The sequence below is a fragment of the Salmo trutta genome, chromosome 15, assembly GCF_901001165.1.
Source record: "Salmo trutta chromosome 15, fSalTru1.1, whole genome shotgun sequence".
NCBI lineage: Eukaryota > Metazoa > Chordata > Actinopteri > Salmoniformes > Salmonidae > Salmo > Salmo trutta.
The window spans coordinates 51,262,922-51,335,010 of record NC_042971.1 but is presented as its reverse complement, the minus strand read 5'-3'; the positions used below and the strand labels follow the sequence as shown (position 1 = coordinate 51,335,010).

General features: G+C 42.7%; 3 protein-coding genes across 3 annotated transcripts; 1 reads left to right on the top strand and 2 right to left on the bottom strand.

The window, feature by feature from the left end:
• Positions 1-12,624: 12,624 nt before the first annotated feature.
• Positions 12,625-38,236, bottom strand: LOC115149281 (hypermethylated in cancer 2 protein-like). The gene is made up of 3 exons (XM_029692000.1): positions 37,893-38,236; positions 15,814-16,055; positions 12,625-15,564 (listed from the first exon to the last, which is right to left on the bottom strand). The coding sequence occupies exons 2-3, from the start codon at positions 16,030-16,032 to the stop codon at positions 14,209-14,211; spliced, it is 1,575 nt and encodes a 524-aa protein (XP_029547860.1). The 5' UTR covers positions 16,033-16,055; positions 37,893-38,236; the 3' UTR covers positions 12,625-14,208.
• A 4,128-nt stretch (positions 38,237-42,364) lies between these two features.
• LOC115149280 (ubiquitin-conjugating enzyme E2 L3) lies at positions 42,365-45,625 on the top strand. Its single transcript, XM_029691999.1, has 4 exons — positions 42,365-42,481; positions 43,954-44,049; positions 44,236-44,422; positions 44,735-45,625. Exons 1-4 carry the CDS (start codon positions 42,455-42,457, stop codon positions 44,887-44,889), a joined length of 465 nt encoding a protein of 154 aa, XP_029547859.1. The 5' UTR covers positions 42,365-42,454; the 3' UTR covers positions 44,890-45,625.
• Positions 45,626-48,711: 3,086 nt separating this feature from the next.
• LOC115149279 (creatine kinase S-type, mitochondrial-like) lies at positions 48,712-56,695 on the bottom strand. Its single transcript, XM_029691998.1, has 10 exons — positions 56,622-56,695; positions 53,590-53,770; positions 52,185-52,383; positions 51,998-52,093; positions 51,685-51,906; positions 50,742-50,827; positions 49,990-50,113; positions 49,548-49,682; positions 49,297-49,422; positions 48,712-49,168 (listed from the first exon to the last, which is right to left on the bottom strand). Exons 2-10 carry the CDS (start codon positions 53,736-53,738, stop codon positions 49,052-49,054), a joined length of 1,254 nt encoding a protein of 417 aa, XP_029547858.1. The 5' UTR covers positions 53,739-53,770; positions 56,622-56,695; the 3' UTR covers positions 48,712-49,051.
• Between the last annotated feature and the right edge of the window lie 15,394 nt (positions 56,696-72,089).

Genomic DNA, 72,089 nt, shown 5'->3' with positions numbered 1-72,089 from the left:
TGAAGACAGTCCAAAGAAGAGGGATATGCTGTGAAGCCTGTGAAGACAGTCCAAAGAAGAGGGATATGCTGTGAAGCCTGTGAAGACAGTCCAAAGAAGAGGGATCTGTGAAGCCTGTGAAGACAGTCCAAAGAAGAGGGATATGCTGTGAAGCCTGTGAAGACAGTCCAAAGAAGAGGGATATGCTGTGATGCCTGTGAAGACAGTCCAAAGAAGAGGGATCTGTGAAGCCTGTGAAGACAGTCCAAAGAAGAGGGATATGCTGTGAAGCCTGTGAAGACAGTCCAAAGAAGAGGGATATGCTGTGAAGCCTGTGAAGACAGTCCAAAGAAGAGGGATCTGTGAAGCCTGTGAAGACAGTCCAAAGAAGAGGGATATGCTGTGATGCATGTGAAGACAAAGTAAGTAATAGTTATATATTTCAAATCAATTAAGCTTTTCAGGCACACACATTCCAAATACAAACATTTCAAAGTTTCACCAAAAAGTACACAACCAAATATTGTATATTTCAAACTGAGTACTTAAAAAATACCTGAACATACATTGTAGAATGAGTAGATCACTACATAAACAAATTGATAGTGTCATAACAGTAAATCAAAGGAAATTCAATTCACTATCCATTTAACAAACATTTCCTTTTTCAAAAACATCACAGGCTATGTAGACAGGCTCCTGGATCTCCTCTTTAACAGGTCAACCTTGATCCAGCGCCATATGTGTGGAAGCTGCGCAAGCTGTCCATTCCAGAACCCCTTTCTGCCCAGTGTGAGGCCTGACAAGTAGGAGGTCATAGCTGGATTTGTCACCCGTTCAATCTTGGAGATGACTGAAGCCAAGTGGGTGACTGAAGCCTGATTTATTGAAGTGGGGTACGTGGGTTCCCCTCCTCTCCTGCTCCCCTCCCCATCAATCTCTGTAGTTGGTTGCCTTTCCTAAAGCCCAAGTAATTCACTTTTATGTGCAAGCCTATAGCTTGGGTCTCCAGATTTCATCCCTGCAAGGTCATAAGGCCAGCATTTGAATAGCATGCTATTCTCATGCTTAAATTCAAGGTCAAATATGAGTAGAGAGAAAAGTGCATAAACAGGTCATTACGTTCCATTAACGCACTTAACTCGGGTCGGAATTCCCCCTTATTGAATTAAACTCATTGTCCTTTTTTCCTCAGTGGGTCTAAGTTTTTCTGCCCAAGTTCCCAAAAGCTTTTGGGAATTGGCATGTATTTGGCACGCTACAATATGTCTCTAAAGCGTAGAAGCACCTCGAAGTAGCAATATGATATGTTAATAAATGTATGGATATATGAGTCAACCTGCGTATCACTAACACTATCTAATGCTGCTCACCAGTGTCCAAAACACTATCTAATGCTGCTCACCAGTGTCCAAAACACTATCTAATGCTGCTCACCAGTGTCCAAAACACTATCTAATGCTGCTCACCAGTGTCCAAAACACTATCTAATGCTGCTCACCAGTGTCCAAAACACTATCTAATGCTGCTCACCAGTGTCCAAAACACTATCTAATGCTGCTCACCAGTGTCCAAAACACTATCTAATGCTGCTCACCAGTGTCCAAAACACTATCTAATGCTGCTCACCACTGTCCAAAACACTATCTAATGCTGCTCACCAGTGTCCAAAACACTATCTAATGCTGCTCACCAGTGTCCAAAACACAGCGAAGGCTGGTCACCAGTGTCCAAAACACAGCGAAGGCTGGTCACCAGTGTCCAAAACACAGCGAAGGCTGGTCACCAGCAAAAACACAACAAAGGCTGGTCACCAGTGTCCAAAACACAGCGAAGGCTGCTCACCAGTGTCTAAAACACAGCGAAGGCTGCTCACCAGTGTCTAAAACACAGCGAAGGCTGCTCACCAGTGTCTAAAACACAGCGAAGGCTGGTCACCAGCAAAACACAGCAAAGGCTGCTCACCAGTGTCCAAAACACAGGGAAGGCTGGTCACCAGTGTCCAAAACACAGCGAAGGCTGCTCACCAGTGTCCAAAACACAGCGAAGGCTGCTCACCAGTGTCCAAAACACAGCGAAGGCTGGTCACCAGTGTCCAAAACACAGCGAAGGCTGCTCACCAGTGTCCAAAACACAGCGAAGGCTGGTCACCAGTGTCCAAAACACAGTGAAGGCTGGTCACCAGTGTCCAAAACACAGTGAAGGCTGGTCACCAGTGTCCAAAACACAGTGAAGGCTGGTCACCAGTGTCCAAAACACAGCGAAGGCTGCTCACCAGTGTCCAAAACACAGCGAAGGCTGCTCACCAACTAAAACAGATTGTTACATTTGAAATAGTGTAGATCATCAGATTGTTTAGCATTATATGTACCTCCCCACTTCGCTTACCTCCATTGAAAATGAATGGGGCTCTGTTGTCTCATCACCCCCATTGTGTTACGTAGACATGCACTGTTAACCTGTATTTTCTTTGACCATGATTCCAGGGGGAGCGTTCGAAAATAAACACATTCATTGGACCAGCGCCATTGCTGATTGTACAGGACAAGCATTGAAAATGTGACCAGTGGTCGGGATATCAAGTAATAAAGTGGCTGTAGATAAATAAGGGTTGTTAGATGAACGCCGAAAATAAGGAGATTTTCTAGGTTTGGTTCTATGAGATAATCTTCAGCAGCTAACGTCACTTTTTTAAAAAGCTTTTATGAAATAAAAAAAGCACATACAGGCTTCCTAATTCATAAAGGTCATATTAGCTGACTGATATGATCTAATAGAACAAAACATTTAAGATCTCCTAAGTCTGTGGTAACCTCAGATCTTATTTTCGCCGTTTATCCCAAAACCCTATTCTTTCCCCATTCATTTTCCCTATAGCAATGGCTGAACCAACCAGAGCTAACTCATTTCAGTTTTTTAGGACTACAACTGGCAAGCTCTATGAGAGGCTTTGAGGCCACCGGTCTCACCGGAAGAAACGGCCTCCATAGGAATGAATGGAATTTTACAGTATTTTAATTAAATGTTTCAAGGACAACATGTCGTGTATTTAAGACTTTTTTTGTAGTACAGTAACAGTAACATTGCAAAAAATTATACATTAAGGAAAAATTATCATATTTTTTCATATTAAATTTTTATGTTTAGCTCACATAATATAATTTAAAAGTATGCATTAAAACCTCTTAAGGATCAGGCCCTTCTTTTTAATTTCCGCCTAAAATGACATAATCAAATTTAACTGCCTGTAGCTCAGGACCGGAAGCAAGGATATGCATATTCTTGATATCATTTGAAAGGAAACACGCTGAAGTTTGTGGAAATGTGAAATGAATGTATGAGAACATAACACAATAGATCTGGTAAAAGATAATACAAAGAAAAATTATGTTTTCTATTTTTATTTTTGTTGCATCATCTTTGACATGAAAAAGAAACGGCACACATTCAGCTAGGAAGCTGGAGGTAATTTAGATGGTGTCCACAAGAGGGCAACAGTGTATGTGCAAAGTGTCAGACTGATAACTTCAAGAATGAGCAAGCTGCATGACATTTAGTATGAAGTCACCCAGGTGTCCTTCACCATTTTCCAAAATGTACCCAAGTGGCCGAATTGGTAAATGATACATTTTCAAGCACATAACTATATAAAACATACAAAAATGCTATGCTAATAAAAAATACAAGTTTACCCACTCCCAGGAATATCATACATGATCGATCATTAGCTTCCCTACATAAAATGTACTAACAGGAGACGTGACAAGAATGCTGATCCAATGTCTCCAAACACAGAAGTGAAATATTTAAGATAAGAGCCAAGTTAGCAGCCAACACTGATCTAATGTCATAAGTGAACACACCACAAACCACACATAAAGTAAAAAAAAAAATGTACACACTATTTACAATGAAAGTATTTAGAACACCCTCTACACAAGATGGTGCTGCTGGTCCCAAGTCCCTTTCTGCTGTAAAGCACTTACCATCTTCTACTTGTAGGCTGGCTGGGTATCCACACCTCTAGATGGCCGGGTGGGGGTGTGGGGGGGGGGGGATTTGTGGAACCAGAGAGAGCAGCAGTCAGAATAAGTGGGGGATGGAGGACTTGAATGTGGTCTCTTTGAAGTCAATCTTCACCACAAAAAAAATCAGTAAGAACTCGAGTTTATTACTTATTATATTGAACTTTTATTTTAGCAATACATCAAATAAACAACACATCTATAAACATATATTATATAGAGTAGGAGGAACACAATTTCACAGTATTATTCCATTCTCAGAGTGGAAATATACAATGAACAAAAATATAAACACAACATGCAACAATTTAAAAAATGTTACTGAGTTAGTCAATTAAAATAAACGAATTAGGCCCTAATCTATGGATTTGCAGTCAGGTCAAGACCCTGGTGAGGGTGACGAGCATGCAGAAGAACTTCCCTGAGACAGTTTCTGACAGTTTGTGCAGAAATTCTTCGGTTGTGCAAACCGTTTCATCAGCTGTCCGGGTGGCTGGTGTCAGATGATCCCGCAGCTGAAGAAGTCAGAAGTGGAGGTCCTGGGCTGGCTTGGTTACACATGGTCTGCGGTTGTGAGACCGGTTGGATGTACTGCCAAATACTCTACAATGACATTGTATGCGACTTATCGTAGACAAATTCTCATTCAATTCTCTGGCAACAGCAATGGTGGACATTGCGGCAGTCACAAGCCAATTGCATACTCCCTCAAAACGGGAGACATCTGTGGTATTGCGTTGTGTGACAAAACTACACATTTTAGAGTGGGCTTTTATTGTCTCCAGCACAAGGTTCACCTGTGTAATGATCATGCTGTTTAATGAGCTTCTTGATATGCCAGACCGGTCAGGTAGCTGGATTATCTTGGCAAAGGAGAAATGCTCACTAACGGGGATGTAAACAAATTTGTACACAACATTTGAGAGAGTAAGCCTTTATTGGGTATGAAAAATGTTGGTGATATTTTATTTCAGCCCATGAAACATGAGACCAACACTTTACATGTTGTGTTTAAATTTTTGTTCAGTATATATATAACACACGTTTTTGACTGCACTGGGCCTTTAAGAACAGTTTTTTGTTCATTCAGAGTTGTGTGTTTTCGAGATTGGATGTGATCCTAGTCAAGTGCATAGGCAATCAAACCACCTCATCTAGTTGACAATGGGCATGACTGTCTACACACTATCCACAAACCATTAGCACATAAAGAAAGCAGCAGATGTTATGAGTTCTTGTCCGCCGCTCTCTCCATCCTTCTGTTTCTCCCTTCATCCTTATGTTGCCCACTGAGGACCACCACCCACCCTAACCCCAGATGCCTGACCAACCCTCTTTGTCCTTTAGTGGTGGGCCTGGGTACTGAGGTGAGGGGGGGCTGGGCTGTGTGTGTGGGGGCAGAGGCCCTTTCAGTCCTCAGGGCAGCTGTGAAGTTCAGAGACCCCCCCCCCCCCCCCACCCCACCGTACACACACATCTTTCTGCCCACTAAGACTAGAGTGAGAGGTTGTCACTTCTACATAACCTCCTTAAACCCTAATCTCCAAGTAGCTGAGGAACAAGCTCAACAGTTCAACCAACAGGGCTCTTGATGACCAAAACAAAGGCGAGTTCGCGCAGGCCCTTAAAACTAGAATCCTTTATTGCTTCATACATTTTTGGACTTGTAAATTAATTATATATACCCATGGATTCTTGAAGAATATAACTTAGAAATGCCTTGAGCTTAGTTTAACTGTTGTACCCCATCAGAATCCAGAATATAAGCTAGTTTTACACTGTAAACAATGTAAATGTAAACAAACACTGTTTAACACTATAATTGTGATATCATGGATGGTCAGTCCTTGCATCCATAGCTTTGTCTATATATTTGAGAGTGGTTACATTTCTCCATGCACATCCCTCAGCTTTTTACCAAAACAGAGGCGAGGTGGCCACTTTGTTATTTTTCAATTAAGGATTCAAGCTTTAACTGCTCTTTTCTGGATTCAGCACCACGAAACCCCCTCCAACCAGCAGCCTGTCCCTTCAAAATGTAAATCCCTTCACGCCAACCCTCAGATTGAAATGCATCTAATTACGTATCCCTGCTTGCTGCCATATTTGGTCACGATGGCTATGAAAGGAGGACGTAGGGAGGGAGGGGTTAGAAACAAAATGCAGCCTATTGTGTTGAACCTTGACCCCTTCAAGGGTCAACTGGCATGTGACACCAGGAGGGGAGGGGCTTAAAATGGGCCTCACATTATCAACCGCTCTGCTCCCCCAGGGGCAAAGTTGTTTCGAAGGGATACAGCTTTTGACAAAACATTTCGCAGCAGGTTAAGAACTTCACAGCAGGTTAGGAGAATTAGGTAAAGGGTTATCTAAAATGCAAAACAATTCAACTTTTGACATCAATTTTACAAAAGTGGTATCAAATTTAGACATGACACAGGGGCAAGGGTGTGTGTTGGGGGAGTAGCTAAGTGGGGTGCACAGGGTTTACACCAAGACAAACAGGCAGGCTATGACCAAAATGACAGCCATTCTCTCCACTGAAAACATCTAATGAAACATTGGAGTGTACTACTACTACTTTCAGACCAATTCTCCAACTCTAATCACAAAGGAGACGAGAGGCGGGCTAGGTTGATTACATCGCGGCTAGCATTCTCCTCACCCTGGTGATAATGGACCTAAGAGGGCTGGCTGGCGAGAGAGAGATCAGTCTGCTGAAGGAAAGCCTATTTGACTTGGGCACAATAGACAGATGGTAGACATTGCCCCATGCCCCCTCCCCCAACCCACCCTTCAACCATGCCCAACTGGAACAGGGCCCCCCTTGTCTGAACCCTTCCCCTCCCCCAACCCCAACCCACCCTTCAACCATGCCCAACTGGAACAGGGCCCCCCCTAGTCTGAACCCTTCCCCTCCCCCAACCCACCCTTCAACCATGCCCAACTGGAACAGGGCCCCCCCTAGTCTGAACCCTTCCCCTCCCCCAACCCCAACCACCCTTCAACCATGCCCAACTGGAACAGGGCCCCCCCTAGTCTGAACCCTTCCCCTCCCCCAACCCCAACCCACCCTTCAACCATGCCCAACTGGAACAGGGCCCCCCCTAGTCTGAACCCTTCCCCTCCCTCAACCCCAACCCACCCTTCAACCATGCCCAACTGGAACAGGGCCCCCCCTAGTCTGAACCCTTCCCCTCCCTCAACCCCAACCACCCTTCAACCATGCCCAACTGGAACAGGGCCCCCCCTAGTCTGAACCCTTCCCCTCCCCCAACCCCAACCCACCCTTCAACCATGCCCAACTGGAACAGGGCCCCCCCTAGTCTGAACCCTTCCCCTCCCTCAACCCCAACCCACCCTTCAACCATGCCCAACTGGAACAGGGCCCCCCCTAGTCTGAACCCTTCCCCTCCCTCAACCCCAACCACCCTTCAACCATGCCCAACTGGAACAGGGCCCCCCCTAGTCTGAACCCTTCCCCTCCCCCAACCCCAACCCACCCTTCAACCATGCCCAACTGGAACAGGGCCCCCCCTAGTCTGAACCCTTCCCCTCCCTCAACCCCAACCCACCCTTCAACCATGCCCAACTGGAACAGGGCCCCCCCTAGTCTGAACCCTTCCCCTCCCCCAACCCCAACCCACCCTTCAACCATGCCCAACTGGAACAGGGCCCCCCTAGTCTGAACCCTTCCCCTCCCCCTTTCTGCCCTCTCCAGCACCCCATCAATAACCACCAGTGACAAATCCCCCCGACACACACCACAAAAGAAAAACAAAGAATCATATAGTTCTTTCCAATCCAGTTTAATGAAAAGCTCTTTATAAAGATGACAGTGATATCTGTACATTAAGAGACTGCAGGTTAACCAGTGGACTCTGAATCATGACATTGTGTTGAATCACATGGTGGTGCAGCGAAAACCACACGGATCAAGAAACTCCTCAACACAAATTCTGAGGAATTGAACTTTGGAGTTTCTCAGTAAGCATGTTGAAGACTGAGAAAAATATATATAATTGAACAAATATTTAGTAGAACAGAGAAACTTGTTGTACAAAGACAGAGTAAATGAATACATAAAGCCAGCTTTGACATGGTCTCATGCCCAGAAGTCTTAGGAATTATATGAATAGACCTGCTGCCTTAGACTGCCTTTGGTTTAGTTCATAAGTGGCTTGGTTTGGATTAGTAGTGGCACGTGTGACTATGTACATATATTAATGCTGCCATAGACACCTTTGGTTTTCAGATAGAGATTAAACAAGAAGCGTCTCTGTAATAGTAACAATACCAGCCTTTAACAGAAGTTGCTTTGACAAAACCAATGCTTTCTGTAGAATACAATACATATTGCATCTGTACCAGGAGTCAGTGGTCCCATACCACTGGATAAGACCACCTATACAACAGATGACAACAACACAGATTACATTCTCAGAAAAACAGGAAACAATGTAGCACAATAAAAAACATTTCATCTTTGTGTTCTACATGCTTTGGATGAGGTAAAAGTGGTACAAAACACCTATACCACAGGAGCAGTACATTCCCACTGTCTCCAGTGTCTTGGGCTGGGAGCTTGATCTGATTTATAGCTATATCATGTTTAAAGGGTCATTTCACCCAATCAAACATGGTTTGACGTTCTCACACAGAGTGGTTGTCAAGCTATTTGGGGTTAACTAACCCTTTATTTTCTCTCTAAACTGTATTAGCAGTAACAAAGTAATAAAGCTCCTGACTACCATCCACTGAGTTATCATAAAGCGGTTTAAAACAGGATCCAACTAATAAATACATCCATCAATAGACTACACTGTCTGTAAGTGACTGCAACAACTTACTTAATAAGAGAGAGACAGGAAGAGATAAATAGAATAATGTAACTGGATAAAGGGTTTGTGACCAAATCCCTGACTGGTGTACTCTGAGGTAATATTTCCTATTCTTAAAAAGAATGAGTTGTAGACTAAATAAGTTGATATTACAGCCTACTCCCTCTACACATGTTGTTTCTACCCCTTCATAAAACATTTGGTTGGTCACAACAAACAATCAACAACAAACAAGATATCAAAAATGGCTTCATCATATTTTCATAACATGCGGATACTTAAGTTCACAGGCTCAACAATACATGCAAATAAACAATGCTGTTCTTTTCTTTGTTTCTAGACGTGAAAAAACCGATTCCTTGCCTGAGCTCTGACTGTTAGGTTTATGTAAACAATGAGATCACGCTCCCACACACGCACACTTTACGCCACACAAGCCATCAGTCGTTCAGTATGTGCTTTGGTTTAGAAAATAGTCTGTTGATTTGGAACAAGCTTGTATCTTTTATACAATGCATGCTGATAACATTCAAGAACTAATATTTTATAATATATTTTAAACACCTCTACCTTTTATCCAGAAGTTATTTGAAAGAAGATAATCACCAACCACCTCCTCTAAAAAATCTCTTACTTAGGAAACTAGTGTTTTTGCTTTCTGACAGTACAGACAGTTTGACAACACAGCGGAGGGTTCTTCAGTTAAAACGTGAGGAACCATCCCTGAAGATATGGGTGAGAATTATCACCCTCGCAGCTGAAACATGTTTATCTTTTACTCTCTGCTCTTTCGTTTCATTTGTCGACATTCTAAATGCCTGAACCAAAACAACCAGAGTTTTGTAGTTAAACGGAACTCATACGTGTGGATATGTACTGTATGGATACCAGACCCTGACATCAATGTTCCTGAGTTATGTACACTTTTCTGGAGTAAAAATGACTTTTTTTCAACACTTAAGTGATAAACATGTAGGAAAGAGAATTTCAAAACTGTACTTACTAGTCTAAAACAAAGCAATTACAACACATTCTTAGACGTTCAGAAATGACACGTATGTAGTCCTCCTGAGGACATAGTGAAGACAAAGTAAGGCAATGAGGTGAGGTTGGTCCAATCAACATGAGTCATTCCTACCACATGGCTGTTTGTGTGGAACTAGGAGTGGACATAATACCATCGTTAAAACTACACTGACATTGAAAAACGTTAGTTGTTGTTAGTTTGCAATAATTCTCTCTTTGGATTTCACCTTACAATCTCCTACACTAGTACCAGTAAAACACTTATCCAGGAAGCAATACTCTCCCCTCCTCACAGCATTAACAGACGAGAGGAACTTGTTGAAAACCAAAAGCAAACTGAATACAGGGATACTGGGAGAGTATTATTAAATGGTTCATCTGAGGAGTGAAGAGGTAGCAGTGTGACAGGGTTAGTAGCAGTAGACCAGCCCTTTAACGGAAAAACGCAGACAAAACAACAGTACCAACAGAGTATGATGCCTCAAATGAAAAATAAACACCCCTACCTGACCCTTTAGAGTAGAAATACCCAGTCTAAACATTCACAAAAGCAGGACCAAGTTCAAACATTTTACCCCCAAGTTAAACTACAAAGTCTGACCTATGAAATACAAATAAAGTAAACATTGCTGTTAAAACACCCCTGATCATTTTCTAATAATGCCCCGTTTCCAACAGGCAGTGTATGTAAAGGTGATAAGTTATTATATGCACACTGGCTAGGCTGACTAACCTGTCCTATCTAGCTGGAGAACATAATATTACTGACTGTTAGCCAGTCATGCCTGGGGTCCAGTATGTGTCTGATAATGAGGCAGGAGAGCCAATGAGGTCCCCCATTGGCCAGCGAGAGACAGCTACAACAGCCTGGAGGAACGACAGCAGGGACTGACACCCTGGGAGGGCTAGTTTGGTTGGATGCTAAAAGCTATCATCATCAAAACATATTTCAGCCACCTGGGATGGGGAGGAAGCGTCTTTGGTTTTATGTCAGATGGAGAGCTGTGGTGTGTTGACCCTGAGATAGCCAGTACAGCTGGCTGGCTGGCTCAATGTGGATTTATGATGGCTTCTAAGGGTGAAGTAATGGTTGGTATTAGTAAGATGAGGAACAGTTCTCAAATAGAGGTACGGAATCATGGTTGCCCTGATGAGGGTGATAGTTGTTAAGCGGGTGAGGGTATGGGTGATAGTTGTTAAGAGGTTGTGGGTAGGGATTAACACTGGTAACTGGGATCCTGGGACTGTCCCTGGACCACTTGTCACATTTCCCTAAAAAAAATTGTGACAAGACCCGGGAAATGACCAAATTTTCCCCCAATGTCGCAGTAATGCAATTCCACCAAATGCCCAACATCTACAGCAGCAGATAGGCAAAAAATAAAATGGCACATTATCCAAACAGGTTGTCACATGGAAGCCTTTAGCCTAGCATATTTTCTTTACACAAAGTCGTCATAAATGCAAAGCAAATGCCAGATTGCACACAAGACCTGAATGCAGTTTAGAGTTCTCATCAGAACTAAAAATTCGATCCCGGTCCGACCCAAGCTGGTGAGCTGAAGCCTGATCCCAGGCCTGGTCTGACATCACAGGTAAAAAAATGCCAGATTTCTAGAAAACAGTAGGCTATATTGAATTAAACTGGTGTTGAGAACAACGGGGCGGAGGTGGGCAGCACCGGAGTGAGGAGATGAGAAAACAGCCATTGGGCCTAGAAAAAGTGCAGAGAGGAAAACACCTTAGTTATGATCAACTGAATTATGAAAATATTAGAATAAAGTAGGCGAAAGCAAATTTATTGCATGTATCAAATTCTTGGTTACACTGAAACTCCCAAAGTTATATCCAACCATTATACTAACTTAAAGCAGTAGTGGTGTGTGGTCACCTACATGATCATTTCAGCAGTTTTAATTGAGACAGCGCCATCGCACTGCTTCGAGACAAGAGTGGGGTACTCTAGATAAATCAATCAATGTCAGATTTTTGTTTTCACTGAATCTCCGTTTGGATGTTTGGTAGGCTGGGGAGATGTTAGCCACGTTGAGGTGAGTGCTAATGATCATCTTTATTCTAGTTTGCTCATATATTAGCTGATCAGAAAATGTTGCTAGCATGTTATACAAGTCTGCTTGCTATTCACTCGCATAGTAGCATGTCCTACTCGCAACAAAAAGCCCGTGTCAATCAATCAATGGGATTTTGTTTCACTGAATCTCTGTCTATACATTTGGTTAATTTATCTTGGCTGGACAAGTAGAAGTGGTAGCTAATGTATTTGTTTATCACTGATCAGAAACATTTAGTGTGGAATAATGTAGCCAAATTCAAGTGTATTATCTATTGAGACAGGTAGTATAAAGCCTTATATAGAGCCTAGGCTATTTTCCTATAGTCCCAATAATCCCACTGAAACCAAGAATCTTGACTCCTGTCTCGAATGAAAATTCCTAACTTTATTCTGTAATCCATAGGTTGCATTATCAATGTGTGTCTGCTTATGCTCCCGAGTGGCGCAGCGGTCTAAGACACTGCATCTCAGTGCTAGAGTCGTCACTACCCTTGTTCGATTCCAGGCTGTATCACAACCGGCCGTGATTGGGAGTTCCATAGGGCGGCGCACAATTGGCCCACCGTCTTCCGGGTTAGGGTTTGGCCGGGGTAGTTAAATAAAGGTTATCATAAATAAAAAATAAAACAAAGCATGTCAAAAAACCTGGAACATTTCCTCCGCTTCTCTGCGCTGTTTCGTATTTCTGACCATGTGAGAGCGTCGGTACAGAATGTGAGGTCAACAAACAGTACGAGAGTGGAGAGTATGGTCCCCGTTAAGATACAGTGATCTTTAAACAATTTCCTCTCTTCAACTACTACTTATTCATGAGCTGACCTGCTATCTGTATAATCATCAACTCCATTTTGCCAAATAGGAGATATTTTGTTATTCGTTGGAGGTTAACAAGCGTAGCAACTTTAGTCATTTGACTTTTGTTTGACTGCCGTTCCAGAGTTTGTATGATTCGACAACGCTATAGCCTACTCTGGGTGCTCGCTGTGGGTTCTGAGCACGCTCTGTGGGTTCTGAGCACGCTCTGTGGGTCCTGAGCACGCTCTGTGGGTCCTGAGCACGCTCTGTGGGTTCTGAGCACGCTCTGTGGGTTCTGAGCACGCTCTGTGGGTCCTGAGCACGCTCTGTGGGTTCTGAGCACGCTCTGTGGGTTCTGAGCACGCTCTGTGGGTCCTGAGCACGCTCTGTGGGTTCTGAGCACGCTCTGTGGGTCCTGAGCACGCTCTGTGGGTCCTGAGCACGCTCTGTGGGTTCTGAGCACGCTGTGGGTTCTGAGCACGCTGTGGGTTCTGAGCACGCTCTGTGGGTCCTGAGCACGCTCTGTGGGTCCTGAGCACGCTCTGTGGGTCCTGAGCACGCTCTGTGGGTCCTGAGCACGCTCTGTGGGTTCTGAGCACGCTCTGTGGGTCCTGAGCACGCTCTGTGGGTCCTGAGCACGCTCTGTGGGTCCTGAGCACGCTCTGTGGGTTCTGAGCACGCTCTGTGGGTCCTGAGCACGCTCTGTGGGTCCTGAGCACGCTCTGTGGGTCCTGAGCACGCTCTGTCTCCAGATAGCATATTTCAGCAGTAGTCCTGGGCTAAATTAATTGAGTAACATGATAATGCTCAGAATTCATGAACGGCCTGTTTCGCAATTCACAACAATGTCATTGGTGATCAAAGTTACTCTATCATTACTAAATATCAGTTTCACTTGCTGTGAAAGCTTTACAGTGGCGATGCCGGCATTGTGGCACAGCGACAATCTTATTTTGGGAGAACCCAGGCATAGTGACATATCTTGGTTTTAAAGGCTTGAGAATGGGCACTTCAAATTTTTGCGGTATTTCCCGGGACTCTTGGGATAAATATAAATTATTCCCAGTATTGAAACTTGGTAGGTTTTTGTGAAAATATGAATCCCTCGTTGAGGGTATGGGAGATAGTTGTTACGAGGGTGAGGGTATAAGTGATAGTTGTTAAGAGGTTGAAAATATTTGTAAAGTTACTCAGGGTGAGTGGTTATAAAGGTGAGGTAATTCATTTTAAGGTGAGTTTCTGAAGTTGAGGTAGAACCCAGGTGTGTTTACAAGGGTGAGGAGGTACTATGGGTAACCAAGGCTCCAGATGGTTAGCTGACAATGAGGTAGAACCCAGGTGTGTTTACGAGGGTGAGGAGGTACTATGGGTAACAGAGGGTCCAGATAGTTATCTGAAGATGAGGTAGACAGCCTAATAGAACCCAGGCAGCTGTGGTTCAGCTGCAGTAACGATGGTGAAGTGTCCTCTATGAGGGCGAGGTGTGCATCCTCATATGACTAAGGAGGTTGCGTTGCTGGGTGAACTTCCCGCCACACAGCTGGCACTCGTACGGCTTCTCCCCCGAGTGGACCCGCATGTGCTCGGCGAGGCGGTACTGGCGTGTGAAGCGCATGCCGCACTCCTCGCAGGCGAAGGGCTTGAGGCCCAGGTGACTCCTCATGTGGCGTGTCATGGTGCCTCGCTGAGTGAACAGCTTGCCACAGATGTTACAGGGGAATGGCCGGTTCAGCCAATGGCTCTTCTCGTGTTGCCGTAGTGATGTCGCATCCTTGCAGCTCTTACTGCAGACTGTGCAGAGATGCCCAGGTTCTTCAGCGTCAGGCTTCACCCCCTTCGATGCAGAGTCGTCTGGGCACGTGTCCGGATCTTTGTCCTTCAAGTATCCACCACATTCCTCTTCCTCTTCCTCCTCCTCCTCCTCCTCGTCTTTCAGGTAGAGTTGGTCGTGGGTGTGTGTGTCGACGTGGGCATTGAGCTGTTCTGAGCTGGGGAAGCCTTTCCCACAGGGGATGCAGACGTACAGGTTGTCCCCCACACCTGGCTCAAACCCTGGCTGGGGCTGACGGTAGATGTAGTTGGTGTTTCCGTTTCTCCTCCCTTTTCTTCCTCCTCCTCCTCCTCTCCCACTGTGTCCGCTCCCCTCACTCTGATCTAGACCGTTCTCCTCTCCATCCACCTCTCCGTCCTCCAGCTCTGGGGTCACTTTATCACCTCGGGGCCTCTTGCGAGGGGCTCTGGGCTGCAGGTCTGTGGAGGTCTTTGGAGGCTCTGGCTTGGCACTAGACGTTGTGGGAGGAGTGGGAGTGGGGGAGAGAGAGGAGGAGTGGGGGGAAGAGCTCTGGAGCAGACTGCTGGGGGACACCTCCTCTGTGGCAGTGCTCTCTGACGGACTCCTTTTGGACAGGTCCAGTCCCAGCCCATTACTCCTACCTTCTCCAGAGGGGCTGAGGGAGGCACAGCGGGAGCCCGAAATAAACACCTTCTCGGACAGATCCTCTCTCAGCCTTCCCTCCTGGCCCGGTCTCTGGCTCCCCTTCTTGGACCCTGAGTGGTTGTTATGGTGCTGGTGGTTGTGGAGAGGGGTGGAGGAGAGGCAGAGGGGGCCAGGGGTGTGTCCATTTGGGGTTGGGGAGGTGGAGGAGGAGGGGGTCATCTTGTTGGAGCTGGAGGGGGTCTGACCGTTGTGTTTGAGCTTCCTGCGACAGAGAGCTGCCAGTTCAGTCAGCTGGAGGTAGGAGGCGGCGATCAGCAGAGACGAGATACTGTGGTCACTGACGAAGTCAGAACTGGACAGACGACCTGTATAGATGAAGTCCAACACCTAGAGGAAAGGGGGGGGGGGGGGTAGAGAGTAATCTTTATATTGTCCCAATGAGCAATTTGTTTCACAGCAAGTTGATATCAGAATGCAGATAAAACAGCTAAGCTTCACAGCATTGATGTGGAAACTAAAACGTTGATTAATGTGTACTGTCCGTGGCTATTAAATGACATGAATGACAGAGTCCCATACAAATATGTCTGTATATGTGACTGCTGTCAGTGAGACACTGCCCGTCAAGTGACCCACCTGTCTGAAAATGGAGGGGCTGACCATCTCTGTGTCCAGGTTGATGAGGTTGTCGTGGGGGACCAGCGACTTGAAGTAGACGCTGCTAGCTGCCAGGACGTTCTTGTGGGCGCGGAACAGCGCGTTCTCCACCACGATGATGACATCACACAGGTATCCTTTGGCTCGCTGCTGGTTCAGCTGCAGCAGCAGCTGCTTTGAATGATTCTGCTGTTCCATCACACACACTTTGGTTTACACACCTGGGGAGAGAGGGAGAGTTCACTTCTGACAACTCAAAGAAATCCAACCACTAATGTTCTTAGACTAATTTAAACTCCTGCAGGTCCAAACATGCTCCTGAAATTCTTGCAATGCCCAGGATGCCTAAAAAAAGAAATGTAAAAAGTTGCCCAAGTATGGCCAATACATTACACGTCTCTGCTCACCCTGAAACCATCACACTGTTTCCATCAAAGACAGGCCTCAACAACATACTGGCAGGAGGAAGAAAGATAACCAACGCAATAAACTAACCACTAACCCACTAACGAATACCAACAAATATCAAAAACCTGGTAAAAATAACCTCAATATTTTTGGTTTGTTGCTCTACCATTTATTCTTGGCCCATTGTAGCTTCTCTGGTAGCAATAGATTCTGAGGAACCAGAGAAAGTAACCGTGATATTGTTCTGTTCATTATCACAGCACACAAACACTGTAACCCAGCTCTACGGTATCATCAGCTAGAAATGGAACTCATTAGACGGGTACAGGACTGCACGTGTCATCGCTAACTCTCATATTAATATACACCCACCGTGACAGTATGTGAAGTGAGAATTCAGGTGTGGCTTTGATAATGACAAATGATTAACTGCTTTTGAAAAAGAAACAAGTTAGGCTGCGTTCACACAGGCAGCCCAATTCTGATATCTCTTTTTTCTTTTGACCAATCAGATCAGCTCTGAAAAAGATCTGATGTGATTGGTCAAAAGACCAAATTAGAGGAAAAATATCATAATTGGGCTGCCTATTTTTTAACTAGGCAAGTCAGTTACGAACAAATTCTTATTTTTAATGACGACCTAGGAACAGTGGGTTAACTGCCTTGTTCAGGGTCAGAACGACTGATTTTTACCTTGTCAGCTCGGAGATTCAATCTTGCAACCTTTCGGTTACTAGTCCAAAGCTCTAACCACTAGGTTACCTGCCACCCCAACGCAGCCTAACAGACTTCATTTACTGGGTTAAACAATTGGTTTAGCCAGTCAGTAACCTCGCCAGAATACAGATCCCAGCAGAAAATCATAGGCTACCGTACACTGGTGTGGTATCAGGGGAAAACAGGGTCTTCTTATAGCAGAACACAAATACTTCATGTCTCACAGACTGGGGATCGACACAGAGTGGACAAAAAAGTGTGGTGGACCATTCTTGATAGATGCAGGATTCTGTTGAGTGTGAAAACCCCAGCAGCGTTGCAGTTCTTGGCACAAACCGGTGCGCCTGGCACCTACTACCATACCCCGTTCAAAGGCACTAAAATATTTTGTCTTGTCCATTCACCCTTTAATGGACACAAACACAATTCATGTTTTAACTGTCTCAAGGCTTAAAAATCCTTTAACCCGTCTCCTCCCCTTCATCTACACACATTGAAGTGGATTTAATAAGTGACATCAATAATTGATCATAGCTTTCACCTGGATTCACCTGGTCAGTCTATGTGATGGAAAGAGCAGGTGACGATGTTTTGTACACTCAGTGTATAATCAGTGTTAGTAACAGGCTTACTGTGAACATAAGCCTACAACCATTATCATATGCCAGGTATTGGTATTCAAACAACTGCTTTAGATAAAGGTTTTTATGTAAACAACTTGATTGAAGTACTTAACAGTAGTTGTATTTACAGTACTGAGCTTCAGCAAAACTTCAAACTGAACTACTCTCCAGTTCTAATCCTCCAATCCGCTGCCCTACATCTGTACGAGTAGCATTTACATTTCAGTCATTTAGCAGACGCTCTTATCCAGAGCAACTTACAGTAGTGAGTGTATACATTTTCATACATATACTGGTCCCCCGTGGGAATCAAATCCACAAACCTTGTCGTTGCAAGTACCATGCTCTACCAACTGAGCTGCACGGGACCCTTGGGTAATTTAAAAACAGGATGGTACAACATTTGAAATACTACTACTGATAACAATGCATCTCATCTGTCTTGCCATACATCGATACAGTATCACAAAATACATGCTCCCTCCCCAAAAAATACACACTGAAACAAAAGAGTTGTTTGGGTAATCCATCTAACGACTGCACAACACACTGATGGTGATAAGATGCTGAGGGTCCATTTATGAGCCTAACAGCCCCGTTCTGCCCCCCTCCTTCCCTGCCTGCTCAAAAATCACCTCATCGCTTTAGATGAGAGAACCATAGACTTACAGTATATAATCAAGCCGTAACCAGGAAGGCAGGTTGGACAGAACAGGCCGTAACCAGGGCGTCTGGAGGGAAGAGAGAACAGAGAGCAGGCCATATAACCAGGTGGTCTGGTCTGGAGAGGATGTCTGGCCTACAGGATCAATGAGTTAGCCTTGCTAGCTTCTGATAAACACTCCTGTTTACTAATACAGTTCAATATAGGTTACCTGTTCTGTTCTAGCCTGTGTTCTGTAACGGTTCTAGTCTGTTCTGTTCTATCCTGTGTTCTGTAACGGTTTTAGTCTGTTCTGTTCTAGCCTGTGTTCTGTTCTATCCTGTGTTCTGTAACGGTTCTAGTCTGTTCTGTTCTAGCCTGTGTTCTGTTCTATCCTGTGTTCTGTAACGGTTCTAGTCTGTTCTGTTCTATCCTGTGTTCTGTAACGGTTCTAGTCTGTTCTGTTCTAGCCTGTGTTCTGTTCTATCCTGTGTTCTGTAACGGTTCTAGTCTGTTCTGTTCTAGCCTGTGTTCTGTTCTATCCTGTGTTCTGTAACGGTTGTAGTCTGTTCTGTTCTAGCCTGTGTTCTGTAACGGTTCCAGTCTGTTCTGTTCTAGTCTGTTCTGTTCTAGTCTGTTCTGTTCTGTTCTAGCCTGTGTTCTGTTCTATCCTGTGTTCTGTAACGGTTCTAGTCTGTTCTGTTCTAGCCTGTGTTCTGTAACGGTTCCAGTCTGTTCTGTTCTAGTCTGTTCTGTTCTAGTCTGTTCTGTTATGTTCTAGCCTGTGTTATGTTCTAGCCTGTGTTCTGTAACAGTTCCAGTCTGTTCTGTTGTAGTCTGTTTTGTTCCAGTCTGTTCTGTTCTAGTCTGTTCTGTTCTAGCCTGTGTTATGTTCTAGCCTGTGTTATGTTCTCGCCTGTGTTCTGTTCTACCCAGTGTTCCGTAACTGTTCTAGTCTGTTCTGTTCTAGCCTGTGTTCTGTTCTAGCCTGTGTTCTGTAACTGTTCTAGTGTTCAGTCCTAGCCTGTGGGTTCTAACCTGTTTTCTGTAATATCCTATGTTCTGTTAGCCCGTGTTCAGTTTGGCTGTCCAGTGTTTCATCTTGTCTTCCTGGCAGAGATCACTGGAAGTAAATCACATGATCTGGTAATCTAGCTGGGCTTCAGGCATTAGGTCCGCTACAGGAAGCAGTTTAGCCCTCTGGTAAGACCTAGGGAATACTGATAATCTGAGCCAGTCCAATTGATACTCTCCTTAATGCTCATTAACTTAAATTAACTGTTTTCTAGGAATAAAAACAACGGCCTTTCCACTCACCAGGTGGGCTGAACATGACATGAAAAATAACGTCCACATTGTTGAGCCAGGTTTACTCAAGGTGTTCTGGAAAAGGGCACCCCAAGGATAGCCCATGTCACATGTTAACTCCTAACTAGCTAACAGAATTATTACTAAACACACGTTAACTCCTAACAGAATTAGTTTGTTACAATCTTAAGATGCATGCCAAGATTTGAGGAGTGTAGTTGGCTGGCTCTTACTACCTTGTGATGGAAGATAATTTTTTTTTAAGTCTATTTGCATCATATTATGGTAACTTTGTTCTGTCCAAGTTTGTGTTCATTCAGTTCAACCAAAAAAGGCCAGTATGTTTTTACAGCCACAATCCTGAGTTTGTGTTTCAGCCAAACAGTAGCCCTGCGACTCTGTATAAATCTGAGGAATGTGGCTGAGGAAACGGAACCACTAAAACGTATAGACAAAGCTAAAAAAGCAGGGACTGGCATTACATAATAACATTGATTTGACGCCACAGTTTTAAACATATTGCTACACATTGTTTGTGTAAAACTGAAATGGCAATAAAACATAGAAATTTGAGTAAAATACCCTCAGGCCCAGTCTGGGTTATGATAGGGTAAGACAGTTGTACCAGCAGATGTAAACAATCATGATGTTTTTGTTATATATTCTTCAGGAACCAATGGGTAGAAATCATTCATAGAAATTTAACAGCAGGAAACATTCTAAGAGATTGTGGCAGCGATCAGAAAATCTTTTTTAATTTTTTTTTAATAATAAATAAACAAATAACAAAATGTACATAATTCCATAACAATTCTTTTTTATTTCAGCTATATCCACTATTTTGTAGAAATTCTGCTGGATTTTGGTCTAACCTACGCAGCAAAACGTTAAATCCATGCTACTGGATGCTATGTTGCAAAAGCCCAATGTTTCTGACATACTGGAGAAACATTTCAATCGATGCTGTGACCATCATCCTACAAGCATTCCAAACCATTCTACCATGATCTAAAACAGGGATCAACAACTACATTCAGCTGCGGGACGGATGGTCAGGTGGCCAGAACATAATTACAAATCATTCTACCATGATCTAAAACAGGGATCAACAACTACATTCAGCCGCGGGACGATGTTTTTCTTGAGCGGATGGTCAGGTGGCCAGAACATAATTACAAATCATTCTACCATGATCTAAAACAGGGATCAACAACTACATTCAGCCGCGGGACGGATGGTCAGGTGGCCAGAACATAATTACAAATCATTCTACCATGATCTAAAACAGGGATCAACAACTACATTCAGCCGCGGGACGGATGGTCAGGTGGCCAGAACATAATTACAAACCATTCTACCATGATCTAAAACAGGGATCAACAACTACATTCAGCCGCGGCACGGATGGTCAGGTGGCCAGAACATAATTACAAATCATTCTACCATGATCTAAAACAGGGATCAACAACTACATTCAGCCGCGGGACGGATGGTCAGGTGGCCAGAACATAATTACAAACCATTCTACCATGATCTAAAACAGGGATCAACAACTACATTCAGCCGCGGGACGGATGGTCAGGTGGCCAGAACATAATTACAAATCATTCTACCATGATCTAAAACAGTCATCAACAACTACATTCAGCCGCGGGACGGATGGTCAGGTGGCCAGAACATAATTACAAACCATTCTACCATGATCTAAAACAGGGATCAACAACTACATTCAGCCGCGGGACGGATGGTCAGGTGACCAGAACATAATTACAAACCATTCTACCATGATCTAAAACAGGGATCAACAACTACATTCAGCCGCGGGACGATGTTTTTCTTGAGCGGATGGTCAGGTGGCCAGAACATAATTACAAATCATTCTACCATGATCTAAAACAGGGATCAACAACTACATTCAGCCGCGGGACGGATGGTCAGGTAGCCAGAACATAATTACAAACCATTCTACCATGATCTAAAACAGGGATCAACAACTACATTCAGCCGCGGGACGGATGGTCAGGTGGCCAGAACATAATTACAAATCATTCTACCATGATCTAAAACAGGGATCAACAACTACATTCAGCCGCGGGACGGATGGTCAGGTAGCCAGAACATAATTACAAACCATTCTACCATGATCTAAAACAGGGATCAACAACTACATTCAGCCGCGGGACGGATGGTCAGGTGGCCAGAACATAATTACAAACCATTCTACCATGATCTAAAACAGGGATCAACAACTACATTCAGCCGCGGGACGATGTTTTTCTTGAGCGGATGGTCAGGTGGCCAGAACATAATTACAAATCATTTGTAGACTGGAAATTGACCGCAAGAAGTCCAAATAGATATAATATTTAACGAAAACAATTCATTAAAATCTTGCTTACATTTGTATACAATCACATATAAATCTCTATTAGCCTATAGTATGTATACCTTGGTTCAAAATTTCCAAAAATATTATCACATGCAGCTGATTTCCTGGTGTTTTTACAGTTTTTTAACTCCAACAATAATAATAAACCCTGATCTATGATTCATTGATACAGTTGAAAGAACGAAATCTTGAAAAAAAAAAAATCAATTAGGCGATAGGCCTACTCGTCTACCACAAAATTGATAATGCCCTACGTGCAGAGAGGGTGGGCGAAGGGATCCACCAATGTCTTTTATTCAATTAGCCTATATTGCTGGGCCAGCCTTACATCGAATCAAATTTTATTAGTCACATGCGCCGAATACAACAGGTGTAGTAGACCTTATAGTGAAATGCTTACCTACGAGCCCCTAACCAACAGTGCAGTAAAAAATATATATATGGATAAGAATAAGAGATACAAGTAAAAAGTAATTAAAGACCAGCTGTAAAAAATAACAATATATACAGGGGGGTGCCGGTACATACATCCAGTGGTATAAAGTACTTAAGTAAAAATACTGTAAAGTACTACTTAAGTAGTTTTGGGTGTTTCTGTACATTACCATTTATATTTTTTACTTTTACACTATATTCCTAAAGAAAATATATACTTTTTACTCCCTTACATTTTACCTGACACCAAAAAGTACTCGTTACATTTTAAATGCTCAGGCAGGACAGAATTATGGTCCAATTCACTCACCTATCAATATAACGCTTTGTCATCCCTACTGCCATTGATCTGGCGGACTCACTAAACACAAATACTGAGTTTGGAAATTCTTGGAGTGTCCAACTTCTGTCTAAATTTTTTTTATCATACTGTCTGAATTGCTTAATATAAGGAATTTGATGTATAGCATTTACTTTTACTCAAGTATGACAATTGAGTACTATTTCCACCACTGCATACATCAGATTCAGTTAATATTCTTAGTTTGTTGAAAGTTATTCATCTTATTCCAAAGCTGTGAAAAACAAACCGAAGCCAGCAAACCACAGGCTAAAATTAGTGCAAGTATAGAGGTGGTTGCCAAGCTGGTAATACTAGTTCTGGAATTAGGCTATGCCCTCTGGGCATACAAGCCATTTGTTAGGCGTTTCTGGTATTTCTTCAAAAAACGTAGTGCAACCTCTTGAACACAACCACACACGCCAACTTAAATCACAAAACCTGTGAGGATCTGAGAAAAATGACATATTTACCTTAATTCATCAATAAACACTGTTTATTTACTATCCTCTCTCACCTCACAACCCTCGGTTCACAATCTTGCTAAGGCCAAAATGTCATAAATATGCCAATTATTTCTCAATTATGCTTTTAAAAACAAATGTAAAATATACTGTATGTTAACAATCCTTCCTACAAAAGGACCCTTCTTGTGAAAATAACCAAAATCATGGTCTTTTTTTGTCCTTGCTTCGTATCGAATCACTCTACCGGAGGTTTGTTTAGGTCGGAGGTCATCCAGCCTGGTCCTGGACAGCTAGCAGGGGTCTAATCCTAATCAGTACCCACCCAATCGATTTAACCTAACCTTTATTTACCCCGGTTAGTCTCATTGAGATAAAAATCTATTTCGCAAGAGAGACCCGGTCCAAGATAGCAGCAGGGTCAAAGTTTAAGTGCTGGGCTGGAACTGTCCACATACACGCACAAGACTTTAGAGAGGTAGAGATATTTGAACAAGTGAGCAAGGCATTGTGAGCAAGACATTCTTGACATTTTTCTAAATAAGCCTCTGATCGTCAAACGTCCTCTGTGTTAATGTTGACAGAGTTTATTCTAACCAGAAACTGGTGTACCGGTTCACCGTGGTTCATGTCATGTTAATGTCATGTTCCGTTCCTTCCTTTCAGTGGGAAGGGAGGGGGGTTGGATTGCATTAATCCCAGATACCTGAAATGAGACGGGCTGCCAGTATGGAGTAGGCTACCCCATTCATAGATGCAAACTGCTTTAGCGCCTATTGGCGATAGTATCTTCTGTTCGGGGAAGTTTTGTTAAGAGCCCCAACGCTAGTCTAAACAAACACACATTGCTTGCTGTATGTTTTTGGAAACATAAGGATAATAATATAGATATATTTTTAAAAGGTTCAATTACTACACCTTCTTAGGGTTAGGGGTCACACACGGCCGTATCTCCACGTTACATCGCTTGTTTTCGGAAGACATAGTTAATTAGCATAGGTGGCTTCCTATCTAGCGTGCTCCAAACATCAGTGCTGTGTTTAAGCGTAACTGGGAAGGAAGTGTAGTTCGGAAACTGGAGGCACACAGCTTGTGGATCTGTGCAAAACTGCTACTGTAAGTACATTCTGGCTAACATGAAAGATATGGAGCATACCAGCATATGTTTGGAAAACCGTTTTGAAAGCGATGATTGACGTTTCTAAACATTAAAACACAGCTTCGGAATTCACATGGAGCCAACAGTGGGTGAATGTAACTGCTGGAACCCCTACGTACGGAGAAGCTAGGAGTAGGTTAGTTACCAATAATCTTCCTGCCAGAGTGCCAATAGGAGGAGAGGTAACCTGGAGTAGAGCCAATCAGAGGGGTACACTACGAAGGAAACTATACTGAACAGAAATATAAATGCAAAATGTAAAGTGTTGCTCCCATGTTTCATGAGCTGAAATGAAAGATCCCAGAAATGTTCCATACGCACAAAAAACGTATATCTGTCACGGATTCCCCTGGTACTGCTGCTCATTCCGTTCACCAGCTCAGGAGGTCTGACCAGCAACCCCAGACTGTCTTGTCTCATTACGCATACCTGGTTCCCATTAATGTTATGGTGCTTTTCTTGTCTGTATGTTTATTGTAAAAATGAAATAATGTAACAGTAAAATAAGGGGATGATGCAATCTTTGCGAGAGGAAGGGAATCTGATTCCATTGGTCCTCAACTCGTGGCTCAGACACTTCATTCAGGATAAATGGAGTTAAGAGTAAATCATATTCCACATACTGTATGCTAGGACTCGATAGCCCGGCGTCTCATTGTGAAAAGGCTATACGGCTCTGTGACCACCATTGACTGGGACGCACAGCCTGAACGCGCAGTTGAACTCAGTTGACCAAAGTTACCTGGGTAACTCCTCAAACTCGACAGGGTTCTGGTCACAGATTTGAGAGAACCCTGTAAACTGCAGAGTTATGAACCTGGCTTAAAGCTGTACCCATTGTGACACTTACAGAGCCAGGTTCACCCAAGGTGTTCTGGGAAAGGCCACCGCAAGGATAGCTCATGTCACGTTTACTCCTAACTAGCCAGGGCTGGATTAATGCAGGGGCTTACAGGGGCTGAAGCCCGTAGGGGGCCCAAAAGGCTCCCAAAAAAAGGCAATATAGGTAGTAGTGGTGCGCGGGTCAGCTGTTTGTTCACCCGCACCCACCCGCAATTGCTAAAACCCATCCTCAACCGCCCGACTAAGTGATGAAGTGAAAATGTGACCCTAACCTGCAAATATAGAAATTGTGCTTTAGGCTACAGTCAGAGATGGGGGACCGATTGTTTTGTCAGGTTTGACAGATACGTTTCTGCTTAGAATTTCGGTAGGCTATCAGTAGGCTTATCTGTAATTAGATACATGCAGCTTCTCTTCCGTCATGACATGCTGCCCTAGAACAGGGTTTCCCAAACTCGGTCCTGGGGCCCCCACTGAGTGCACGTTTTGGTTGTTGCCCTAGGACTACACCACTGATTCAAATAACCAACTCATCAAGCTTTGATTATTTGAATTAGCTGTGTAGTGCTAGGGAGAAAAACAAAACATACACCCAGGGGGGCCACAGTACCGGGTTTGGGGAACCCTGCCCTGGAAGACTAAATCAACCCTTGCGAACCAGAATAATGTCATAAATGATAGAATGAATGCATCAATCTAGTTGACATAGGTAAAGTTCTGTCATCTCGGGTTCTTTCACTGAGAAAAGACGTTTAGGGATCAGGGACAAAATACAATAAATAAATAAAAAATGCACAGTCGCATTCTCTCAAGATGCTAAAAGAAAGAAATCATTTTTCTCCACTCCTGTTCCTGAATCAAAATGTACATTTGGTGTATCATTTTACTGCAAGAAATGCTTAATTCTGCAGGCGTTAATATTAAGACTGAAAGATTATAATCAGTGTCCAGATTTCAGTTTCCATTTAACCCCTCTGAACAGTAGGCTACTGTTCCCTTGACGTGCCATAGGCCTATTTAAAGTCCCCTTCTTGTTACTGTCGAATTTGTATAGCGCCTCATAATCATCACACATAACATAAGCATTGCTATCATCCTCTACCACTTCACCAAAACTTTCCCAAACATGACTTTCCTGGACCTCCCTTCTCTTTATTTTCAACTCTCCATTACGCAGCTCTTCACTTGTCCGTTTTGCTTCAGTGGATCGACGTTAACTTTTTCCTTTCACAGCATTATAAGGCTGTGTTGAGTCAATGACCAACGCCCAGCTCATTAAATCCCTACCATTGTGTCGCTGAGTTGTCATAACGCTTCAGAAAATGTACATTATCCCAGGGGCGTTGGAAGACACAATGTAATGTACCTAATTTATGTCCCTCTAACTGCCCTGAATACCTCTGCTGATCCTACAGCTATTGTATGCAGTAATCATGTGCCTATGAACCAGATGTATACTACTAGCACTGAGGCGATGTGCCCTAGTAGGAAGTCCACTATGTGTAACTAACCCTGAACTAACATTCATCACCCAAGCTTCCCTGGATAACAAGAACACCTATGTGAGAACTGCAACTGGATCCTGGACTTCCTGATGGACCACCCCCAGGTGGTGAGAGTACAGGCAACAAAACATCCCCCACGCAGACCCTCAACACGGGGGCCCCTTAGGGGTTCGTGCCTAGTCCCCTCCTGCACTCCCTGGTCACCCACGACTGTGTGTCCGAGCACGACTACAACACCATCATTAAGTTTGCTAACGACGATGAGACAGCCTATAGGGATGAGGTCAAGTGACCTGGCAGTGTGGTACCAGGACAACAACCTTTCCCTCAATATCAGTTAGAGAAAGGAGCTGATCGTGGACTAAACGAAATGGAGGGCCAAGCTCGGCCCCATCCACACCAACGAGGCTGTAGTGGAGCGGGTCTAGAACTTCAAGTTCCTCTGTGTCCACATCACTAAGGAATGAACATGGTCTACAAACACCCACACAGTTGTGAAGAGCGCCCGACAGCGCCTCTTCCCCCTCAGGAGGCTGGAAAGATTTGGCATGGGCCCTCAGATCCTCAAAACGTTCTACAGCTGCACCATTGAGAGCATTTTGACTGGCTGCATCACCGCTTGGTATGGCACCTGCTTGGTATCTGACTGCAAGGCACTACAGAGGGTAGTACACACAGCCCAGTACATCACCTCTACACCAGGCTGTGTCAGAGGAAAGCCCTAAAAATTCTCAACCTCCAGCCACCCAAGTCATAGATTACTCTCTCTGCTACCGCACGGCAAGCGGTACCGATGAACCAAGTCTGGAACCAACATGACCCTGAACAGCTACTACCCCCAAGCCATACGACTGCTAAATAGTTAACCAAATAGCTACCCAGACTATCTGTACTGACCCCCTTTTGCACTAACTCTTTTGACTAACATACGCTCACATCACGCTCACACCACATACAGTGCATTCGGAAAGTATTCAGACCCCCTTGACTTTTTCCACATTACAGCCTTATTCTCAAACGGGTAAAGAAAATATAACATCTCATCAATCTACACACAATACCCCATAATGACGAAGCCAAAACAGGTTTTTAGACATTTTTGTATAAACAGAAATACCTTATTTACATAAGTATTCAGACACTGCTATGAGACTCGGAATTGAGCTTAGGTGCATCCTGTTTCCATTGATCACCCTTTCTACAACTAGATTGGAGTCCACCTGTGGTAAATTCAATTGATTGGACATGATTTGGAAAGGCACACACCTGTCTATATAAGGTCCCACAGTTGACCGTGCATGTCAGAGCAAAAACCAAGCCATGAGGTCAAAGGAATTGTCCGTAGAGCTCAGAGACAGCATTGTGTCGAGGCACAGATCTGGGGAAGGGCACCAAAACATTTCTGAAGCATTAAAGGTCCCCAAGAACACTGTGACCTCCATCATTCTTAAATGGAAGAAGTTTGGAACCACCACCACTCTTCCTAGAGCTGTCCGCCCAGTCAAACTGAGCAATCGGGGGAGAAGGGCCTTGGTCAGGGAGGTGACCACGAACCCGATGGTCACTGACAGAGCTCCAGAGTTCCTCTGTAGAGATGGGAGAAACTTCATGAAGGACAACCATCTCTGCAGCACTCCACCAAATCAGGCCTTCATGGTAGAGTGGCCAGACGGAAGCCACTCCTCCGTAAAAAACAGCACACTTGGAGTTTGCCAAAAAGGGACCTAAAGACTCTCAGACCATGATGAGAAACAAGATTCTCTGGTCTGATGAAAAGAAGACCGAATTCTTTGGCCTGAATGCCAAGCATCACGTCTGGAGGAATCCTGGCACCAGCCCTACGGTGAAGCATGGTGGTGGCAGCATCACGTCAGGAGGAATCCTGGAACCAGCCCTACGGTGAAGCATGGTGGTGGCAGCATCATGCCTGGAGGAATCCTGGCACCAGCCCTACGGTGAAGCATGGTGGTGGCAGCATCATGTTGTGGGGATGTTTTTCAGAGGCAGGGACTGGGAGACTAGTCAGGATCGAGGGAAAGATTAACAGAGCAAAGTACAGAGAGATCCTTGATAAAAACCTGCTCCAGAGCGCTCAGGACCTCAGACTGGGGCGAAGGTTCACCTTCCAACAGGATAACGAACCTAAGCACACAGCCAAGACAATGTAGGAGTGGCTTCGGGAAAAGTCTCAGAATGTCCTTAAGTGGCCCAGCCAGAGCCCGGACTTGAACCCGATCAAATATCTCTGGAGAGACCTGAAAATAACTGTGCAGCGATGCTCCCCATTCAACCTGACAGAGCTTGAGAGGATCAGCAGAGAAGAATGGGAGGAACTCCACAAATACAGGTATGCCAAGCTTGTAGCGTAATATCCAAGAAGACTCAAGGCTGAAATCACTACCAAGGGTGCTTCAGCAAAGTACTGGTTAAAGGGTCTGATTACTTATGGAAATGTGATAGCAGTTTTTTTAAATTTGCAAACATTTCTAAAAACCTGTTTTTGCTTTGTCATTATGGGGTATTGTGTGTAGATTGATGAGGGGAAAAAACGATTCAATCCATTTTAGAATGAGGCTGTAACGTAACAAAATGTGGAAAAGGTCAAGGGGTCTGAATACTTTCCAAATGCACTGTACACTCACATCACATACGCTGCTGCTACTGCTTATTATATACCCTGTTGCCGAGTCACTTTACTCCTACCTATATGTACATATCTACCTTAATTACCTCGTACCCCATGCACATTGACTCGGTACTGGTACCCCGTGTATAGCTACGTTTGTTACTCATTGTGTATTTATTCCTTGTGTTATTATCCTTCTATTATTTTTCTATTTGTCTCTCTGCATTGTTGAGAAGTAAGCATTTCACTGTTAGTTTACATCTGTTGTTAACAAAGCATGTGACAAATAAAACTTGATTTTACTGTCAGTGGCTGATATAGCAAGAGAAAATCTGCTGATGCGCAGCAAAAACAAAAGCCCTGGGTCCTATGATTTGTTAATCCGGCCCTGTAACTAGCTAACAGAACTATTACTGAACACATGTTAACTCCTAACAGAACTGGTTGATAGAATCTTAAGATGATGCCAAGATTCGAGGAGCAGTGGCATGTTTTCATGGATGCCCCCCAAAATGACAAAAAAAACTAAAACAATGTATCTTTCGTCTCTCTGTGTTTTATACATTTCCTTCAATTCGCAAGAGGCTGAATGTATCTCACCGGAGAAAGCATCCAAGCGAACAATGGAGCCCCTCTGTCTCTATGTGTTGCCCATCTATGCTGTCTGGTCAAAAATAGTATGACATTGTTGCCACCCGTAGCATTGAATGCAAGGGAAGCCAGCGAGCATTTGGCCTCCCTTGATATAAAAAACATAAAATAATAGCCAATCAGCATTGAGCTAAACTGAGTGAGCTCAGCTGTGAATGGTCCTGGCGCACCAAAAAAAGTATCAAGGGAAGCCATGTTGAGTTTGGCTTCAGACCAATCACATCAGAAGCCAAACGTCATTGACAGAAAACTTTAATTGTTGCATCCCATTGTGTCGTTGTCCTCTCGTGGCTAACTAGCTAGCTAAAATAGGCCATTTCCTAAATTAGCCATGGATAGAGACGGGGATTTGGGCTTGTGGTTTTCCTTTATTCTCCGTACTGGCCAATGATTATAACGGTAATTCTGATCCAACCATAAATTCATACAATGTGCCCCTGGCTTGAGAGGACGTAGCTAGATGTAGTAACATTAGGCTATTGTTATCCAGCTGGCCTAGCAAATCGATTCCCATCAAAGGAAGTTAGGCTAGCGTGCAAGCATTTTAGCCAGGTAGCCTAGGACAACAAAAACTAAAAGCGTGTATGACAGAGTCATACACCATTTCGGCAACATGAAAGAGGGGGATGGCATTGGCATTTCTCTAAAAGTAGGATGAGTCAACATGTACTTTCTACTCACACACACAAACAGTACCATGGACAGCCACATTATATTTAGCTTGAGTTGATTGGACGAATTCATTTTTTGTATCTTTTACTCACTGTATGAGAATAAGCATGTTGAAATGGTGCTGAACTAGTGGAGGCAGCACCTGTTTTCTTTGCGACTTGCGGTAACTGTCCATGGTTCTAAATCAATAGTTGTTTAGTAGTCCAAAAAGGTTGGAAACATTAACTGTCTTGACCGTGCTGTAGGTTATGTAACAGGTTGTTACATGTAATATGTTCTGTGGATTTCATCGGACAGATGTTGCTCTTCGGTTATGTGATGAAACAAAGGTGTAGTTGAATTTATTCTGCCACTGTCTTCTTATTGTCTCGGCCTTAGACCTGTACATCATGGTCGCAAGGCATATGAACTAACAGGTTATAGAGCAAACAACGCAATTATCACGACACATAGGTTGTAAAATTGCTTTTTTCCCCCTGGCTTGGCTTCCCCGGTAATTTTACCCTTGCACCGCTACTGTTGAGGAGTGTAGTTGGCTGGCTCTTACTATCTTGGGATGGAAGACAAAAGGTTTTTAAAAGTCTATTTGCCAAATATTATGGGAACTTTGTTTCATTCAGGTTTGTGTTCATTCAGTTCAACCAAAAAAGGCCAGTATGTTTTTACAGCCACAATCCTGAGTTTGTGTTTCAGCCAAACAGTAGTCCTACCACCTGGTATAAAGCTGAGCGATGTGGCTGAGGAAATGTAACCACTAAAACTCATAGATCAAGCTATAAAAGCAGGGACTGGCAGTACATAAGATTGATTTGACACCAGTTATAAACATACTGATATAGCTCAGGGTTTTTGAAAGATGAGAGAATCAACTTTTTTTGACAAATATTTTTATTAATATTAACAACATTTGAAATATACATTGTTAAAGACCAAGTATCAGATATTATACCATGTAAAAGAACAACCTCCTAATTAAAACCTTTTTCCATAAAATCCACCTAACTAGATTTGTCAACTCCGTCAGACACCATAATTATTTTATATTTATTGTCCAACAAGTGTTTAAAGGCCTTGATTGTTTCATTCTAACATTAAAATATGCAATACAAATCTCCAAACGTCTTTTAGTTTTTTATACCACAGTATAATGCTCCAGGGCTAATTTTGTTAGCATTTTGGTTGGTTTTTCTAGATACAGAACATAAAACAAGATTTATAAAGCAAGCATTATCTCTTATGTCTAGTACAGCAAGTACTGCAATAGTTTAAGCATATGTTGCAGGAGAATGAACATATTTTTTCAGAATATAAAAAAAATAAAATCAATCTCAAGGGGGTTAGCAACCAATGAGGGAGTTGACCAACCACGGACAGAGTTGACAACAGAAACTCAAAACAGACATATTCTTGTCTTTAAAAATATAAGTTATATACAAACATTTGTAAAATATGGAAAATTATTAATTTGACAATCCCCAACAAATTATAATCATTCAATGAAATGTTTCAGCACTCCGACAGAGTGGACGTTTGTCACGTCCTGACCAGTAAAAGGGGTTATTTGTCATTGTAGTTTGGTCAGGGCGTGGCGGGTTTATGTTCTATTTCTATGTGTATATCTAGTTTTCTATTTCTATGTTGGGTTTTTGGCAAGGATCTCCAATTAGAGGCAGGCAGCTGGTTGTCGTTGTCTCTAATTGGAGGCCATATTTAGTTGGGTTTGTTTTCACTTGTGTTTTGTGGGTGGTTATTTTCTGTATAGCCTGTGTGCCTTATGGAACTGTTTTCGTCGGTTGTTTATTTTGTTACGGGTTTTCATCGAATAAATTTAAGTATGAGCACTTTACCCGCTGCGCCTTGGTCCAATCCTTACGACGCCCATGACAACATTTGACAAAAATCTGACAGAGTTAGTTTTACAGAGTTGCTAAAATGATTCATTTTTATTTTTTATTCAAATGGTATACAAAGTAGCAATTTTGTTTTTCCTCAGTTGCTTTGACTAACTAAAATAAACAGTTGAACCAAAAATAATATTCTAGCTTAATTGTCACGTCCTGACCATAGTAAGTTGTTATTTTCTATGGTAGAGTAGGTCAGGGCGTGACAGGGGGTGTTTGTCTGTTTTTGTATTTCTATGTTCAGTTTCCAGTTTTGTATTTCTATGTTGATGTTGTTTGGGTTGATCTCCAATTGGAGGCAGCTGATCCTCGTTACCTCTAATTGGAGTTCATATTTATGTTGATGTTTGTCCCACCTGTGTTTGTGGGTGATTATCTTTTGAGTAGTGTGTTTTCCTCTCTGCGTCACGGTTTTTTGTGTTTCAAGTATTTAGTGTCTTTGCATTTTAGTTTCACAATAAATAAAATATGTGGAACTACAAACACGCTGCATTTTGGTCCGATCCTTCAGACAGCCGTGACAGAATCACCCACCAAAAAAGGACCAAGCAGCGTGCCCAGGAGGAGTAGGGATCCTGGGCCAGGGAAAGGAGAGAATGGAGGACGTCCTGGACATGGGAGGAGGTAATGGCAGGGGACAAGACCCTGCCATGGAAGCAGGTGGCGACGGCGAGGGAGGAACGGCGGGGGGGGGCACACGGGTAGTTTGGCAGAGTCAGGATGGAGACCTGAGCCAACTCCCCGTGCTTACCGTGGGGAGCGAGTGACGGGGAAAGCACCGTGTTATGCGGTGATGTGTCGATGTGCATTAGTTGAGCTAGGTTGAGCATCCAGCAAGAACGGGTTATGCCAGCTCTACGCTCGAGATCTCCAGTGCGCCTCCACGGCCCAGTATATCCTGTTCCTGCTCCCCGCACTCGCCCTGAGGTGCGTGTTACTAGTCTGGCGCCTCCTATGCCAGCCCCACGCATCAGGCCTCCAGTACGCCTGCCCAGTCCGGGATGTCCTGTTCCTGCTCCCTGCCCTCGCCCTGAGGTGCGTGTTACTAGTCTGGCACCTCCTATGCCAGCCCCATGCATCAGGCCTCCAGTGCGCATCCCCAGTCCGGAGCCTCAAACGACGCTCCTCAGCCTGGAGCCTCAAACGACGCTCCTCAGCCTGGAGCCTCCAGCGACGCTCCTCAGCCTGGAGCCTCCAGCGACGCTCCTCAGCCTGGAGCCTCCAGCGACGCTCCTCAGCCCGGAGCCTTCAACCGGCGGTCTGCAGCCCGGAGCCTTCAACCGGCGGTCTGCAGCCCGGAGCCTTCAGCCGGCGGTCTGCAGCCCAGAGCCTCTAGCAATGATCTACAGTCCGGTTCTTTCGACGACGGTCCAAGGTCAGTTGGTAAAGAAGCAGAGGGATCAGTGGGTGGAGTGGGGGTTACGCCCCGAACCCGAGCCGCCTGCTAGATAAGAAGGTTCTGGATACTGCATATGAGCCGCCATAGACATTTGTTCCCCACCCTACCCTCCCTTTGTGATTTGATGTTGGGGGGGTTTGTTGTGTGGTGGGGTTTTTGTTGTTTTTTTGTATTTTTTTAGGTGCGATCGGAGTTCGCACCTTTGGGTCACGTCCTGACCATAGTAAGTTGTTATTTTCTATGGTAGAGTAGGTCAGGGCGTGACAGGGGGTGTTTGTCTGTTTTTGTATTTCTATGTTCAGTTTCTAGTTTTGTATTTCTAAGTTGGTGTTGTTTGGGTTGATCTCCAATTGGAGGCAGCTGATCCTCGTTACCTCTAAATGGAGTTCATATTTATGTTGATGTTTGTCCCACCTGTGTTTGTGGGTGATTATCTTTTGTGTAGTGTGTTTTCCTCTCTGCGTCACGGTTTTTTGTGTTTCAAGTATTTAGTGTCTTTGCATTTTAGTTTCACAATAAATAAAATATGTGGAACTACAAACACGCTGCATTTTGGTCCGATCCTTCAGTCAGCCGTGACATTAATATTATATAAGGGGGATGGAGTTGACAGGTTATGGTTGTGACCATGGGGATTTCAATATTGTTTGTTTAAATCTATCAAAAGTAGAGAACTTTTTAGACCATAAGTGGTCTTGTTGCACTACAATTAATCAGGAGATAAGTAAGGGGTTCTCATGGTATAGCTGACCCTGCTAATTTCTAATTAATTTAGGATTTTAGACAAATCTGATGGAGTTGACCAAACTCCAGAGACATTTTTTGGAAATCACATTATTGAGAGAAATATTCCTAAAATCAGAGATGGCTATTGCAATTAACTACATGTGATACTTTCAGTTAATATTAATTTATGCCAGTTATTAGAATTTGAAACACTTATTTTTGTGCCGTTTTGAAATTGTGATCCTTTTTTCCGGACAGGGGCATTTCCTGGCAGAGCCGACATGGAATAAAACTGGAAAATTTGGAAAATTACTAAAACAAATGTTTTCCGTAATAAAATTCCCCTAAATTACATTTAAGATCAAATAATTAAACAAAATGCACCTTTTCAACTGTAAAAATGTAGTTTCCCTGCTGGACAAGGATTGTCCCAACTTTCAGGAATCCCTGAGCTACATTGTTTGTTTACAAGACAGAAATGGCAACAAAACATAAACATTGGATTAAAATAACATTAGGCCTATTCTGGGTTATGATACGGTAAGACAGTACTAGCTGATCTGAAGGTACGCGGGGCATGTGATGTCATCACCTAGGCCTAACTATAGAAGGTCCATTCCACATTTCTAAATGCTGGCAAAATCTATTTTTTCAACTATAAAAAAAAATGATGCTTCTTTGCAGGACAATGATTGTCCTGACTCTCAAGAATACCTGATTTGCTTCGCCTTGCTTTTCTGCTCGGCTGGATGCATGTTTCGCCATATAATTATTTCAGATCTATAGGAGTGTAAGTTTCACCATGGCACAGACCATGGCAATATGTTGGTACATGAACATTATTGGAATATGGCAAATATTAGTAAATTATTGCATTCTATCCATGCTGGCTTTCGCATGCTACCTGAGACATGAAACAGATAGGTGGGAGGGCAAACTGGCTACCTCCAATTTGTGAATGTGCATTGCGCAACTTGCCTAAATGGATAATGGGAACACATCAACCACAATTATGATTGATTTATTTTAAGGTGTGATGTCATTACATCCTGCTGTTTTTAATCAACAATTAAGTTCAATGGAAATGCACCATAGCAGACAATTGTCACATCTATTTCTATGTGAACTTTGTAAATGTTGATAAAAAGAAATCACTGGACAAGTTAAAGGAGTATTGTGTAATATTCTTGATTTGTAATTTCAGAAAATGTCCATAATAAATAAATATATGCAGTAATAGTGGAATGCTTATTATTATTTAAAAAATTCACACAAATATTTGGGGCCCCATACTGGCTACCCGATTCCTTGCTCCGGCCAAACACTACACCACGCCCACACACATTCGTTTCTTTGACGTAGTACCTTTAACGGAAACATAGCTGTTGACACACAGTTGAGAGAATACAATCTCGATAGAGAGAAAAAAACATTCAAATGGGCGATACCCGTCTACAGCAAAATAGATAACACCACAGAGTTTCTAAACCCAGAGGCCGAACATCGCGAGACTTCCGGGAACGCTTTAGATCGGTCTGCGGACCCAAACGTAGCATGCATCGGTCAGAAAATTCATTCACACATTATGAATCGCTGATTCACATTGTTTGTTGTCGCTCATATTACTTTCTACCTTCCGAAAATACCTCATATTTTGTGACAACTGATGCGTCTTCTCCTTCAGTGGCGAATTAAGCATGTAACTATGTTAACAGTCATTGATCTACAAGTCTTGCATGCCGAACAACTCTAGGGAACATCAGTAGCCCAGCTTCGCGCACTGACCAATGCGAAGTAGTTGGCCTGTTCCTGATCTTACACATCTGTGCAGCACCTTCAGCATTCAAATGCTAAAATATCTTGCGCGATATTAAACTGTTTTAGTTGAGTGGCAACCTATGTAAGTTGCTAGGTTATTGTTATCTTCGCCCTGTTGTTTTACTGGAATAAAAGTAAGCTACTGGGGACAACTCATCTGCCTATACCTGCTGAACGGGGTTTACAATAGATTTGATTTTGATGTTCAAGTTCAACGTCAGCAATAGTTTTGGTAGTGTATTTTGATGTTCAAGTTCAACGTCAGCAATAGTTTTGGTAGTTTTGGTAGTGTATATGGTCATTTTTTTATATACTGGGTAAAATGTATAATTTCATAATTGAGGAATCACTTTTGCGAGAGCTGGAGGAGAAAACATAGCTCACTCCAAAAAACCTTCAAAAAGGTTAAAAAAATATATATTTTGAGATGGGGGTGAAATCCAAAGTTGTGCTATATATTCATTGGGTATGTCATAGCTCATTTGTAAATGATAAATATAGATACATTACTGTCATAGCTCATTTGTAAATGATAAATATAGATACATTACTGTCATAGCTCATTTGTAAATGATAAATATTTATACATTACTAGCTCAACCCCTAATCTGCAAAAACAAGTTAATTAGTGGGTGATAGTGATTTCAGAAACAAAGTGTGGGGGGAAACAAACTAAATCCCCCCCCCCCCCCCCCCCCAACCTAACCTGACAGTGGGTTCGTAGATGCCTAGTGTCCTTTATGGCTCAGATCAGGTGCCTACATAGTATACACCATAGACATACACCATAGACATACACACAAACAGAAGTCAGCTCAGACAGTTCCAGATCAGAGGCCCAGCTCATGAGCTGCATCAACAGCAGATTTGAATTTTGTGCATGAATTGTATCGCATCGATTCGTTCTCTAATCAAACCGAATCGTTTCAAACTAAAACGTATCGTTTCTGTATCGTATCAGAGCCCATGTATCTACATATGTATCGAATCTTCTTGAAAGGGAAAAATGCACATCCCCACGATATAGCCATTTTGACTTTGTGGCTGTGGTAACTAGTGGCAACCCTAGCAGAGGGGGTGGGTGAAGGGGTCCACCAATGCCTTTTATTCAATTAGCCTATATTGCTGCGCCAGCCTTGCATACATCCGATTTAAGTAAATGTTTTGTTTGTTTAAAGTTATTTATCTTATTCCAAAACTATGAAAAACAAACCGAAGCCCGCAATGCACGGGTTAAAAGGAACGCAGGTAAAGAGGTGGTTGCCAAGCTGGCTACACACGGGGAGACCTCTCTGGGCATACGAGCCAAATGTTTGTTGTTTCTGGTGTTTCTTCAAACAACGTAGTGCAAATTCTTGAACATGACTACACACACACACACCAAGTTACATCGCAAAACATACGAGGATCTGAGAAATATGACAGATTTACCTTAATTCATCGATGAACGCGTTTTTCATTTACCATCCCACCTCACAACCCTCTGTTCGCCATCTTGCCACTGCAGGCTATTTCCCTGGGAAGCCTACCCCCTGGCCCAAATTTAAATAAAAGCCAACTGAAAGGGGGAGAGGAGAAAAAGGCTTGCCTCTGCCTCAGAAATGCCAGACCATCCGCCGATGAGCAGAAGTGCCCTGAACAACCAGGATACAAACCGGATCAATTGACCAGAATCCACAAAGATTACAAACGCCTCTGACACACTGTATGTATGGGCCCCTGTCCCATGGCATTCTACAAACTCAAATATCCTTGAGCCAGGTGCTTGAAACCGACTCGATGTGAAAAACCCACTAGTAGTGATAAGAGGGTGTGGTGCAGGCTGATTATAGGTTACATGTCTCTGTCAGAAAAAGGAATACATTATTTCAAGTCTTACACCTTGCTGACATGAAGGCACAGCATTCTTTCACCCTTGTCTCATTGATTGTATGCAAATAATGTGTATTACATCTTATAGTGTGAGATAAAAATAACTGACTGAAATAGTTAGTACCCCTCTATCAAATATGAATCTCTCAAAAATAAATGATTTAAAGAAACACAAGAAATACACACATTTGACAAGGTTCATAAACCATGGAAAAGTTGTTGTTTGAAAAACCATTGGTAATTAAATAATAAATACATTCTGTGTTTGAGTTAAACTGTCAATGTGTAAACATGTGACAAGGAGCAGTAAGATAAATAGATTAAACATATTAATTGTAACTCATTTCTTACTCCCTTTAGACAGTGTTATTAACACAGCAATATGAGTGGTAATTCATTGGAAATTGATTGAAAATTGTAAAAGCAATTTATAGTAAACCACACAAATATAATTTCCCTGTCCAATTACTGGGGGGGTCATGTCCTTTACTGGGGAAAATCAAACCACAACTAAAATCAACAACTAAAACATTTGGACTACTTAAGTGCAAATGATAACTATATTAAGTTGCTATCAGACAGACTCCTGCTTCCCATGCAACAGTCAGTCAGTAATCCAGGTATGGACTTTTAGAGGCAGGCTGATGAGCTTGACTAGGGGTGCATCTCAATAGTGCATTTCAAGTATAGTAGCTTCCTCTGCTTGTATCCTCTCTCTCATGTTCTGATCTGTAAGACCTGGATGCCTCTCTCCTCAGCAGTGGAGGTTGCTGAGGGAAGAATGGCTCAAAATATTGGCTGGAATGGAGTAAATGGAATGGTATCAAAAATAACTTCCCTTAGCGGTGCAGCGGTCTCAGGTACTGCATCTCGGAGCTAGAGGTGTCACTACAGACCCTGGTTTGATTCCAGGCTCTATCACAACCGGCCGTGATTGGGAGTCCAATCAGAGACCATAGGGCGGCACACAATTGGCCCAGCGTCATCCGGGTTAGGGTTTGGTCGGGGTAGGCCGTCATTATTTGTTCTTAACTGGCTTGCCTAGTTAAATAAAGGTTTAATAAAATAAAAATTCAATTTACTCCATTCCAGCTGTTGGACTCCATTCCAGCCATCATTATGAGCCATCCTCCCCCCAGCAGCCTCCACTGCTCTCCAGCTATCCCTATGAACAGTGGGTCACAAGAAGACAAGGTGAAAAGAGGAGGAGAAGAGATGGTGACAATTCATCTTTAATTACTATCATGGACTGTGTGTGTGTGTGTGGGTGTGGGTGTGGGTGTGGGTGTGTGTGTGTGTGTGTTTTCTCTGCAAGGAATTATATGTTTACCAGTATGCCCCCTAGAGGACATAGCATACACTATAATAACACCCACGTCAGTATTGTCAAAAATGATGTATATACTGACAAGATACTTGTCTCCCCTCCCTAACAATAGGAGTTGTTGTCCACAAAGCGGCACGGCGGTTGACAAGTGCCCGCAAATTCATCTCTTTGGATTGGTGGATACATCTAATTATTGTAATAAAGTTTTTAATATTCGATGAGGGTTGTTGATGTCAGCCGCCTTAATTCAATGTAGAGAGATGCTATGCTACTAGCCTCATGTCATTCATTTGCATAGCCATCTCCAGACAACTCCGATATAAAGTGTTTTCAAAAAGTGTCCGGGATGTTACGTGTCCTACTTATATCAGTACACTCTTAACAACCTAAACATTACAAAACTTCTATTCAATTAAATAATCCTCACATAGCAAATAAGCCAATCGATTTTTTGTTGCTAAAATTTGACACCATCATTGAACTCCATACAAAAACTCCTCGCTTAGGCGAGCGAAGAAACTAAACAACGCCACCTTCTGGAGGAGGTAGATTTTTGCCCGAGTTGGGCCTCTCGCTTCACCTCTTTCTCTCTGGTATCGTCCATTGAAGTATGGCACTCGTGTAAATAACTTAATTAAAAATACTTTCAAGTTTTTTGGGATATCTACTGAAATACTTATATTTTTGACAACTTTTAAATTTACTCCACTACATTCCTAATGAAAATATATACTTCCTACTCCCATACATTTTCTTTCACTTGAGTCATTTTCTGACAATTGAGTACTTTTTCCACCACTGAAGTATGGGAGCTACGGTATAGCATATGTTCCGTCATGGTAGTAGGCTATTGCATAGATTTTAAGGCAAAAGTTTGATTCAGTGAGAGATAAAACATTTTCACACCAAATACAAAACATACACATATGAACAACAACTTACAGACCAACTACATCACATACGAACAACAACTTACAGACCCACATAAACAAGGGCTACATCTCCTCTGCCCACTACATATCCTCTGCCCAGACTCGCATTGTTTATGTGGGTCTGTAAGTTGTTGTTCGTATGTGATATAGTTGGTTTACACGTTCTGATGACAAAGGGAGGTTTGTTTGCACACCTTATATTGTTCCTGGTGCGTAAAACCTTTTGGGAAAAAGAAACTCCAGCACACTGGCATTCTTGTAAGCTTCAGAATGTTTTATTGATTTGGAAAATGAGCCATTCAGATTAGGCTCACCAGGGGGCATGGCACTATACAAACCATTGTTAAATATTTTGTACCATGATCTCAGTGCTGGACAAAGTACCCAATTGTCATACTTGAGTAAAAGTAAAGATACCTTAATAGAAAATGACTAAAGTAAAATTAAATGTAATTGCTAAAATATACTTCCTTATCAAAAGTAAAAGTACAAGCATAAATCATTTCACATTCCTTATATTAAGCATGCCAGAAGGCCTGATTTTCTTGTTTTTATTTATTTACGGATAGTCAGGGGCACACTCCAACAATCAGACATAATGTACCAACGAAGCATTTGTGTTTAGTGAGTCCACCAGATCAGAAGCAGTAGGGATGACCAGAGATGCTCTCTTCATAAGTGTGTGAATTGGACCATTTTCCTGTGAATTGGACCATTTTCCTGTCCTGCTAAGCCTTCAAAATGTAACGAGTAGGCCTACTTTTGAGTGTCAGGAAAAATGTATGGAGTAAAAACAACATTATTTTTATTAGGAATGTAGGGGAGTAAAAGTTAAAGTTGTCAAAAATGTTTAAGAGTAAAGTACAGATATACCCCAAAAATGACTTAAGTAGAACTTTAAAGTATTTTTACTTAACACCTCTTAAGGATCTCACCCTTTTTTAAATTTTCGCCTAAAATGACATGCCCAAATCTAACTAATCTAACTACATGTAGCTCAGGACCTGAATCAAGGATATGCATATTCTTGATGCCATTTGAAAGGAAACACTTTGAAGTTTGTGTAAATGTGAAATTAATGTAGGAGAATATAACACATTAGATCTGGTAAAAGATAATACAATGAAAAAAACATGCGTTATTATTATTTTTTGTACCAGAGAAAGGGCATAATGTATTATTCCTCAAACAATAGCGTGGTATTCATTTTAATAGTTACTGTAAATTGGGCAATGCAGTTAGATTAACAAGAATTTAAGCTTTCTGCCAATATCAGATATGTCTATGTCCAGGAAAATGTTCTTGTTACCTACAACCTCATGCTAATCACATTAGCCTATGTTAGCTCAACCGTCCCGCGGGGGGGGGGGGGGGGGGGGGGGGCACGGTTTACACCACTGCATGATTTTATTATTCCAACAGCAACCTGCTATAAGTATGTTTTCAGGTGTGATTGTGATATGTGATACACTTTTATGTGGAATAATAAAATCATGCAGTGGTGTAAACCGTGCCCCCCCCCCCCTCCCCCGCGGGACGGTTGAGCTAACATAGGCTAATGTGATTAGCATTAGGTTGTAGGTAACAAGAACATTTTGTGATACACTTGTGATACACTTGTGATACACTTTTACTATTTAAATCAAGTGACAAATAGTGGCCCATAATGTGTAGGCTTCTCCCAAACTAGGCTAAATACATTGACAAATGCTCTCATTTGACAAAATAACTTAAAGATAATAACTCAAATCAAAATACACTCAAATTACAGTGCGTACACAGTACAGACACTGTACAGAGGTGAGAGTGAGTGGACTATTTGGATATCGCTGTGTATTCTGGGTACAGACAGTAATTCCACGATGGCGGCGAGCAGGAGGCTGCACAAGGTACATTTCCTGATCAATCAAATTAGGATTTTCAAATATTAGATTAAAGAGAATAAAACATTCAGATTGCAAAATCTCCGATAAAATTAAAAGTGTCGTTAAATTGGTTTAATTTAGCCCCACACTGTTAGAAACCTCATGAAACTCGGTAAGCGGAAAATGAAGCTAGCTAGACGTTAGCATGCTAAGCTAACCAGCTAGCAGTTTTTTGGTGATGTTTTGATGTTACCACCGGTATATTAATATGCAAGATCCGTGTATTGTTAATCTAAATTAAGTAACAATGTGTCATCAAATGTATTTAGATTAAATTCATTATTATGTCATTAATTGCGTGAGGCAAGTTTAACATGATTGAACATTGTCTCAGAAAAACCTGACTAGCTAGCTAACGTTACTAGCTGGCTAGCTTGCGAACCTTAGCAAGGGAGTTAATTGTGCAATGCACAGCAGTTACCTAGTTAGCTAACAGTGTGGTTCTATGAGCAAACCAGCTAGTTAGCAACTCAGGTTAATTCCGCTTATTTTCTCAATGTGTAACCGAGGAAGCTAACCAGCTAGCCAATTACATGCATTTCCTCACATCTGGTTTATTAGTTTTTAATTGTTTTGAATAGTCATCGAGGGAATCGAAAGCGAAATTGTAGAAATGTATTCTCTGCCAACTAGCTAAGCTAATTAAATTTCATTCATTCGACCTCAATAAACGAGCTAGCTAGCTTTATAGCCAACAGTCACATTAGCTGACCAACACTGTTTGTAAACAATCCTCCTGTTCTCAACACTGGATGTTAACAAACTTAATCGATTAACCTAACTTTAGCTTTTTGTTTATTTGTGCTACCAGTGGTTATTTTCTCAAAACAACCGTAGGACATAGAGTAAGTCTACATTCAAGCCCAGATTTATATGGAGAGAAATTAAACCAGGAAGCTGTGTGCCAATGTTTTATTGTTATGGGTGTGTTAACTGTAATGTCCTTGTGACTCTAACACACTGTAACACTACCCCCAATCTTATGATTTGTAGTGAAAGATTACCAGCCCTGGGATTTATGAGTCATTCCTCTGGTTTGGCAGAGAGCAGTGTTCTGTAGTGAGATCAGAGTGTGAGAATGCACTGGAATACTTCCTGGGTGGGTGTCTGAGGGAAGGGATGTGGCTGCTCGGCTACCGGGATGAGAGACAGACAGTTGAAGTGTCAGATATAGGCTCATCCCTAGTACTCGTTGTAGTCATTCGGTCTGTGTTTACCTGTGTGATTCAGTCATTGGGCTGTTTTGGCCTATTGGACACAGCTTGTTTAATGGTTACTAAGACTCAGCCAACAGACATGTTTTATCAGTCCTTTATCTCTAGTTTGATATACACCTTTCTGCTTCCCGTAGTGGTGATGTTTATGGTTTGTGATTAACTGTCATTAATTAGCAGTACAGGAGAACTTGTTCATTATGTTTTCTCTCTCTTTTTCAGGAACTTGATGAAATCCGCAAGTCTGGAATGAAAAATTTCCGTAACATTCAAGTGGATGAAACAAATATTTTGACTTGGCAAGGCCTCATTGTTCCAGTAAGTAGCCTAGCGCCACTACGTACTACTTTCTCCAGACAGAAAACATGAACATGAGCAGAATAACAAGGAGGACCAAGGCACTCACAAGCGATATTAAAATGTATTTGTTGCTGTGACATGTTCAGCAGGACTCAGTTCACCTTTTAACCAAATGTCATTCTCTCTCTTTCTCCCCTCTAAAAGGACAACCCTCCATACGATAAAGGTGCGTTCAGGATCGAGATAATCTTCCCTGCGGAGTACCCCTTCAAGCCCCCCAAGATCACGTTCAAGACGAAGATCTACCACCCCAACATCGACGAGAAGGGACAGGTGTGTCTGCCTGTGATCAGCGCAGAGAATTGGAAACCAGCCACTAAAACTGACCAAGGTACGGTGGAAAGAAGCGCACACACACATGTAGAGCGAGACAGAGGCAATGGACACTGTGGTTTTCTTCTGTTGTTATGATTTGCAGTTTTTCATAATTTGTCATTGAAATGCTGTCTGAACCCTAACCCTCCAGTCTCCTCTCCCTCAGAGGCTCATATCTATTTGGCTGGAGAGGTTTCCATCCTGTATCCTCTGCCTGGTTATGGATTTCAATGTGTCTTTCTGACCTGTTTCTTCTGGACTTCCTCATGTCGTCATCCATTTTTACACCATTCTTACAGTCTCTTTTGTCCTGCTTGTCTCTTTGCAGTGATCCAGTCCCTGATCGCGCTGGTCAACGACCCCCAGCCAGAGCATCCTCTCAGGGCAGACCTAGCAGAGGAATACTCTAAGGACCGTAAAAAATTCTTTAAGAACGCAGAAGAGTTTACAAAGAAACATGGAGAAAAACGACCTATGGACTGAGAAAGCAAACGTGTGATTCCCTCTTCCCTTTCCTCCCTCCCCCCGGGATCCTCTCTCAACTCCTCCCTCTCTCCCCCCTTCCAAGACCACCTAAACCCCCTCTGTTCTTACCCCAGCTCCTGAAAATGGCCCGTACACACATCCTTCTAGCCACCCTCCTCCTCCTGGGGCGGTATATCTCTGTTCCACCTTGCCCTGGGTACAGGACTTTGTCGTGAATCAGGCTCGTCGGTCACCTCTGGGTGTTAGCTTGTGGCTGTTACTAACTTTCTACTGATTTCTTAAATTAAATTATAAAAGTGCCGGATTTGGGCCAGAGAGAGCAACCTGTAACAGGGAGAGGAAACAAAGATGTGGATAAAATGTTGTTCTGCTCATGATTTGTTCACAGAAGTGTATTGATTGCTGGAGCAGACCTGTATAAAGATTGTCGACTGTTTTGAAAGCTATTTGCTAAATGCTCAACTTGTGGTCTGTTTGCTAACCCTTTTCCTCTCACTCCTTCCCCTCACTAAAATATGTAACATAAAAAAAACAACCCCAAAAGCAACTAAATGATAAACATTTAAAGCATCCAGGTTCAGGAGGTGTGTGACAAAATGTTTATTTTATATTTCTTTTTATTGTTTTGCTTAAGTTGCACTTTGCTCTGTGGAACTAGCTTTTATGTTCACCATAAACTTCAGTTTGTCACCAATACAATGTTCCAGATGTTATAAAAAGGAGAAGAAAAAAATGTGTGTGCACCTTGATTGAGAAATTATCATGAAATGTTTTGTTCAGCAGTTATATGGCACTTCCTGTAAAGGTCTGACCGTGTGACAGGAAGTACCTCTCTTTACACTTTTGCCCACTTGCCTTTTCCAAGAAGGGAATCGGACTATCACATCTTGTTCCCATGGAAACTGCTTATCATTCTTCCTCTGTGACTGGGGGGATGGCAAAACGTTTTCTGGGTTTTGAAGTGATCAGCCCTAGAAAGGCACTGCACAAATTCACTAATCTTGTACACATATTTGTCATACAAAGTGATTTGTGAATCAGATGATTAAATTGCAGAAGTTTAGTCATTTACAAATGTATTTAGTCATTCAGCAACAACCACCTGACCAGTACCAGGTGAAGAACAGCTGCCATTGGGGAATAATAATGGCATTGGACCAAAACATTAGATTATTTTATTAATAAATGTAATTGTAAATGAAAGTTAGCCAGTAACCAGCTAGAGGCAGGAGGCAGTTACCCATCCAGTCCACAGGGATCTGTAAACAGTGAAGGGGTTAGGACCAATGATGTGATGTATTGGTTGACTGCCAATGCGATGCATGCAAAGTACTGAAGAGACCAGTATATGTCGGTAACACTTTTTCACCACTAGAGGACGATACTTCTTTACAAGAGAAATGGAACTCCTTATCCAAAGGTCTCTGTGGGTCTTTTCAATTGTTTTTAATTTAACCTTTAACTAGGCAAGTCAGTTAAGAACAAATTCTTATTTACACTGACGGCCTACCCCGGCCAAACCATAACCCGGACGACGCTGGTTCAGTTGTGTGCTGCCCAATGGGTCTATCTGTACTGGGGTTCCTCAACTGGCGCCCCCCCGGCCAGGTTGTCTTATTTGGCCCCCAAAGTTTTATGAGCAAGATAAAAATAAATTGTTTATTTACATTTTTTTATTGTTGGGCATAAAAGACACCAGGAGATCAGCTCCAAGTGATTTTAATTTGAGATGTGTTCCCTATTATTCCCACGCATAATACAACGTGTTCGTATACAAATCTAAGCAAGGTTTGAAATGATTGTTTTAGTCAAATATATCTATTTGGCATTCTTGCGGTCAATTTGAAGTCAAATGGTTTGTAATTATGTTCTGCGCAGATTAGTGATTCCGCGCACTGCTTTGTTCAGATCGATACCCTCACGTGTAGTAGAAACTAGTGTTGTATTTGTCTTTGAAGTGAATGTGGACTCAGTTTCCCATGGTCCTCTAGTCTACACCTCCATTGCAACATTTCCATTGATGGTTTACCCCAGTCTTTTACCCAAAAGGCACAGACTTTTATGTTTCCATCTACGGGGGCCAGCACCCGTTTCTCACTCGGCCTTTAGCTCCGGGGGACCTGCTCTAATTTGGAGACAACGCAAGGGCCTGGGTACTTTTCAGCTGGCATTTATAATAATGGCTATAACCGTGAACTTTTAAAACCTTCTCACAAAGCAATAGTCTTGAATGATGCTGAGGTTGTCGCGGAGGTTCTGTACGTCACAAGTCTTTAGTGTCACTCCTGATGGAAACACAACACTACAGCTCACATTAACATAAAACCCTGGCGAGCCACTAGTGTCACTCCTGATGGAAACACAACACTACAGCTCACATTAACATAAAACCCTGGCGAGCCACTAGTGTGGGGGTAAGTCTACATGGAAAAGCACCGAAGTAAACGTCCCGTAGGAGTTGGAGCAGCGAGGTCAGTGAGGTAACCCCTGCTGCTGACGATGAGCGACCGAGGACCATATGGTTATGGAAAAATTCATTTTTTACAGACAGCGCCACACTATTATACTGGTGTAGTATTACATAGCTTGACCATTATGTGAATTGTCCAAAGGAAAATTAACATTTTAGAAGAGCTTAATGGCAGTTGTGATATTATTAAATGGGATTTATTTTTGCTTTTATTTCAGTGGGTAGTCTAGATTCTACTATAGGATAGATCATTGTGGGATACAGATGAAGATGTATGTATGGAAACTTTCAGTAAACTACAAAAAGCTATATTCTGGTTGTCCGTCTGCATTATACCAAACCCTGTGTATTACCATGGGACAAATGTCTCCTCCTTGGCATTAGACAGAAGACTAGTGGTCAGCACACAGACCACTGCTAAAAATACACCAACCAGATTCAGTTTCCTCTCTGACCGTTAGTGGTCACAGACCCTCTCACACCTACACACACAAACCCACTGGCACTTGCCCTCTCAGTCACGCAATGTCCAAAGCATGGAAGCAGAACATCTAGAGCAGATCTGCCACCTGGTCTTTCTGACACGCAAGAAATATGTCCTATATGCCCTCTGTTTCTGTGGTCCCCTGACCCTCTCAGTGTAAATATAGCAGGCAGCGATTAGCTGATTATCTCCACGTCACTAAGCTCCTCCAAGTAGCCCAATTACCCTCATACAGACAGACAGACAGACAGACAGACAGACAGACAGACAGACAGACAGACAGACAGACAGACAGACAGACAGAATCTACCCTTTTAAGACAGACGGACGTTTTGGCACTGAGGCTGCTCCCATTCTAGTCTGGAGCCCTCAACTGCGATTTGTATTTTATCTAATTGAGACTAACCTGGATGAATAAAGGTTAGATTAGAGACATTTGTGCCAATTCTACTGGTAGTTTTCCATTGGTGGAATTGGACTGCTGCCATGCTTCTCTCTGTTCCTCTGTCTGACTTCTAAAAGTGCTTAACTCAGGGTTAAACTCTGTTACTATAGTAAACCCATTATGGGAGATCAGCTGGTGGGAGACAGAGGCCTGCTGAGAGAAGAGACTCACTGGAGCGATTGTAGCTGTACACTGCCAGACTTCCACCTACAAAACAGCTATATATATAGTCAACTTCACAGTTAATGATGGATCTTCTACATAGTCATTACATATAAAAAGTCCAATGACATTTATGGGGAATGGAAACTTACTACAGTTATGGAAAGTCCCAGTCAGTTGTTAATTGGAAAGTTATTTAAGCTTTCAGTTAGGGTAGAACGATTAGTTGAAGGAGAAAACACAAGCTGTAATATCGCCTTGGAATCAGAGAATTAGTTGTTTTATTGATCAGAGATCAGTGGTTTTATTAGGGTTGATTTTTATTGAGGTTAGTGTTACAGGTAAGACTTTCGCTCCTGGTAGAAGCTGTCCCTAACCACAGATCTAGGATCAGATTATGATATCCCCAACCTCAGCCTTAACCATCAAGGGGGATACACCAACACTTGTCCCTGGACCAGTGGAAAGACATTCTACTTCTACTTTACTCCAAATTGCTCAGTTTGGGGATGAGGAGGGATCAGGCCTAGTTCCTCTTCTTTGGCCCTCTCTAATCGCAGAGCGGGTCACTTCCTCTCAGACGTGGGGCTCAGGTGTTTCACTTTCTGAACTGGGTGATGGGAGAGGGGACCTTGATGTCCTGGCCCCTTTCCAGCTTCTTCTCACAGTCAATCAGATAGTTGACTCCATCAACCAGCAACTGGACCAGCTCCACCTATACACACGCACCGATACACACAGTTATCAACGGTCAAGGGGAGTTTAACCTTTAGTCCAGATAGAGATGGTTTACAGTTTCCTTCAGTCATTCATTCATTCATAGAATATCGGTTCTAGTTTTACCTCAGATTTTCCCAGACGGTCGTTGTTGGAGATATCAAAGGTGTCTCCAGTTGTGGCTGAGTCAACTCCGCCTGTCCCTCTCTTCTGCAGACGCATGTTGTCCAAGATCTTACCAAAGCGAGGGTCCTGCATGGTAAGTACAGAACTTTAATAAATGCTTTGTCTAGGGAAAGAGGGGTCAATGCACAGGGACAATCCAAGTAAAAACTTTGAGGAAAAGAAAAGAGAAAGAGAGAGAGTGTGTGTGTTACCTTGCTGAGGTTGGGCAGTCTGATGTGCACTCCAGCCCTGAGTCCAGTACCCAGGTTAGAGGGGCAGGTCAGGATGTATCCCAGGCGCTCGTTCCACATGAACTCCCAGCCTCTCTCCTGGATCAGCTTCTCCACCTAGAGGATGGGAGGCCACATTAATGATCTACTGTACATGTCCATGTATATTATAGACAAAAGGGTGCCATCTACAACATAAAATGGTTCTTCAGCTATCCTCATAGAAGAACCCTTCAAAGAACCCTTGTTGGTTCTAGGTAGAACCCTTTTGGGTTCCATGTAGAACCATTTTCACCCTTTCCCGTATTACCTGGAACCAAAAAGGGTTCTCCTATGGGGACAGCCGAAGAGCCCTTTTGGAATCCTTTTTTAAGAGTGTATAGACAAGCATCATTAAATCACTAAGATGTGACATGTAAAGTACCTGTTGGAGTCCTCTGCAGAACCTCTCGAACACTCTCTTCATGTTTCCTCCCTTCTCCATGGAGATGACCCTGGTGTGGTCCTCCTCATTGACCCAGATCAAGAAGGTCTTCTCATTGTTGTGCCTGGAGAGAAAGAACATATTCCTAAGAATCTAGAAACATTTGTTGGTTACATTGATTGTCAACTTCTGTGATCACAGCACACACATGCTGGTTAGAGGATTCTGCTGATGAGAGCCTTGTAGACCCTAGCAGAGGCCCCTGCCGTCTGGCCATGAAGACACACGTCAACAAGGGGGAGACAGGCTTGTCAAACAGGAAGTGGTCCTACAGGGGAAAGGAGAGAGAAGGAGGAGGAGGAGGAGAGGGAGGGGAAGAGGAAGAGGAGGAAGATAAGGAGGTGGTCATGGAAATGGGAATTCAGGGCTAGGACATTGATGTAATGATACTTTGGGGAGAAGAGGACGAGAGGAGGAGGAAGAGTATTCAGAGGAAAATACCTTTCCCAAAGGCCTCTAATGCTATGGAAACATGGTTCTGCTCTCTACTGGTCTTACCAGACGCCCCTACTCACCGATAGTACGATCTCTACAGCTATTACGATACAAGACAGTGCTACAGGCTTTTAAAGCTACAGGGACAGGGTTGGGCTCTCTACTACTCTGGCCTTACCAGTTTCTTAGTACTAAGTCTCTCTACAGGTAGTGTAGTTTTGGGGACATGGTTTGGCTCTCTACTACTTTGGTCTTACCAGATGCCCCTGGCATCAGGCCAGTCACGGGCCATGAAGGCAGAGGTCAGCAGAGGAGAGACGGGCTTGTCGAACAGGAAATGCTCCTGAGGCAACGTGAGGTTCAGAGGACAAAGGTTAATGAGACTGAAAGTTAAAGATCAAGACTAGTGTAATCTCTCCCAAAGATTACCTCTATTTCCAATCTTAATCTTAGCCGTTAGGATTAAACACAAAGTCACCCCAGTCTGTCTAGACTGAGTGGATTAACTGGGTAAGACCCTTTTTTCCATTGTGCTAAACATTCCTGAAATCATTGGTAGGCCTACCGCTGGAGAATGAAGACAAATTCGTGCGATTAAGAACCATGTCCTCAAATGAGTCGGGTCAAATAAAACTCATGAAACAATGCTGTCACTACAGTTCAGGTTCCAGTTGCACTATTTCAACATAATCGTCACAACAATCCCTGACATTAGCATGGCAATATAAGTAGACATTATCATGGATATGAGGAATCCCATATGAAGTCAGATTATGATAATACATGTATGTACATTTTGGGATAAGAGGGGAAGAGAGACAGACAAAGAGGAAGAGAGAGAGAGAGAGAGAGAGAGAGATACAGACGGATGGACAGACCCACAGACAGAAAGATAGGTACATTGATAGATAGATAGATAAATAGATAGATAGATAGATAGGTACATTGATAGATAGATAGATAGATAGATAGATAGATAGATAGATAGATAGATAGATAGATAGATAGATAGATAGATAGATAAATAGATAGATAGATTGATAGATTGATAGATAGATAGATAGATAGATAGATAGATAGATAGATAGGTACATTGATAGATAGATAGATAGATAGATAGATACATTGATAGATACATTGATAGATAGATATAGAGATAGAGAGATAGAGAGATAGATAGATGTCCTCTGAGTGTCTCACATCAATAAGCTGCTGCTGCTCCTTCTCCGTCATGTCTCCCAGGCTGTAGTAGCGTCCGGCCAGGTCCCCCTTCAGGCCGGCCAGGGCCTGGACGGTCACACGCTCTACCTCACGGCGCTCCGAGCGGGAGCAGCACGGGGGCAGGCTCAGACCACGGATACTACGGCCTGTACGCACGCGAGACGACAGAACGTATTTCTCATCAAACATACCGTTGGTGACCTGAGGAGAAGGAGGGTTATCATTAAATTGAATAATAATGGACTATCTCATGTAGTGTGTAGAGGTTACTGGAGGTGTGTGTGTGTGTTACCTTGGACGCGTCCAGATCAGTGGGGTGTTTCATTGTTTTGGGGTCGTAGCCATTGTGTCGGTCTTTGATGACGGGGTCAAAGATATCAGCAAACACCTGTAGAGGACAGGATGAACAGTTAACCAAAAGGAGATACCTCCTTCAAAATATAGAAAAACACACACAAACTCATGCACACATACAGTACCTCGTAGCTCTCCTCGTCCCCAGCCACCATGCCTACAGTCTTAATGAACGGGTGGCCAGGGTTGTCCACTCCGGTCTGGATGCACTGGTCCAGGCTCCAGTTGTTAGGGGTCACCTTGTCTCTCAGCTTGCCGTAGATAGCAGGGGTCAGGGAGTGCGCCATGCAGTTATTGTGCCTCCTCAGGTCAGGATAGTCAGCGCTGGGGATGATGGGAAACGTACTTTTCATTCGAACCATAGAGATGAAAAGATCAAAAGCTGTGCACTGTGAAGGACATTTCAAATAGGGTTTGATTATGGACACACCCCTTGCCAAGAGGGCTGCGGTTTTAGATGTAATGTGGATGTAGTTTTTTTGGACAGGTACATATTGATTGGTTGATTGATTGATTGATTGGTTGATTGATTGAGACAAGTAGAGGAAGTTATTTTAGAGTGTTAGTGATCTGTCTAATCTGTGGCTCAAGCCTTAGTTCCTGATCTGGTCTCCTCTTGGCTCCTGTCCCTGTGTGTGTGTGTGTGTGTGTGTGTGTGTGTGTGTGTGTGTGTGTGTGTGTGTGTGTGTCTGTGTGTGTTTGTGTGTGTGTGTGTGTGTGTGTGTGTGTGTGTGTGTGTGTGTGTGTGTGTGTGTGTCTGTCTGTGTGTGTGTGTTGATTGGTTGATTGATTGATTGATTGGTTGATTGAGACAAGTAGAGGAAGTTATTTTAGAGTGTTAGTGATCTGTCTAATCTGTGGCTCAAGCCTTAGTTCCTGATCTGGTCTCCTCTTGGCTCCTGTCCCTGTGTGTGTGTGTGTGTGTGTGTGTGTGTGTGTGTGTGTTTGTGTGTGTGTGTGTGTTTGTGTGTGTGTCTGTGTGTGTGTGTGTGTGTGTCTGTCTGTGTCTGTGTGTGTGTGTGTCTGTGTCTGTGTCTGTGTCTGTGTCTGTGTCTGTGTGTGTGTGTGTGTGTGTGTGTGTCTGTGTCTGTGTCTGTGTCTGTGTCTGTGTGTGTGTGTGTGTGTGTGTGTGTGTGTGTGTCTGTGTCTGTGTCTGTCTGTGTGTGTGTGTGTGTGTGTGTGTGTGTGTGTGTGTGTGTTTACTAAATGTGAATGTCAGAAAGGACAAAGGAGGTGACACCAACACCTATATCTACTAAGGTTTCATTCCAACACCTATATCTACTAAGGTTTCATTCCAACACCTATATCTACTAAGGTTTCATTCCCCGCCCCTCTACCTTTGACTTACATTTGGACTGACTGCACACTGGGTGTGAGATTATAGTTGTTCCTGTTCAATAGATGCAGCTATCCTAGGCACAACACCTGTATTCCAAATGATTTCTCCAACCTGTGTAGGTCGTCTGTATACGGCCATCCTATGTGTAGTCCACAGTCCATTAGAGGCCATGTTGTTTGTAGTCCTACCTGGGTGGATAGAGCTTCCTCCTCTCCTCAGCGGACAGGATGTTGCTGTCGGTCATCAGGTAGCCGGTTGCCATGGTGCCTGCTCCCAGGCTGGCCAACAGCACGGCCGTGTTACGGCCGGACATCATTCTTGTGAAGGAGGTCGCCATCTTGGACAGTTCAGAGGTCAGAATCAGGTCAACTGGTGGAGACATAGAGAGGAATTAGGGAAGAAGAGAGACAAGATAAAATGTACACATTTCAAAGGTTTTACTTCTTAAAAATTCTTAAATATGTATTTATCTATGCATTAGTTTCTTTCTGTGTATGTCCTTCACATCAGGTGAGCTGTGGGAAAAATCTCCTCCTAAAGAACAATACACTTCCTACCTTTAACCCTTTGGCCACTACCTTTTGTCTATCAAATACAGACTGTGGATGTTGCAGCACAAACTTACTCCATGTCCTCAGTTGAGTTACAATGCACTTCCAGTTGGTTGATTGTACTGTATTCAATTGTATCGTAACAAGTCCATTTTTTTATGTTTTATATCTTATAGAGTAGATGTAGGTCGTAGATAACGAGCTTACAGTATGAGACGTTGATATCAGCAGATGGCTGATTAAGCTCAGTCTCCTAAACTGGCCTCAGGATGGCCTCTTAGCAAGCACAATCTGGCCGCCACCATCAAGGAGGAGTAGGTAGGATGAAATTGCCCCTATACACTGATCTTAGGTCATCAAGATAAAATTAAATTTGGTTTTGCCCCTGCCCGAACAAGGTATTACTCTCAGTATGTCCTGTGACTAAAATCTAAAGGTGAAAGCTTGTTCTCACTGACTTGTCCTCCACCGCAGTGCAGAGGACAGAGAGAGAGGGAAAGCTGTCTTAAAATAGAGAGGTCTACTCTATATAGGTCTGTAGAGGTCTAGTAGAGGTCTAGTCACTAATCCCTGTCAGAGCGGAAACAAAAGCTGGGATTGACTTCCTGTCTTGATTATCATTCTACACATCTATTACATCATGATCTGCAGTCGTCAGTTGACTTAGTTCCATGCGATTGTTCTTCATTAAGAATACAGGAAGAGAACTATTCCATCAGATCATCAGTTGGTTGCAAAGCTAATGATCCACCCTCTCTGCACTATGATCCATATCAAGGAAACCAACATATCAGTGTCTGAACACAAGGTAACATCTCTGGGTCATTTCAACTCTATTGACCTAAAAGTTGTGGCTTTGTTTTCCTTGATACAGCGAGACCAGAACACACTAGGTGGCTGAGGAGTCAGAACGGAGGAGGCTGTCAGCACTGCAAATAAATGATTATTTATAGAAATCTGGAGGAGAGAAACCGTGCCAGATGGGTCTAATGCCAAGACCGCTCTTTCTGGAATCAAAACACCACAAGCCTCGTGTTCTGTTCTGCTCTGACATTATGAACCGGCCTCAGTCTCTCAAGACAGGACACAGGCCAAGACAAAGACAGGGGGAGGAGAAAGGAGGAAAGAGAGAGACACACACACACAGCGAGAAAGAGATACAGAGAGAGTTATCGAGAGACAGAGAAAGAGATTGAGAGATAAGTGAGAGACAGAAAGAGAGAGATGAGGGAGAGATGGAAAATAAGAGGTGTTAAAGGAGATGAACACAGAGACGTAGGAAGAGAAACGGGGGCTACAGCCCTGACAGCAAAGACCAGTGAATCAGTGATAAGGTTGTGTCAGAAACAGCAACTTTCTGGTATGACAGGCCTATATGGTGGTTTAAAGGCAGCAAACAGTCAGTCACATTGGATTGTAATGCTTTAAAGCCAGGATTACTACAGATCTAGGATCAGTTTATTATCCTCCTAACCATCAGGGGGAGAAACGTAAAACTGACCTTAGATCACTGTTGAGAAGCAACTTTCATCCCTACTAGCCATACGGAGAGGTCACACTTCATTTCATTCATTGTATTTTTTCTTTTTTTTCTTCGGGGGAGGGGTCTCGAATGGTTGAGGGACAGCTATTGGGGAACTGTGGGGGGATCTTGGAGGGTTCGGGTTTCACAAGATTGTGATCATGAAAAAGGAAACTATGACATATATTTTATATCACTATCATGCACACGCACCCTCACACATAAGGATGGCTCTGTTGCTGAAAGACCGATACATTTTGATTGTGTCTTGATGCTGTATTGTTTGTCCTTCATGTTCTAATACTTTAATGTTACCCCTTCCTTGTGTTTTTTTTGTAATAAATAATATAAAAAAACAAAAAAACATTGTCACACTGCTTGAGTATTTAATATGTGGGGATGTAGCTAACAGACATAACACTACTTCTTTGTAAAGCTCTCAAAATGATGCATTATCTCGAGTCAGGAAGCAGTTACTGACAGTTAATAATGTATATAAGGATTAAGTATCACTATGAACATGCTCTGCTGTCCTTGGGAACGTCAGACTAGAACAGGGTTCTCCAACCCTGTTCCTGGAGAGCTACCTACCATTCTGTAGGTTTTCATTCCAACCCTAATCTAGCACACCTGATTCTAATAATTAGCTGGTTGATAAAATGAATCAAGTTAGTTACAACTGGGGTTGGAGCGAAAACCTACAGGAGGGTAGTTCTCCAAGAACAGGGTTGGAGTGAAAACCTACAGGAGGGTAGCTCTCCGGGAACAGGGTTGGAGTGAAAACCTACAGGAGGGTAGCTCTCCGGGAACAGGGTTGGAGAGCCCTGGACTAGACTATGTAGACCAGTCTACATTCCAACACCAAAAGGCTCCTGTTCTGCCAGTCTTACAATGATAGTGACTACATCAGCAAAATCTTATTAAAATATGCAGAAGGAAACTTTAACTTCAAGCGTCTTTAGTTCTCAAGGTGGGAGGGAGGGACTCTCACCAAAGTCATTTAGATTTGAACAACTACTTGGCTTCATCTACCATTTAAAAATGTATCAAGTATCTAATTTAAAACAGTTTGTTAATATCCCCCCTTCCAGAATGAATGAGAGATATAGGAGAGCTATAGAGAGAGGAAACATAGAGAGTACAGTACCTGTTTCACTGCCGGTATCCCTCCCTGCTATAGAATCCTCTTTCAGGAGTCTTTTTCTCTATTTCTCATCCCACACTCCGCCCACTAATGTGGGATTAGGACCTGTGCTTTAAACCAATTAAAAATTCAGAATTTACGCTGTGGGCCAATGGGGAGATAAGAACCTGTGCTGCTGACCAATCGTATTTTTATTCCTGGTGCAACACCTTGGACGGTCCTTGCTCTGCTGTCTGTCTTGACCTTGATCTTTCCTTAATCTTTACTAGAGGTAACCCCCCCACACACACAATGGAAATACAATCCATTGTGAATTCATGAAACATATATTGACAGGCTATATCATATACTTTTATCACGTCAGTGCATCTGTTAGATACTAATGCATATAACATAGAGGGATTTGATCAATTAGAGGCACGTGTGACAGTGAAATCATTGTTGAAATAGGCTACTATGAAAGACAGAAATAATGGGAAGTCGAATGAGAGATCAAAATATGATTTTTATTTGTCAAATGCACCGAATACAATAGGTGTAGTAGACCTTACCGTGAAATGCAGATGGCTAATCATGCTCTGTTGGAAGACCCTGTGTTTTTAGAAACAGGTGGGACTTTTGCAGAAAGTACAGACTGGCTCATCAGATATAGATTAACAAAACACATTTCATAAGATTTTTGCTAGTATTTAAGACCTACATTAAAAAGGCAAACACATGCCATTCCGGTGCACATCTAAGTGCTATCCACCATCAGGTTTTGGCAATGGAACACTTTTCAGCGGGAGTTTGCCGATCAGCATCTCACAGGTCTTGATGAGCCAATGTTTTAGATGCAATCGTCAGACCGAGGTAAAGTTGGTTTTATATTCACACATTCGGACATTCAACAGACATTCATCAGACATTCAACAGACATTCATCAGACATTCAACAGACATTCGCCAAAAGCCATTTAAAAATGTAAAAACTAATTCACCATTTGTCACAGAATGATCAAACTATATATGATTTATTCTAAAAATGTCTAGCATATTTTTACAATCTTTGTTTTGAGTAGAAATTCCAGTTTTAACTTGATGGAAATACATAAAATATATCAAATGCCATTTTAAAGTGTATAAATCAATAACTAATTCATTTTTGTCACAGAAACATCAAACTATGTATGATGTATTCTATAAATGTCTAGTATACTTTTACAACTTTGTTTTGAGTAAAAAAAATCAATTGATTTGATAGAGGGCATGTAGTCCATCTAGAGGGCGTGTAGTCAAAGTTCTAACCAGTCTGTCATACTCTATTAGAAGGGGCCTCTGCATCTTCAGTCATATTAAAATAGATAACTGGAATAAACTACGGGATGAAGGGGTCAGGCCTGGCTAACAAAGACAGGTGGATGGACCAAGAGGTTCAACAGGGACATTCCACAGTGGAGATAAGGAAAACTAAGATTGAACCATAACATACACTACCATTCAAAAGTTTGGGGCCAATTAGAAATGTCCTTGTTTTCAACAGTGAAGAGGCGACTCCGGAATGCTGGCCTTCTAGGCAGAGTTGCAAAGAAAAAGCCATATCTCAGACTGGCCAATAAAAATGAAAGATTAAGATGGGCAAAGGAACAGACACTAGACAGAGAAATTCTACCTAAAAGGCCAGCATCCCGGAGTCGCCTCTTCACTGTTGACGTTGAGACTGGTGTTTTGGGGGTACTCTATTTAATGAAGCTGCCAGTTTAGGACTTGTGAAATGTCTGTTTCTCAAACTAGACACTCTCATGTACTTGTACTCTTGCTCAGTTGTGCACCGGGGCCTCCCACTCCTCTTTCTATTCTGTTAGAGACAGTTTCCGCTATTCTGTGAAGGCAGTAGTACACAGCATTGTACGAGATCTTCAGTTTCTTGGCAATTTCTTGCATGGAATAGCCTTCATTTTTCAGAACAAGAATAGACTGATGAGTTTCAGAAAAAAGTAATTTGTTTCTGGCCATTTTGAGCCTGTAATCAAACCCACAAATGCTGATGCTCCAGATACTGAACTAGTCTAAAGAAGGCCAGTTTTATTGCTTCTTTAATTAGGACAACAGTTTTTAGCTGTGATAACATAATTGCAAAAGGGTTTTCTAATGATCAATTAGCCTTTTAAAATGATCAACTTGGATTAGCTAACACAACGTGCCATTGGAACACAGGAGTGATGGTTGCTGATCATGGGCCTCTGCACGCCTATGTAGATATTCCATTAAAAATCAGCCGTTTCCAGCTACAAATGTCATTTGTAACATTAACTATGTCTACACTGTATTTCTGATCCATTTGATGTTATTTTAATGGACAGAATTGTGTTTATCTTTCAAAAACAAGGAAATTAACTGTAAACTTTTGAATGTTAGTGTATATTAGCATGAGTGTTGAAAGATACCAGAGGGTGGATAACAAAAAAAAGCATTAATATAAGTAGTGGACGGTACATGTTTTGTTTTTGGGCTGAATGTATACATTATTGTTACGCTCGTCGTAAAGATGATTGGACCAAGGTGCAGCGTGGTTTGGGTTCATCATATTTTATTAATGTGAACCAGCAACAAAACAATAAAGAGTAACAAAACTTACGTACAGCCTTGTAGGGCTCAACAGCAACAATACAAAAACAAGATCCCACAAACTACCGTGGGAAAAAAGGCTGCCTAAGTATGATCCCCAATCAGAGACAACGATAGACAGCTGCCTCTGATTGAGAACCATACCCGGCCAACAAAGAAATAGAAAACATAGATTTCCCACCCTAGTCACACCCTGACCTAACCAAAAGGAGAATTAAAGGGATCTCTAAGCTCAGGGCATGACAGTACCCCCCCCCCCCCAAAGGTGCGGACTCCGGACGCAAAACCTGACTCTATAGGGGAGGGTCCGGGTGGGCATCTAGCCTTGGTGGCGGCTCCGGTGCGGGACATAGACTCCGCTTCGCTCGCGGATCCGCCATCTTCGGTGGCGACTCTGGTGCGGGGATCGTCGCCGGAAGCTCCGGACCGTGGATCGTCGCCGGAGGAACCAGACCATGGATCGTCACCGGAGACTCCGGACCGAGGATCGTCGCCAGGGACCCCGGACCCTGGATCGTCGCCGGGGACTCCGGACCGTAGATCGCCGCAGAAGGTTCCGGACTGGGAACCATCACTGGAGGCTCCGGACCGCCGACCGTCGCTGGAAGCTCCGGACCGCTGACCGTCGCTGGAGGCTCCGTCGCTGGAGGCTCCAGGCCACGGATCGTTCCTGTAGGCTCCGGGCCACGGATCATCACTGGAGGCTCCGGGCCACGGATCGTCACTGGAGGCTCCGTGCCACGGATCGTCACTGGAGGCTCCGTGCCACGGATCGTCACTGGAGGCTTCGTGCCACGGATCGTCACTGGAGGCTTCGGGCCGTGAACCGTCTCAGGAGGTTCCGGACTGTAAGCCGTCTCAGGAGGTTCCTGACTGTAAGCTGTCTCAGGAGGTTCCTGACTGTAAGCCGTCTCAGGAGGTTCCTGACTGTAAGCCGTCTCAGGAGGTTCCTGACTGTAAGCCGTCTCAGGAGGTTCCTGACTGTAAGCCGTCTCAGGAGGTTCCGGACTGTAAGCCGTCTCAGGAGGTTCCGGACTGTGAAACATTGCCGGAAACTCCGGACTGGGAACTGTCGCCGGAAGCTCTGGACTGGGAATTGTCGCCGGAAGCTCTGAACTGTGAAGGCGCATTGGAGGCCTGATGCGTGGGACCGGCACAGGTGACACCGGACTGGTGACACGTACCTCAGGGCGAGTGCGGGGAGGAGGCACAGGATGTACCGGGCTAGGGAGACGCACTGGAGACTGGGTGCGCGGAGCTGGAACAGGATATACTGTGGAGGTACACTGGAGGTCTGGAGCGTAGAGCTGGCACAACCCGTCCTGGCTGGATGCTCACTTTAGCCCGACAAGTGCGGGGCGCTGGCACAGGGCGCACTGGGCTGTGAATGCACACTGGAGACACAGTGCGTATCACCGCATAACATGGTGCCTGAACGGTTGTGCGCTCCTTAAAGCGAGTGCGTGGAGGAGACACAGGACGTACTAGACTGGGGAGGCCAGATGCGTGAAACTGGTGCATATGACACCGGACTGGTGTCACGCTCCTCAGCGCTCTCAACGCCAACACCTCTCTCCGGAATCTTTCGTTGAGTTCCTCACTCGACTCCCTGACTGGTTCTGGTTTACCCCTCGGCTCCGCCGACCACTCCGTGTGCCCCCCCAAAAAACCCTATCAAATAATTTCTACTCAAAGCAAAGTTTGTAAAAGTATACTAGACATTTATAGAATAAATCATATCTAGTTTGATGTTTCTGTGACAAACAGTGAATTAGTTATTGATTTATACTGCTTTAAATGGCATTTGATAGATTTGATTTATTTCTATAAAATCAAAACTGGAATCTTTCCTCAAAGCAAAGGTTGTAAAAGTATGCTAGACATTTATAGAATAAATCATATCTAGTTTGATGATTCTTTGACAAATGGTGAATTAGTTATTGATTTTTACATTTTGAAATGGCATTTGGAGAATGTCTATTGAATGTCTGATGAATGTCTGTTGAATGTCGGATGAATGTCTGTTGAATGTCTGATGAATGTCTGTTGAATGTCTGATGAATGTCTGTTGAATGTCTGTTGAATGTCTGATGAATGTCTGATGAATGTCTGTTGAATGTCTGATGAATGTCTGTTGAATGTCTGATGAATGTCTGTTGAATGTCTGATGAATGTCTGTTGAACGTCCGAATGTGTGAATATAAAACCAACTTTACTTCGGTATCGTCAGCTAAATGAACAGTAGTAACACATTCAATTTCTATACACCATCACACAACATGTTGATGTCAAGAGGGGTTTCTTTTATTTATGATGCCATCAATGGGTTCCCAAATATGAACTGAATAGACGGCACCCACATCGCCATAAAGGCACCGTCCTAAAACGGGTTTAACTTTGTGAACAGAAAAGGCTTCCACTCCTAATATGTAGGTGATAGGTTCTGTGATGTGCAAAAGGTGGCCAGGTGGAACACATAACTCTTCTTCCTGCCTGTAGGCCTAGAAGCCTACAGCGGAAGCTGTTGAGGATGGATGGCTTATTTGTGAGTCTTGCCTAAACATTTGAAGTATATTTGCCATTGCTGAAGCAGCTTGAATTGTCCTAATGGTCATCTCTTTGTAGCTATGTTTTTATTTCTAATGGGCAAGCCACAACTGAGCGAGCCAAATAAGACATTTTTGTTGTACTCCATCTCTGACACCAGCACCTATTTCAGTCTCGGAAACGTTTTTTTTTCTTCTTATCTTTTTTTTGGTTAACCATTGTATTTCCTGGTATGGCATTGTATATTCCACACGGGCTTTAAAGGGATTGTTTGGACCATACGCTTAATTAGATTAATTAGAAATGCAAATAACCAAGATCGGGCACTGAGGCTGAGAACCAATGGTATTTATCAATCGTGTGCATTGGAAGTTCGAAAGGCGGGGTAGCCTAGTGGTTAGAGTGTTGGGCTAATAATCGAAATGTTGTAAGTTTGAATCCCTGAGCTGATAAGGTACAAATATGTCGTTCTGCTCCTGAACAAGGCTGCCATTGAAAATAAGAATTTGTTCTTAACTGACTTGCCTAGTTAAATAAAGGTAAAATAATAACATTGTTTGATATATCATACTTTTTCATGCCTACGAACATTCTAAATTCCGTTCGTAAGTGGTATTTTAGAATAGTTTCTATGCAATATTGACCAATTTAGACCAAATTGGGACCATTAATGGTCAAAATCATCCCTTTAATAAAGCCTGCGTGGAATTTACAACGCTGTACCATGAAATACAACACCGCTGTACCATGAAATACAACACCGCTGTACCATGAAATACAACACCGCTGTACTCAGTACCATGAAATACAACACCGCTGTACCCAGTACCATGAAATACAACACCGCTGTACCATGAAATACAACACCGCTGTACCCAGTACCATGAAATACAACACCGCTGTACCCAGTACCATTAAATACAACACCGCTGTACCCAGTACCATGAAATACAACACCGCTGTACCATTAAATACAACACCGCTGTACTCAGTACCATGAAATACAACACTGCTGTACCCAGTACCATGAAATACAACACCGCTGTACCATGAAATACAACACCGCTGTACCCAGTACCATGAAATACAACACCGCTGTACCCAGTACCATTAAATACAACACCGCTGTACCCAGTACCATGAAATACAACACCGCTGTACCATGAAATACAACACCGCTGTACCATGAAATACAACACCGCTGTACCCAGTACCATGAAATACAACACCGCTGTACCCAGTACCATGAAATACAACACCGCTGTACCATTAAATACAACACCGCTGTACCATGAAATACAACACCGCTGTACCATTAAATACAACACCGCTGTACCATGAAATACAACACCGCTGTACCATGAAATACAACACCGCTGTACCATTAAATACAACACCGCTGTACCATTAACTACAACACCGCTGTACCATTAAATACAACACCGCTGTACCATTAAATACAACACCGCTGTACCATGAAATACAACACCGCTGTACCATGAAATACAACACCGCTGTACCATGAAATACAACACCGCTGTACCATTAAATACAACACCGCTGTACCATTAAATACAACACCGCTGTACCATGAAATACAACACCGCTGTACCATTAAATACAACACCGCTGTACCATTAAATACAACACCGCTGTACCATGAAATACAACACCGCTGTACCATGAAATACAACACCGCTGTACCATTAAATACAACACCGCTGTACCCAGTACCATGAAATACAACACCGCTGTACCATGAAATACAACACCGCTGTACCCAGTACCATGAAATACAACACCGCTGTACCATTAAATACAACACCGCTGTACCCAGTACCATGAAATACAACACCGCTGTACCATTAAATACAACACCGCTGTACCATTAAATACAACACCGCTGTACCATGAAATACAACACCGCTGTACCCAGTACCATGAAATACAACACCGCTGTACCATTAAATACAACACCGCTGTATCATGAAATACAACACCGCTGTACCATGAAATACAACACCGCTGTACCATGAAATACAACACCACTGTACCATTAAATACAACATCACAACCAAAAAAACTACAAGACTGAAATATGTGCTGGTGTCAGAGATTGAGTACAACCAAAATGTTTTATTTGGCTCGCTCAGTTGTGGCTTGACCAGTAAAAATAAAACCACCTCTACAGAGAGAGGGCTATTAGGACAATTCAAGTTGCTTTAACAATGGCAAATATGCTTAAAATTAGTAGGCAACACTCACAAATCACAAATAAGCCATCCATCCTCAACAGCTCCCTCCTGTAGGCGTATAGGCAAACATTGCTGTTCTGCAGAATTAACGAGTAATGCATTCCACCTTTCCTCCACATTCAGCAGCGTCTTTTGCACATCACAACCTATTACTTGCAGATTAAGAGCGGAAGCTTTTCTGTTCACATAGTTGAAATCATTTTGGGATGGTTCTTTTGTGACTATGTGGGTGCTGTCTATTGCTCCGTTCGTATTTGGGAACCCATTGATGGCATCATGGCAAAGAAATCCCTCTCGACTTCAACCTGTTGTGCGATGGTGTATGGAAATTGCATGCGTTACTGTTCGTTTTGCTGGTGTTTGTATCCAAAACATTGTCTCATCGAGGGTTGTGAGATGCCGATAGGCAAGGTTCCGTTGAAGTGCCCTTTGCCAAAAAACCCAAGGTGGATTGCACTTGGATGTGCACAGGAATGGCCAGCCTGGTCTCATAGACTAGACATAGTACAAGTAAATCCGGGAGTCAGACACTCAAATTAGTATGTTTCAGTAAATTATTTTGGTTACATGAGACAGAATTTGAATTCAGGCAAAACAAAAATTGCTGTGGCAGATGGATGGGCATGTAACGCCAATTTCTAGCAACCCAAAGGTTGCGAGGTTTAATCTCATCACAGACAACTTTAGCATTTTAGCTAAGTGGCAACGTTTCAACTACTTACTACTTTTTAGCTACTTTGCAACTACTTAGTATGTTAGCTAACCTTTCTCCTAACCTTAACCCTTTTAGCTAACCATTCCCCTAATCATAAACCTTTAACCTAATTCCTAAATTTAACCCTAACCTAAACCTTTATCCCTAACCCCTAGCCTAGCTAATGTTAGCCAGCTAGCTAAAATTCATAACATGTCATATGCTTTGCAAATTCGTAACGTATAGTAAGTTTTCAAGTTCGTAACATATACTGAACAAAAATATATATGCGGCAATTTCAACGATTTTACTGAGTTACAGTTCATATAAGGAAATCTGTCAATTTAAAGAAATAAATTATACCCTAATTTATGGATTTCACGACTGGGCAGTGGTGCAACCATGGGTGGGTCAGGAAGGGCATAGGCCCACCCACTTGGGAGCCAGGCCCAGCCAATCAGAATGAGTTTTTCCACACAAAAGGGCTTTATTACAGACAGAAATACTCCTCAGCTTCATCAACTGTCCGGGTGGCTGATCTCAGACGATCCCGCAGGTGAAGAAGCTGAATGGGGAGGTCTTGGGCTGGCGTGGTTACACGTGGTCTGCGGTTGTGAGGCTGGTTTGGCGTTACTGACAAATTCTCTAAAATGACATTGGAGGTGGCTTATGGTAGAGATATTAACATGAAATTATCTGGCAACAGCTCTGGTGGACATTCCTGCAGTCATCATGCCAATTGCACGCTCCCTCAAGACTTGAGACATCTGTGGCATTGTGCTGTGTGACAAAACTGCACATTTTAGAGTGGCCTTTTATTGTCCCGAGCACAAGGTGCACCTTGTGTAATGATCATTGTGTTTAATCATCTTGATATGCTACACCTGTCAGGTGGATGGATTATCTTGACAAAGGCTAAAATGCTCACTAACAGGGATGTAAGCAAATATGTGCCCAACATTTAAGAGAAATAAGCTTTTTGTGTGTATGGAACATTTCTGGGATCTTTTATTTCATCTCATGAAACATGGGACCAACACTTTACAAGTTGCGTTTATTTTTTTGTTCAGTATAAATGGAGGGGCTCGGATTTACCTACAGAATAATGGAAAATTCTCTGAGACCAGTTGGAATGGTAGATCTTAAATACTTGCAAAGATCCTATAGGATTTGTTTTGGGAAACGATATCTAATGAGCCAATCTATACTTTCTGTAGAAAAAAATCCCATCTGTCTCAACCTCGCAACTAAAAAAAGCGGCAAAAAAATTCGAGAGTGAAATAGAGGTGCTGGTGTCATAGATTGATTACAACCAAACGGTTTTATTTGTCTCGCTCAGTTGTGGCTTGACCAGTAGAAATATAAACATAGCTACAAAGAGAGGATCTTTAGGAACATTTTAATGAGTAGGCAACACTCATCAATAAGCCAGCCATCCTCAACAGCTCCCTCCTGTATGCGTATATGCCAACATTGTTGTTCTGCAAAATGAACGAGTCGTGCGTTCCACCTGGCCACGGCGCAACCACATTCAGCAACGTATTTTGCGCATCATATAACCTCAACTGCACATAAAGAGTGGAAGCCTTTACTTTTCACTTAACTTAAATCGTTTTGGGACGATGGTTTTATGGCTTTGTGGGTGCCGTCTATTGCTCCGTTCGTATTTGAGAACCCATTCATGGCAAATAAATCCCTCTTGACTCTAACCTGTTGTGCGATGGTGAATGGAAATTGTATTTGTTACTGTTCGTTTTGCTGATGATTGCATCCAAAACATTGGCTCATCGAGGTCTATGAGATGCCAATCGGAAAGTTCCTGCTGAAAAGTGACAGTTGCAAAATACCCGAGGATGGATAGCACTTGGATGTGCACCGGAATAGTATGTGTTTGCCTTTTTAAAGTAGGTCCTAAATCCACGCAAAAATCCTATAAGATAGTTTTTTGGAAACGATATCTGATGAGCCAATCGTACTTTCTGCAGAAAAAGTCCCATCTGTCTCTAAAAACGTCTCTCTGTGAAATGCAGCGTGTGCCAAATCTTCCAACTGAGCAAGATCATCATCTTTCATTCGATTTCCCATTATCTCCGTTTTTAAAATAGTATTTCAACGGTTTCACATGTGCCTCTAATTTAACAAATTATTGTACTTTATGGATTATCGTAACTAATTGATTGATATGGCCAAATTATAAAGCATGTTAAGATATACTGCATGAATTCACAATCAAATCAAATTTAAATCAAATCAAATTTATTTATATAGCCCTTCGTACATCAGCTGATATCTCAAAGTGATGTACAGAAACCCAGCCTAAAACCCCAAACAGCAAGCAATGCATGTGAAAGAAGCACGGTGGCTAGGAAAAACTCCCTAGGAAAAACTCTCTAGAAAGGACAAAAACCTAGGAAGAAACCTAGAGAGGAACCAGGCTATGAGGGGTGGCCAGTCCTCTTCTGGCTGTGCCGGGTGGATATTATAACAGAACATGGTCAAGATGTTAAAATGTTCATAAATGACCAGCATGGTCAAATAATAATAATCATAGTAGTTGTCGAGGGTGCAACAAGCACGTCCGGTGAACAGGTCAGGGTTCCATAGCCGCAGGCAGAACAGTTGAAACTGGAGCAGCAGCACGGCCAGGTGGACTGGGAACAGCAAGGAGTCATCATGCCAGGTAGTCCTGAGGCATGATCCTAGGGCTCAGGTCCTCCTAGAGAAAGAAAGAAAGAAAGAGAGAAAGAGAGAATTAGAGAGAGCATATTTAAATTCACACAGGACACCGGATAAGACAAGAGAAATACTCCAGATGTAACAGACTGACCCTAGCCCCCCGACACATAAACTACTGCAGCATAAATACTGGAGGCTGAGACAGGAGGGATCAGAAGACACTGTGGCCCCATCCGATGATACCCCCGGACAGGGCCAAACAGGCAGGATATAACCCCACCCACTTTGCCAAAGCACAGCCCCCACACCACTAGAGGGATGTCTACAACCACCAACTTACCGTCCCAAGACAAGGCCGAGTATAGCCCACAAAGATCTCCGCCATGGCACAACCCAAGGGGGGGGCGCCAACCCAGACAGGAAGACCACGTCAGTGACTCAACCCACTCAAGTGACGCACCCCTCCCATGGACGGCATGGAAGAACACCAGTAAGCCAGTGACTCAGCCCCTGTAATAGGGTTAGAGGCAGAGAATCCCAGTGGAAAGAGGGGAACCGGCAAGGCAGAGACAGCAAGGGCGGTTCGTTGCTCCAGCCTTTCCGTTCACCTTCACACTCCTGGGCCAGACTATACTTAATCATAGGACCTACTGAAGAGATAAGTCTTCAGTAAAGACTTAAAGGTTGAGACTGAGTCTGCGTCTCTCACATGGGTAGGCAGACCATTCCATAAAAATGGAGCTCTATAGGAGAAAGCCCTACCTCCAGCCGTTTGCTTAGAAATTCTAGGGACAATTAGGAGGCCTGCGTCTTGTGACCGTAGCGTACGTGTAGGTATGTACGGCAGGACCAAATCGGAAAGATAGGTAGGAGCAAGCCCATGTAATGCTTTGTAGGTTAGCAGTAAAACCTTGAAATCAGCCCTTGCCTTAACAGGAAGCCAGTGTAGGGAGGCTATCACTGGAGTAATCGAAATACAATGAAATAGAAAAATTATTTAATTATTACTCTCACAATTTCACAAATGTTCAACATATATTTTCCCCAAGCAGTTCGCTTATTCCATAACTTGGCACTGTGCGTATGCATGGTCATGGCTGTGCGTACATTTACGCACACTAACAAGCAAAGTTCATACTGATAAATCTCACACTTTGCGTGGAAATGATCCCATGCATGGACATATGTACATTCTCCAAGGAAATGCATGGAAAAATACTGCGGTAAAACATCAGGTTTCATAACAAAGTACATGGTCATGTAAAGAAGCAGGGCTACAGAATGTTTCAGAATGTGAGAAAGATTCCTGACATTCAGGACTGTAGAAAAACGAAGCAGTCTGAAAGGGGGTTCTGCTACTGCTCTCAGCCAATAAGCTTCACAACAACAAAAATCATCTTGAAGAACAACACTGTAAGGAAAGAAACATTTACCTCTTTAATAATAAAAAAGTTCAAATAAATGTATTCATTATTGTGAATATCTGAATTATAGACATATACCCTTTAAAAAAACAAACATTTTTGTACATAGCATAAAGCATAAACGTTGAGTGTACAAAACATTAGAAACACCTTCCTAGTATTGAGTTGCACCCCATTCTGTGTTGTAAGATCCCCAAGGCACTGCCGCTGTGTTTGTATCCTTCAGATATAAAGGACTATGTAATCAGTTCAATAAAATAGGTATGGTATCAAAATATATCAGCCTAACTTGAGTGTATCATTCTGTTATACACTGAGTGTATAAAACATTGCACCCCTTTCTCCCTTCAGAACAGACTCAGTTCGTAGGGGCATGGACTGTATAAGGTGTCAAAAGCGTTCCACATGGATGCTGGCCCATGTTGACTCAAATGCTTCCCACAGTTGTGTCAAGTTGTGTCAAGTTGGCTGGATGTCCTTTGGGTGGTGGACCATTCTTGATACACATAGGAAACTGTTGAGTGTGAAAAACCCAGTAGCATTGCAGTTCTTGACACACTCAAAACGGTGCACCTGTCACCTACTACTATACCCCGTTCAATGGCACTTAAATATTTTATCTCTGAATGGCACATATTCATAATCCATGCCTCAATTGTCTCAAGGCTTAAAAATCCTTCTTTAACGCGTCTCCTCCCCTTCATCTACACTGATTGAAGTGGATTTAACAAGTGACATCAATAAGGGATCATAGCTTTCACCTGTATTCACCTGGTCAGTCTGTCATGGAGAGAGCAGGTGTTGAGGGTACATTATGGTTAGGGTCATTTAGATCATATTGCTAATGATAATGGGTCTGGAGCTGTTGCTTCTACAGACATCCTGTTTGACTGTTTAGGCTTGCATTTCTGTTGTTATATTTAGACAACCTTTTTTTTTTTTTTTCTCGTTTTTTTTCTTCATTACCCACCAAGTCAGCAAACTTTCATGTCTGTCTAAAGGGGTAAATGTTTACTTGTTTAATGTTTTACTTTATTTATTTCTCAATACCTTGAGACCCCCCCAAAAACATGCTGCTTAAGAGATTGCATAGGTAAGGCTGCAACATGTTATGTTGCAACCCTGTAATGTCCCGTATGGCTTAGTTGGTAGAGCATGGTGTTGTGAGTTCGATTCCCATGGGGGACCAGTATGAGAAAAGTATGAACATTTATTAACTCTCTACTGTAAGTTGCTTTGGATAAGAGCATCTGCTAAATGAATAACATGTCAAATGTAATGATAGGGAAGAGGGCTGGGGGGAATGGTTCACAGGGGGGTTCTGGGTGGGGAATGATCAATGGCTGGGTTTCATTCTTATTTTTTTAAACAATGGCAACGCTAGCTATTCTCTCTTTGAATTTGAAAGGCCTAAACTGTCCTATTAAACGTTCCAGCTGTCTTGATATCCTAGCAAACAAACATGTTGATATAGCAATGCTCAAAGAAACACACCTGCTTCAAAAGGACTCACATAGAATAGAGAACCATTTATACAAACTGGCTGCTTTTTCATCAGCCCCAAACAAAGCTAAAGGTATAATCATAATGATACATAAGAAACTCAAAATTACCATCTTGGGTAAAGGCAGCAAAGATCAAGAAGGCAGTATCACTTTTCTTAAATGTATCCATAATGGAAAGAAAATTGCCTTTATTAATGTGCCTGCTCCAAATTCATATGATGCTTCAGTTTTTTGATTCTCTGAACAGCATATTGTTAGAATTAAGTTAATTGCATCTGTTTATTGGGACAGACATGAATGCATTTTGGACATGAGGGACAAATCGAATAAAACCAACTATAATCCACACACTACCAAGGCTCTCCAGCATATACTCTCTGATTACAACCTCATTGATGCCTGGCGGGCACATAATCCTAAAGCAAAAGAGTACACTTTCTACTCAAACAGGCATAAATCATTCTCACAAATCGATTTCATACTATTATTTACACCTCTATTTCCTTTAATCAAGAAAATTGAAATTTGACATGCTTACTATTGCCAACGTCAAATGTCAGAATCTCCTAAAAGAGCCACAAGATGGAGTTTCAACATTTCATTACTACAAAATCCTCCATTCTGTGAATTGAAATTGAACTAAATGAATTCATAATGATCAATGAAAATTCAGTCAATGACATCCAGATTCTATGGGATGCCACCAAAGGTTTCATATATATATATAAAAAATGCAACTGAATTTGCATCTGGGTTGAATAAATCACAAAGAAAACATCAGATTTGGAAATGTTGTTAACTGTGTTAGAGCGTTCTCAACAAACACTATTTTCGGACCAGGTAGCTATTACTCTTTCCAAAGTCAAAACAGAAGTTCATGTATTGATAAGACAGAGAGCTGAATGTGCCATCCATCGAGTTAGACTCAACCTTTACTTCCATGGTAATCGTTAATCGTCCCAGTCATTTACTGACCAACAAGCTACGCAGTAATAATCAATTAGCTGATACGCTGAGTTTACAAAACATTAAGGACACCTGCTCTTTTCATGACATAGACTGACCAGGTGAATCCAGGTGAAAGTTATGATCCCTTATTGATGTCACTTGTTAAATCAATGTAGATGAAGGGGAGGAGACAGTTAAAACAATTATTTTTAAGACTTGAGACAAATGAGGCATGGATTGTATGTGCCTTTCAGAGGGTGAATGGGCAAGACAAAATATTTAAGTGTCTTTGAAGGGGGGATGGTAGTAGGTGCCAGGCACAAGGGTTTGAGTCAAGAACTGCAAAGCAAAGGTTTTTCACGCTCAACAGTTTCCTGTGTGTATCAAGAATGGTCCACCACCCAAAGGACATCCAGCCGACTTGACACAACTGTGGGAAGCATTGGAGTCAACACGGGCCAGTATCCCTGTGGAACGCTTTTTACAACATGTAGAGTCTAGGCTGTTCTGAGGGAAAAAAGGGAACAATATTATTAAGGTGTCCTTAATGTTTTGTAAACTCAGTGTATAGCAACTATTAAATCTGAAGCAGGGGAATTACTATCAGAAACCAAATTAATCAAAGATTCTCCCGATTCTATAAAGAACTATACTCTTCTGATTGTAAATCCACAGACTATGTCCTTTCTAACAGAATTAAGAACTCCTCTCAACAGAGGAAGCCACCTCGCTGGGAGCCCAAATCTCTCTCAAAGAAGTGAAAATGTCATTGGATAGCATGAATACAGACAAACCACCTGGATGGTAGTATCCTCC

What these genes read in the sequence shown, in the direction of transcription:
- LOC115149280 (XM_029691999.1), top strand. Translation starts at nt 42,455, where the DNA reads ATGGCGGCGAGCAGGAGGCTGCACAAG. An exon ending in CGAGCAGGAGGCTGCACAAG is followed by an intron (nt 42,482 to 43,953) that starts GTACATTTCCTG and finishes TCTCTTTTTCAG; the next exon opens with GAACTTGATGAAATCCGCAA. An exon ending in GGCAAGGCCTCATTGTTCCA is followed by an intron (nt 44,050 to 44,235) that starts GTAAGTAGCCTA and finishes CCCCTCTAAAAG; the next exon opens with GACAACCCTCCATACGATAA.
- LOC115149279 (XM_029691998.1), bottom strand. Translation starts at nt 53,738, where the DNA reads ATGGCGACCTCCTTCACAAGAATGATGTCCGGCCGTAACACGGCCGTG. An exon ending in CTGATCTGGACGCGTCCAAG is followed by an intron (nt 51,907 to 51,997) that starts GTAACACACACA and finishes CCTTCTCCTCAG; the next exon opens with GTCACCAACGGTATGTTTGA. An exon ending in GACTGCCCAACCTCAGCAAG is followed by an intron (nt 49,423 to 49,547) that starts GTAACACACACA and finishes CTTACCATGCAG; the next exon opens with GACCCTCGCTTTGGTAAGAT.
- LOC115149281 (XM_029692000.1), bottom strand. Translation starts at nt 16,032, where the DNA reads ATGGAACAGCAGAATCATTCAAAGCAGCTGCTGCTGCAGCTGAACCAG. An exon ending in GCCCCTCCATTTTCAGACAG is followed by an intron (nt 15,565 to 15,813) that starts GTGGGTCACTTG and finishes CCTTTCCTCTAG; the next exon opens with GTGTTGGACTTCATCTATAC.